General features: G+C 43.9%; 1 protein-coding gene and 1 pseudogene across 1 annotated transcript; both read right to left on the bottom strand.

The window, feature by feature from the left end:
- Window positions 1–10,320: 10,320 nt before the first annotated feature.
- LOC115375376 (uncharacterized) lies at window positions 10,321–16,070 on the bottom strand (annotated as a pseudogene).
- A 19,024-nt stretch (window positions 16,071–35,094) lies between these two features.
- lamc2 (laminin, gamma 2) lies at window positions 35,095–52,600 on the bottom strand. The gene is made up of 21 exons (XM_030074515.1): window positions 52,406–52,600; window positions 47,885–48,061; window positions 46,993–47,110; window positions 46,027–46,142; window positions 45,501–45,632; window positions 45,065–45,254; window positions 44,308–44,420; window positions 43,998–44,213; window positions 43,182–43,358; window positions 42,326–42,544; window positions 40,264–40,400; window positions 40,021–40,177; window positions 39,683–39,888; window positions 38,639–38,757; window positions 38,256–38,393; window positions 37,557–37,701; window positions 37,295–37,444; window positions 36,558–36,869; window positions 35,937–36,095; window positions 35,743–35,842; window positions 35,095–35,380 (listed from the first exon to the last, which is right to left on the bottom strand). Exons 1-21 carry the CDS (start codon window positions 52,479–52,481, stop codon window positions 35,127–35,129), a joined length of 3,411 nt encoding a protein of 1,136 aa, XP_029930375.1. The 5' UTR covers window positions 52,482–52,600; the 3' UTR covers window positions 35,095–35,126.
- Window positions 52,601–72,089: the final 19,489 nt, after the last annotated feature.

The raw sequence follows: 72,089 nt of genomic DNA, 5'->3' as shown, positions 1-72,089 counted from the left end.
TCTGGATGGACGTCTGCTTTAATCTCACCATGATTTCACCACATCCAAACTGTATAGGGAAAATATCATGAGAAAATTACCAGAAATTTAGAAACTGTTTTAACTGAGCTTGAAAATATACGTATCATATTTTTTTATTATCAGAAAAAGTGACATGGAATGATTAAACTGCCATATTTAAAGGTAAACTCAGTGATGCTGGATCAGAGTCTCTCACCAGCCACATTCAACACTGAAAACACTAACATGTGTTTGGGTCTGAGGGTCCCTGCAGGGCAGAACCACTTCAGGTCCAGGGCTTCAAGTCCAGAACATGAGAAGGTTTGAGATCCCGGCTGCAGTCGACCTCAGCCCAGACCGAGCCACCAGGAGCCCCCTGCCATCCCATAATGACTCCAGGCCTCCTCTTTCAGTAGTATCCAGGTGTTTTCCATGACTGGAAAACCAGTCATATACATATACATTTCCAGGATTTCCAGGATGTGTGGGTGAACCCTGATGTGATGCCTTCAAAAGCAGCCACAGACTGAAGTTCTGTCCCGGTCAGAGGTGAAGAACAGACCTACAGCTGAGATGAATGAACCAAAGTCAGAAGCAAATTTTTTTATTAATTTGGACTGAAAAAAAAAAAAAAGAATATACAAGAAAAAAATAGCATTTAAATCCAGGGAATATTTTTTTTTTTTTTGCTTACAGCTGAACAAAAACAAAAGACATCAAATGATCATGTATGTACAATTATAAATAGAATAGTGTTTAAGTGGCACTCATTTTACTATTTACTGACTTTTATTCATTCTCCACAGCCTTTCCCTAATCTTAGCCGTGACCAACTAATGCCTTACTCTCACCCTAACCAATCAGACAGAATGAGCTCTTTTCCCTTGTGAGGACCAGGCAGAACGTTCTCACAGGAACACTGCTTTCTCAACAGTTGGTCCTCACAAGTATAACTAAACAAGCCCATGATTATATCCTCAGAAATTCACCACAAACACACGTGAAAAACATGAGTTGAACTCCTCTCCTCCACTAGAGGGCGACATGACCCAGCAGGCGTTGCTCTGTTGTTGCCCTGTTGGACCATTCTGTCATTAAAAACTGCTGCCATGAAGAGAACAACTCTCACACAGAATGCTGAACATCAGCTAGTTGCTCCTGTTGCTTTAGACCTTGTTGTAGAGATGGAACACTGGCTGTGGATTATTCTTGCTGCACTTCTCTTTGGTATGATAGACAGCATCACACTTTGATCCACCTGTTTCTAGCAATATAGAAAGCTTTCTCCAGCTCATCAAGCTCTATTTGTTGTTATGTGCAGATTCCACAGGAGCAGAACATGGCATATCTGCTGTCATTTGTTAGCTTGGAGATAACTCCCTGTATGCTACAGGCTGACATCAGACAGCAGGCAGTGAAAAGCCACACTCATCTACATGTGTGTGTCAAGCAGTCATGCACAAACTAGTCATGTTGTGATCTCAGCTCCAGTCAACTATCTCAACACTTGAGCTGCTGCTGGCCATAGAGGAACACTGGACACTGGACATTTTCCACTGTCTTCTCCTCTCAGCCTCATGGACAATGTTAGTCTAATGGCTTGATTTTCTCCACTTTTTCCAGGGCTAACAGCTGCAGACGACATCTCTCCTGTACAAGATGAAGTCAGTGGGACAGAGGGGCAATCTGTAACACTCACCTGCACCTATCAAACAAGCTACAATTATATTTACCTTCACTGGTACAAACATCAGTCTGACCAGGCTCCTCAGTTTATACTCTTGAAAGGAGCCAAGTCACGGAGTGGTGATGACTATATTCCTGATAGACGTTATCAATCTGAAATAAATGACACATCCACTGAACTCACCATAACAGGCCTAACCCTGGCAGACACAGCTCTCTACTACTGTGCTCTAGACACACAGTGATAGAAAGTCTACAAGAGGCTGTACAAAAACCTGAACACAGATATCTCACTATTCTTCAAAGAGGAGGGAAGTGGAATTCAAACCACAGCTTCATATCAGATGGATTGTGGGAACTCATGCTTTATCAGAGCCACTGTGGTTCCAGCTGCTAATCAAACACTGTGGGAGGACTCACATGCTCAGCAAATACACAGCAATGACTAATCAGCTGGATGAGGCTACAAACACACTGACAAAATGTCACTTTGAACTGCGTCTGAACTGTTTTTCAAATGTGGACTCAGTTTGTTACAGTTTTTTTCATTCGCTTTTTCCAGTATAATGAAACTGGGATCCACTTTGTCGTCATCTTCACCTCCAAACCACAGCAGAAGTTTTCTTTTGCAAATGTGTTCACACCTTTTCATGGTATTCATACATTTTTCAGGCTCTTTTGCACAACACCTCTCACATGTGTCATTTCCATGGCCCTGACTCCATTGACTTCACTGTGGTAGTCAAAAGCAAAGCATCTGCTCACAGCTGATAGAAATGACCTGCATCACTGTGAAATCACTAGTGCACCTGCATCACTGCCCTTTCCACAAATCACCAATCACCAATCAATCAGTATGCACCTACAAAAAAGGGGCCTATAAATTGTATTCTGTATTTTTTTTTTCAACTCCTTTGAGTTTTTCTGTGTAATACTGTATGTCCACGGTTCTCAAAGTGGGGTCCGCGGACCCCTGGGGGTCCGCAACGCATAGCCAGGGGGTCCGCGAAAAAATTCACGGAAATGTATTTTTTTTATTATTATTAATTTTAAAAAAACTTTTTTGGGGGGAGGGGCGTTAAACTGTGAAATAAACACTGTTCGTTTTTAAGTGTCTCCCATGATTGATTTGGGACGCTTACTCAAGTGATTACACATCAGGCAATCTGGTATGACACCTCACAGGCGCTCGCACGGCTTCACAAATAACAGCGACAACAAACACTCAAAGCGCCTCTGTCCGTCAGTGTCTAGTCAATTCTTATGGTACACAAAGGGTTAACAGCCGGTCTCTGCTAGAAGTCCCGCCTCTAACCTAATATCGCTCATCGATTGGCTCTGCCGTTTCTTGCTAATGTGTGATTGGCCGTCCCCGCTGTCACTCCATGTGGTGGTAAAAAAGCGCCGGAGGACGTGCACAGCGGAGTTTGTTTGGCTGGTTGGCCAGCAGATACAAACACAGACTGTTTTCTTCACTGTGTATTTCGTCAGGTGGCAGTTAGAACGATAGTTCAGCTTCTTTGACATGAGAGCTTTTATCAGGCACATTGGCCTGTTGTCTCTAGGGAAGAAGGAATTGTCCATTTTTACTACCCTTGATTTAAAATGTGTGAGAGAGATTTTTTTTTTTTCAAATAAGAGCAAGGCAATGGACACTAATCTGTTTGTATTTAGGTGTTTAGTGTCAAACATTTATTTTATTTATGTTTCTGTATGGTGTTGATGTACAGTATGATGCACAGTTGCACTAAAGACAAGAACTCAGTTAAATTGCCTGCTTGTCTTTCTTTAGTTGCCTTTAACTTACAACATTACAGAATTATTAAATACTTGTAGTCAGTATAGATATATGCAGTATAAACATTGTCAATCCCTTACTAGTTTTTATTTCTTCTGATTATGATCATTTGCTTGTTTATTTGATCAGCTCTACATGACGTGAAATTGCAGTCATAAATGCAAAAAACATCAATTTTAAGGGGGGCCGCCTTGGAGCGCTTTTACGTCCCCACCAATGTCAAAATCAAACCTACGCCCTTGGATGAGGCTATGTGCTAATGCTGCAAATCAACTAGATAAAAGTAAAAATGTGGTTGTAAGTATTATGCTTATCGGTGTTGTGAGTGTCAGGGGGTCCCGGAAAATTTTGACCCCTCCAGGGGGTCCCTGGGCCAAAAAAGTTTGAGAACCCCTGCTGTATGTGACTTACCATATTTCAGTTTTTGCCATCAATACAGTACAATTTCACTTCAAAGTCTTTGAGTTTGGATGCAGTTCTTTACTGTAAGTTGACATTTGAATGTGCAGCTCACAGGAGAACCTTGTTCAAACTGACAGCTGTATTTTGTATTCTGCTGTCAGCTGTTACAGTACAGTAGAGCTGACTGAAGGAATCTACTCATTTGGGCAGAAGTTGAGTTGTTTGAGAGAAATATTGGATTTTGCTACTTGCTTTACAATATGTAACTATGTAAATTGTCAAAAATATGACTGCAATACAGACAGGAAAAAAGTAAGGTTGAACCTGCTCAGACTAAAAAGGGTGTGTTGCATTTTGGTGTTGAGTATGAAGTGAGTGAGTGGCTGGATTATGTCGCTTGACTACAAGGTGTATTGGGCAGTGACAAAATGTGCTTTTGCTGTATGTTTGAAATGTTTTGTCATGGTAAGAGCCTTTTGCAAACAAAATGTGTTATTTTGGGAAGTGCACCTCTCATTAGGCCGATGGATTAACTGTTTTGATACCAGCATTTCTGAGTTGACGGAGGAGGTAAAGCGATTGAAAAAAACTGTAACAGCTCACCTCTTGTTTCTTTTCCGTTTTATTTGTAACAAACTCACAGATCCGCTGTCATCACACCAGATCTCTTCATCTTCTACATCAGTGTTCCCCAACCCAGCCTTCAATGATGGCCTGTCCTGCAGGTTTTGGTTTGATTTCTGCTTTGCACACCTCCTCCTCCTCCTCCTTGTGGATCCGTTGCTCTCAGACTAAATGAACCTTTAATTTGTGCATTGGAGGTTCTGATTGGTGTGTGAACAGGTGTGTCTCAGTGTGAAGTATGGTAGCTGGCTCAGGAGTGACCAGGTGAGTGTCTCTGTGGTGTGTCGCTCAGGACGCAGGAGGCAGCTCTTTCTTCTTTCCCTTTATTCAACAAACTTGTGCGTCCTTGGTAGGTGTTGTCTATGGAACAAATAAGGACATTTATTTGTCTTCAAGTCTCTATAATAACAAGGCCATTTAAAATACTAGCCTTAGTTGCATAATCGTAATAGTACAACAGTAAAGATAATAAAAATATTACTATTTATAATGATGACAAAATGTAAAGGATATAAATTCTCTACACTCAGAATAACAACAAAGCTTATAGGCATAAACAGGCAGAATTATCAAGGTCACAGTGCCCCCTCGTGGTGACACATGTAATATAAATTCCACTCCAACTTGGTGATTTATTTCCATCACCAAACATTTTAGACTGTCTTAACCTCCTCTGTGGGGTTGAGGACGGGGGAATACTTTTCTGAAAAAAACAGGAATTGTAGTTAGGGAATCTAAGTTAACAAGGCTTTGCAGCTCATTCCATGCGTGTGTATGAGGGACGAAAAATGACAAAACAATAAATAAATGAATAAATAAATAAATACGCATATAAATATATAAATGCATAAATAATTAAATTAATAAATATTTCTACATTTATTTATTTCTTTATTTCTGTTTTTATTCATGCATTTATTTATTTATTTGTGTATTTATACATTTATGCATGTATTTATTTATTTATTTTTACATTTATTTATTTATTTATTTATTCATTTCTACATTTATTTATTCATTTATTTATTTATATATTTATTTTTACATTTATTTATTTATACTTTTATTTATTTCTACATTTATTCATTTATTTATTCCTTCTTTTATTTCTACATTTATTTATTCATTTCTACATTTATTTATTTATTTCTACATTTATTTATTTATTTCTACATTTATTTATTTATTCCTACATTTATTTCTGTATTTCTACATTTCCACATTTATTTATTTCTGTATTTCTGTGTCGTATGTTAATAAGGTGGGCGGTTCTTACATTAGTCTTAAGCACGATTGGTTTGTGGGTGTGATCCTATCCACTGCTACTACCTGGACCATAGACATATGGCCTGGACTGGCAGTAGCAGTGGATAGCAGTGGACTAGCTAGCTACTAGGGCCAGACTTTTCCTTGTCGTCGACGTTACGTCGACCCGTCAACACCGGGAGATTTTTGGGGGGCTAGCGGGGCTCTAACCGGAGGGAGGGAGGGAGGGGTTGTAGTGGAGCACCGACCGGGCGACCGGGGGGGTGAGGAGGCTGCAGTGGAGCGCCGACCGTGTGTGTAGTCGGACTACTGGAAGTAGTCGGTGGGTGCATGATTTACCACATCATTCGCCAGTGACCTTAAATCACTGACGATGGCTCTCAAAACGCTTTCCATTGCGTTTTACACAGTAGCTAGTAGGGCATTAATGTAAACATCGACCCGTCGAAAGTCGAAGAAACACACACACACCCCCACACGGTCGGTGCTCCACTACAGCCTCCTCACCCCCCGGTCGCCCGGTCGGCGCTCCACTACAACCCCTCCCTCCCTCCGGTTAGAGCCCCGCTAGCCCCCCAAAAATCCCCCGGTGTTGACGGGTCGACGTAACGTCGACGACGTGGAAAAGTCTGGCGTTGTTAATGCCCTAGTAGCTAGCTAGTCCACTGCTATCCACTGCTACTGCCAGTCCAGGTAGTAGCAGTGGACAGGATCACACCCACAAACCAATCGTGCTTAAGACTAATGTAAGAACCGCCCACCTTATTAACATACGACACAGAAATACAGAAATAAATAAATGTGGAAATGTAGAAATACAGAAATAAATGTAGGAATAAATAAATAAATGTAGAAATAAATAAATAAATGTAGAAATGAATAAATAAATGTAGAAATAAAAGAAGGAATAAATAAATGAATAAATGTAGAAATAAATAAAAGTATAAATAAATAAATGTAAAAATAAATATATAAATAAATAAATGAATAAATAAATGTAGAAATGAATAAATAAATAAATAAATAAATGTAAAAATAAATAAATAAATACATGCATAAATGTATAAATACACAAATAAATAAATAAATGCATGAATAAAAACAGAAATAAAGAAATAAATAAATGTAGAAATATTTATTAATTTAATTATTTATGCATTTATATATTTATATGCGTATTTATTTATTTATTCATTTATTTATTGTTTTGTCATTTTTCGTCCCTCATACGTGTGGGGCATAGACATGGAAGGCAGATTTCCCCAACTCTGTCTGTGGAGAGGCAGTTTGAAGAAGAAACTTATTTGAAGAACGTGTACTATATGTTTGATGGCGGATGGATGACAGGCTGCGTATGTAATGGGGTAATGTGGACATTAAGGCTTTAGCTATGAAAATTAAAAGATGCATTCTCCTTCTCAGATACAGTGACGTCCATTCTACCTTCCCATACAACACACAGTGGTGGGTCCTAGCAGAAGCACCAGTTACAAAGCGTAACGTTGAGTGAAAAGCAACATCTAGCTTCTTCAGTAAAGATGAAGCTGCATGCATATATACTACATCACCATAGTCCAACAAAGATAAGAAGGTGCTCTGAATTGGTCTTTTTCTGGCAGTGAAAGGAAAACATTTATTTTAAACAAAAATAAAAACCCAGTTTGGGCATAAGCTTTCTTAAAAGGCTGTCTACGTGGACTGCAAAGGATAACCTGTCATCTAACCAAATGCCTAGATATTTGTAGGAAGTTACCTTACAAGATATGAGCCATCTACTGTTGATATAGTGCGTCGCCAGGTGATCATGAGTGTGTAAAAACCATAAATTTAGTTTTTTTTTAGCATTTAAAACCAGTTTTAATCTGACCAAAGACAATTGCAAAACATTAGACGTAGACTGTAACAAATCCATTGCCTCTTGTAAATATGTTGAGACAGTGTAAAGAATAGTGTCATCTGCATACAGATGAATTTGTGCAGGATCTATCCCCAAGGCAAGATTATTTATATAAATAGAAAATAAGATAGGGCCTAAAATAGAACCTTGGGGAACACCTGCCTTTACTGTAAGTGAGGCAGACTTTTAGTTATCTAAAGAGACATACTGCTTTCTGTCAATCAAATAATTGGAGACACAACATTACTAAAACCAATGCTTGTCAGTCTCTGTAATAGAAGGCTATTACAAACAGTATCAAATGTCTTAGAAAGGTCAATGAAAAGTGCTGTCCAGCTACATACAGCACAAACAGCATTAACACAGAGGACAATACAGTAAGGAAATATCGAGCAAGAGGACTGTGGAAATTATCTACTGCCGTCTCTATGTAATTATATTAGCAACACAGGCCTACATGTAATATTCAGCATCTCAAACAACAACATAGCCATTATCACAAGTCTGCCCACACACACCTGTGTAGGTAGTTACAGAGCGTTACCTGAGCTGGGAGCATCTCCTGCTCTGTGCAATGGAATTGGTCTGGAGTCATGATGGAGTGCTCCCCGGCCAGTAGGGGGCGAAACTACTAATTCTGTATTAAATGAAGGAAACATGGCCTACATTTTACTCTTGGGGCTGAGGGTCCCTGCAGGGCAGAACCACTTCAGGTCCAGGGCTTAAAGTCCAGAACACAAGAAGGTTTGAGATCCCGGCTGCAGTCGACCTCAGCCCAGACCGAGCCACCAGGAGCCTCCTGCCATCCTATAATGACTCCAGGCCTCCTCTTTGAATAGTATCCAGGTGTTTTCCATGACTGGAAAACCAGGCCATACACATTTCCAGGATTTGCAGGACGTGTGGGTGAACCCTGATGAGATGCCTTCAGAAGCAGCCATAGACTGAAGTTCTGGCAGAACGTTCTCACAGGAACGCTGCTTTCTCAACAGTTGGTCCTCACAAGTACAGCTAAACAAGCCCACCATCATATCCTCAGAGATTCACCACAAACACACGTGAAAAACATGAGTTGAACGTTCCTCCTCCACTAGAGGGCGACATGACCCAGCAGGCGTTGCTCTGTTGTTGCCCTGTTGGACCATTCTGTCATTAAAAACTGCTGCCATGAAGAGAACAACTCTCACACTGAATGCTGAACATCAGCTAGTTTCTCCTGTTGCTTTAGACCTTGTTGTAGAGATGGAACACTGGCTGTGGATTATTCTTGCTGCACTTCTCTTTGGTATGATAGACAGCATCACACTTTGATCCACCTGTTTCTAGCAATATAGAAAGCTTTCTCCAGCTCATCAAGCTCTATTTGTTGTTGATGTGCAGATTCCACAGGAGCAGAACATGGCATATCTGCTGTCATTTGTTAGCTTGGAGATAACTCCCTGTATGCTACAGGCTGACATCAGACAGCAGGCAGTGAAAAGCCACACTCATCTACATGTCTGTGTCAAGCAGTCATGCACAAACTAGTCATGTTGTGATCTCAGCTCCAGTCAACTATCTCAACACTTGAGCTGCTGCTGGCCATAGAGGAACACTGGACACTGGACATTTTCCACTGTCTTCTCCTCTCAGCCTCATGGACAATGTTAGTCTAATGGCTTGATTTTCTCCACTTTTTCCAGGGCTAACAGCTGCAGACAACATCTCTCCTGTACAAGATGAAGTCAGTGGGACAGAGGGGCAATCTGTCACACTCACCTGCACCTATCAAACAAGCTACAATTATATTTACCTTCACTGGTACAGACATCAGTCTAACCAGGCTCCTCAGTTTATACTCTGGAAAGGAGCCAAGTCAGCCAGCGATCGTCAACATATTCCTAATAGCCGTTATCAATCTAAAACAAGCGATACATCCACTGAACTCACCATAACAGGCTTAACCCTGGCAGACACAGCTCTCTACTACTGTGCTCTACACACACAGTGATAGAAAGTCTACAAGAGGCTGTACAAAAACCTGAACACAGATATCTCACTATTCTTCAAAGAGGAGGGAAGTGGAATTCAAACCACAGCTTCATAGCAGATGGATTGTGGGAACTCATGCTTTGTCAGAGCCACTGTGGTTCCAGCTGCTAATCAAACACTGTGGGAGGACTCACATGCTCAGCAAATACACAGCAATGACTAATCAGCTGGATGAGGCTACAAACACACTGACAAAACGTCACTTTGAACTGCGTCTCTTTTTCAAATGTGGACTGTGGAGTTTGTTAACAGCTCACCTCCTGTTTCTTTTCCGTTTTATTTGTAACAAACTCACAGATCCGCTGTCGTCACACTCATCTCTTCATCTTCTACATGATCTAGTTCTACACAAGCAGCCGGCCAGCTCTCTGTCTGGTGCAGATCTATGCCTCCCTTTGTTGTCACTCCTCAGCTCAGATTTAAAATGAAATACATTAAAATTCAAATCAGATGTTATTGCCATCCCTGTATTTGTTTGTTTGTTTATTTATTTTCTCTTCCTAAGGTATTTTTTTGGAATAGCACTTTTATATATTTCAAAAGTTAGTGGAAACACCTAGTAGGTGGAGCTTGGACACATCATCAGTGATGAACATAGGGTGTTTCGGGTCTCAGGTCATCCGACACCCTCGCCTGGGCGACCCAGCCGGGGGTAATCAGTCCCCAGCTTGTGTCCAAGCAGCATGCTACACCATGTATCCCCCCTCTTGATCCACAATCAACTAGAAGCTTTTTCAGCTGCTTCAATGATGTTTCTGGTGGCTTTCCTTTCTTCCAACCCTCTAATGCCAAGGAGCCTGAGTGCCCGGTGCAGGGACTGCCCAGGAAATCCCCGGCAGCTCACCTCAATCGGCTCACAGCGGGCCCTCCACCCATTGGCTCTGCAAGCCTCAACCAGCTCGAGGTATTTGTCCCTCTTTCGCTCATGGGTCTCCTCTATCCAATCTTCTCAGGGGACTGTAAGTTCTATCAGCACCACGTGCTTCGAACACTCCGATGTTAAATCCAAATCTGGCCTGAGTGATGTCCTTGCAATGTGGTCTGGAAACTTAAGCTGCCTCTCCAGGTCCACTTTCAGCTGTCAGTCACGAGCTGAGACTAGCAGCCCAGTTACGACCTTGCACTCTTGATGAGGTTTTTCCCCTGCCCTGACAAAGGCGATGTTGTGCCTTTTCGAGATCTGGTGTTTGCTCTGCTGGATCCCTGTGCAGATGGTGTCAGCTACTGCCTTCAGCACCTGGTCATGGCGCCATCTGTACCTCCTCTCTCCCAGGGTTTTAGGGCAGCAGCTCAGGATGTGCTCCAAGGAACCTCTCGCCAGGCACAACGGGCATGCTGGTGTTTCTGTTAGGCCCCAGTGGTGCAGGTTGGAAGGGCTTGGGAGTACATAATACACAGCCTGGATCAGAAACTTAAGTCTTGCTGGTTTTGACCTCCACAGTTCTGTTCAGGTGATCCTCCGGGCAGATACATGGTCCCAATTAGTCCAAGCCCCTTGCTGGCGCATGGCCACTGTCCCAGAACGGCGGTCCTCCTCCACCACTGCCCGGGTCTCGCCCTGGATCACCTGTCGTCTCTCTCTCCCCTGAGGCTTGTCGAAGCGTGGTCTTGTGTTGCTACCAAGTCCAGCTCGCCCAACAAGTTTACAAGCACTTTACATTGGCACATTAAGTATGCAATGCAATAATAATTTCTATGACCTAACCGGCATTTTTACATCGCATTTTACATTAGGAATGTTTAGGTTTTTTATGTATGTATTTATGGCATTGTGTGGTATGTGATATGGGCGGTATGGCATGCAGAACCCACACATGCATACTATGTGGTGTTTATATTGTATGTATTTGTATTTGATATATGCAGGTCTGTTTGTTTTACTGTGTTGATTTTTTTAAATGTTTTTTGTACGGACTGCAAATGGAAATTAGCTTCCCTGCTAAATCTGGTGCACTCATTTTTTTATTTTTTGAATAATTTATGTAAGTGCACACTGTCTTTTATAAATTCAATAAATAAAATAGCTACAGTGCCGACCAAGATGCAATGTCTCAGCCTTGCTTCTGCCTGTGCGACTGCCTCCTGTGCTCGCCACTTCCTTCCAGTCCTGACTGTGATGCCTGTGGAGGAGACTTTGGTGTCAGATGAGTCTCTGTAAAGTAGCACCTCCCTGGCTCTGGTGACTTTAAACTCCTCTGTCAGGCCTGTGAAAGGAAGCTGCAGCTTGTTGGTGTGCCCATAAAGGGCAATGCTGCTCAGGCTGTTTGGCGGGCCCAGCCACCGGCGCAGGAACTGGCTGATGTTGTGTTCGAAGCTCTCCACTATGGTGATGGGGACTACATATATCAGCAGTGGCCAGAGAAGTCTCGGCAGGATACTTTGCTGATATATCCATGCCTTGAACTTCCCTGGGAGGCCTAACTTGTCCACTGCTGATAGCCAGGTCTTCAGTTCCATGTGCGTCAACTGGATCACTGCTGTATCTCGCAGGTTGGCGTCAGAGATCTTCCCCAGGCTCTTTTGCCCCTTTTCCACCAAAAAACACCTGGTGCTAGTTTGGAGCTGGTGCTAGAGCCGGTGCTTAACTGGTGCCAACAAAGAACCGGTTTGCTTTTGCACCGGCCAACAGCCAAGCGGAGCCAAGTTAGAGCCACGTCATTACGTCATCGTAAAACGTGATCACGTGGTTGTATTCGTGGTTGGAACGAACGGTGAGTATGTTTATCAATCAATCAATCAAATTTATTTATAAAGCACATTTAAAAACAACCCAAGTTGACCAAAGTGCTGTACAGTTAAAAATGAATAAAATAAGTACAATGTTAAAAATGCATGAAATAAATACAAGAAGTAAAGTAATAATCACAACAAAAAAACAACAGTCAACAAAGATCAAGGCACACAAACAGCAATATCAGGCGGACTCAAAAGCTATACTAAAAAGGTAAGTTTTAAGCCTGGATTTAAAAGAGTCAATGGAGGGGGCAGATCTAACAGAGGGGGGAATGCTGTTCCAGAGTCTGGGGGCAGCTGCCATAAAGGCACGGTCACCCCTGAGTTTAAAATTGGTCCGTGGGATAGTTAAAAGCCCCAGGTCAGCCGACCTGAGGGGCCTGGAGGGGGAGTAGGGAATTAAAAGTTCAGTCAAGTAGGAGGGGGCTGCTCCATTCAGGGCTTTGTAAACAAATAAAAGAATTTTAAAATCGATACGGTGTTTAACTGGGAGCCAGTGGAGAGAGGCTAGGACAGGAGTGATATGGTCCTTCTTTCGGGTGCCTGTCAGGAGTCTGGCTGCAGCGTTTTGTACCAGTTGTAACCGGGATAGAGATGAGTGAGTGATACCAGTGTATAGGGAGTTGCAGTAGTCCAGGCGGGAGGAAATGAAGGCATGGATGACTTTTTCAAGGTCTGTAAAGGTGAGGAATGGTTTGATTTTTGAGATCGTGCGAAGTTGAAAAAAGCTGGCTTTGATTACTGACTTTACCTGTTTATCAAATTTGAGTGCTGAATCGAAGGTGACACCGAGGTTTTTGACGTGAGGTTTGATGAGGGTGGAAAGGTTGCCAAGACTGTTGGATATTGGGTTTGTGTTGTCACGGGGGCCAAAGAGGATGATTTCAGATTTAGCTTCGTTTAACTGAAGAAAGTTTTTTGCCATCCAGGACTTTATTTCACTGATGCAGTTGAAGATGTTGGTGATTATGGATTGGTCATTTGGTTTGAGTGGCAGATAGAGCTGGGTGTCGTCAGCGTAGCAGTGGAAAGAGATGTTATATTTTTGGATGATTTGACCGAGGGGAAGCATGTATATGGAAAAAAGAATGGGACCTAGGATAGAACCTTGTGGAACCCCACAGGAGAGGGCGGCTGGGGGGGAGGAGAGAGTGCCAATGTTAACAGAGAAGGTTCTATTGTTGAGGTAGGATCTGAACCAGTTCAGAGCAGTGCCATTAATTCCAGCGGAATGGTGGAGACGGTCTATTAATATGTTATGGTCCACTGTGTCGAAAGCACCGCTGAGGTCGAGGAGAATGAGGATGGCACAGTTTCCGGAGTCAATGGAGAGGAGTAGATCATTGTGAATTCTTAACAGGGCAGATTCTGTGCTATGATTAGACTTAAAGCCAGATTGAAATTTTTCCAGGATGTTATTATGATCTAGGTAGGGCAGCAACTGGTTGAGAATGACCTTTTCAAGGACTTTGGCCTGGAATGGGAGTTTTGAAATAGGTCTGTAGTTATTGGGCTGTGTGGGATCCGTGTTGGGTTTTTTCAGGAGAGGCTGGATGACTGCATGCTTGAAACAGGTTGGGACGGTACCGGTGGTGATGGAGCTGTTGATGATGGAGAGGATGTTTGGTCCAGTGATGTCAAATATGTCCTTCAGAAGAGCGGTGGGCATGATGTCAAGAGGGCAAGTAGCTGGTTTCATGCTGGTGACAATGTGCGAGAGAGTGGGTAGAGAGATGGGTTTGAAACAGTCCAGTTTGGATGAACAGGCCAGAAAAACAGCTGTGTTTCAGGAAGAGGGGTGGATGTTGTTCCTGATGGCTTCTACTTTGTTTATAAAAAACTTTAAAAATTCCTCACATTTGGCAGGAGATGCGACAAGACTGGTGTTGGGAGGAGGACAGATGACGGAGTTTATGGTGTTAAATAGGAGCTTCGGATTATGGGAGCTATTGGAAATTAATTTTGAGAAATATTTGGTTCTTGCTGACTTGACTGCTTCCTGATATTTGTGTAAGTGGTTTCTTAGGATCTGAAAGGAGATTTGCAGCTTGTCCTTTTTCCATTTTCTTTCTGCCTTTCTGCATGATTGCCTGAGAGCACGGATGTTGTTGTTGTAAAGCCAGGGGTGAGTTTTGTTTTTGGATTTTCTGAGTTTGAGTGGAGCAACAGAGTCAAGGATGTCGGCACAGGTTGAGTTGAACTGGGTGATTAATTCCTCTGTGAGCAGGGGGGAGGATGGAGAGACATCAGAGATCCAGGAAGATGAGGATGAATAAGCCTCAGAGAACTGTCTGGCTGTGGAGGAGGATATTATACGGGAGTATGAGGCAGGTAGTTGAGGTTTAGGATCTGAATGAAGTATGGTGGAGAACTTGATGCACAAGTGATCTGAGATCCCTAGCTCCTCTACAGTCAGAGTGGGAGTGGTCAAGTTTAGCTTTGGTTTAGCTTTACGTTTATAGCTTTCGCTGCTCCCGTTTGAGTCTGTAAGTCCGCCCACCAATAACGCAGTGGGGCGCGTCATCGGTTCTTTCTCTGGCTCCTGTTTAGTCCTTGCTCGGAGTCGGTGCTTGCCTAGCACCAGTTTGGAACCAGTTTGTCACCAGTTTGGCCCCTGCTTGGGCGGTGGAAAACCAAAAAACTGGTGCTAAGTCAGGCACCGGCTCCGAACCAGCCCTGGTGGAAAAGGGGTATTTATGGGCTTCTCAGACACTGATGGCATTAGGACTCTATCCAAATGGAAGCAGTACTTGTCCTCCACTCTCCCCTTACGCAGGACCAGGGACCTGGATTTGGCTGGTTTAAATACCATTCTTGCCCATGCTATGAGCCGTTCCAGTCCCTGAAGGAACCAGCAACATCCTGTCACTGATGTTGCTGTGACTGCCAGATCGTCCATGAAGGCTCGTATCGGGGGTTGACGACTGCCAGATTTGGACAGGGGGCCCCTACATTCCACTTCAGCTGCCTTGACGAGCATGTTCATCGCCATGGCGAACAACGCCACTGATATGGTGCAACCAGTGATGATGCCTTTCTCTAGGCGATGCCACACAGATGTTATTGTTCCAGAAGTGAAACTCAGACTGAAACTGCTGTAGTAGTCCCGTATGAGTTCCTCGATCTTCCCTGGAATGTGGTATGTCGTTAGAGCTGAAGATTCAGATATCTTTAAAAAAAATCACAGTTTTTCTACATTGCTAAGCTCCATTTCTCAAAACTCTAGACACAAATCCAAAACTGCACTCAACTCCCCAAATGTCAAACTTCCGAAATCTCCACTCAAAACCATTTACTGTTGCTTAAAAGCCAAACTTTGCCTTCACACGTCACACAGTAGTCCAAAAAACACACACACTACAACACAGTGTTAGACACTGCAACATAGTGTTAGACACTGCGGAGATAAATTCAAAACACTGCCACAAAAATCCAAAATGAATAATGTTGCTTGTGGTTCTCCCCCACAAAACCTCTTTACATGATAAACACAACAGACAAAAATGTTGACTTCATTTTTTATTCATAATGTAATCTACAGTACAAATTCCAGTCAATACCGTGTTAAGGGATGAAAGGGAACTGAATACACAGTAAAGGAATGAAGGAACGTGCCTCATCCACACCCGACATGCCTCATCCACGCCTGGAATGCCTCATCCACACCTGACATGCCTCATCCACACCCGGAATGCCTCATCCACACCTGGCACACCTCAACCACACCTGGAACGCCTCATCCACACCCGGAACGCCTCATCCACACCCGGAACGCCTCATCCACACCTGACATGCAGCTGCTGTTCTGTCCAAACACGCCTCCTCCATGGCCCGGAGAAGGTCAGCACCAGTGTTGGGGCCTCTGCCACACACCTTCCACCACCATGCCGAAAAACCTCCTCTGTGGGGTTGAGGAGGGGGGAATAATTGTCTCCTCGGTCTTCGCCTCCCTCCTCCTCCTCCTCCTCCTCCTCCTCCTCCTCCTTCTCATGGATACATTGCTCTCAGACTAAATGAACCTTTAATTTGTGCATTGGAGGTTGTGATTGGTGTGTGAACAGGTGTGTCTCAGTGTGAAGTATGGTACCTGGCTCAGGAGTGACCAGGTGAGTGTCTCTGTGGTGTGTCGCTCAGGACGCAGGAGGAGGCTCTTTTTTCTTTCCCTTTATTGAACAAACTTGTGCGTCCTTGGTAGGTGTGGTCTATGGAGCAAATAAGGATATTCTTTTGTCTTCAAGAGTAAAGATAATAAAAATATTACTACTTAAAATGATGACAAAATATAAAGGATATGAATTCTCTACACTCAGAATAGCAACACCACTGGTCAACAGGCAGGAATAACAGACAGTGCAGTGAACCTAAAAGCTTATAGACATCAACAGACAGAATTATCAAGGTCACAGTGCCCCCTTGTGGTGACACATATAATATAAATTCCACTGCAACTTAGTGATGTATTTCCATCACCAAACATTTGAAACTATCTTAATACAGGGAGTAATACACAGTAGACTAGTAGAATAATACACAGAATAACCCATACAGTGACTGCTGAGGATTTTAGGTGCATCACAGTTGCACACCATCTGTATGAAAGTGTCCAGCTACATACAGCACAAACAGCATGAACACAGAGGACAATATAGTAAGGAAATATGGAGCAAGAGGAGTGTGGAAATTGTATCTACTGCCGTCTCTGTGTAATTATATTAGCAACACTGGCCTATATGTAATATTCAGCATCTCAAACATCAACATACCGATTATCACAGAACTTAGTAAATAAACAACAGATTACTCACTTAATCATCAGGGACTCACACCAAAGGGAAAATATGATGCACCAAATTCCACTCAACTCAAACTCATTACTCTACTGGAAAAGTGCGTCCACACACACCTGTGTAGGCAGGTAGGGAGCGTTACCTGAGCTGGGAGGGTCTCCTGCTCTGTTCAATGTAACTGGTCTGGAGTCATGATGGAGTGCTCCCCGGCCAGTAGGGGGCTAAACTACTAATTCTGTATTAAATGAAGGAAACATGGCCTACATTTTACTCTCGGAGCTCTCTTTAGTACATGTGTTTGGGTCTGAGGGTCCCTGCAGGGCAGAACCACTTCAGGTCCAGGGCTTAAAGTCCAAAACATGAGAAGGTTTGAGATCCCGGCTGCAGTCCACCTCAGCCCAGACCGAGCCACCAGGAGCCCCCTGCCATCCCATAATGACTCCTGGCCTCCTCTTTCAATAGTATCCAGGTGTTTTCCATGACTGGAAAACCAGGCCATATACATTTCCAGGATTTCCAGGATTTCCAGGATTTCCAGGACGTGTGGGTGAACCCTGATGTGATGCCTTCAAAAGCAGCCACAGACTGAAGTTCTGGCAGAACGTCCTCACAGGAACGCTGCTTTCTCAACATTTGGTCCTCACAAGTATGGCTAAACAAGCCCACCATCATATCCTCAGAGATTCACCACAAACACACATGAAAAACATGAGTTGAACTTTCCTCCTCCACTAGAGGGCGACATGACCCAGCAGGCGTTGCTCTGTTGTTGCCCTGTTGGACCATTCTGTCATTAAAAACTGCTGCCATGAAGAGAACAACTCTCACACTGAATGCTGAACATCAGCTAGTTTCTCCTGTTGCTTTAGACCTTGTTGTAGAGATGGAACACTGGCTGTGGATTATTCTTGCTGCACTTCTCTTTGGTATGATAGACAGCATCACACTTTGATCCACCTGTTTCTAGCAATATAGAAAGCTTTCTCCAGCTCATCAAGCTCTATTTGTTGTTGATGTGCAGATTCAGATTACAGGAGCAGAACATGGCATATCTGCTGTCATTTGTTAGCTTGGAGATAACTCCCTGTATGCTACAGGCTGACATCAGACAGCAGGCAGTGAAAAGCCACACTCATCTACATGTCTGTGTCAAGCAGTCATGCACAAACTAGTCATGTTGTGATCTCAGCTCCAGTCAACTCTCTCAACACTTGAGCTGCTGCTGGCCATAGAGGAACACTGGACACTGGACATTTTCCACTGTCTTCTCCTCTTAGCCTCATGGACAATGTTAGTCTAATGGCTTGATTTTCTCCACTTTTTCCAGGGCTAACAGCTGCAGACGACATCTCTCCTGTACAAGATGAAGTCAGTGGGACAGAGGGGCAATCTGTCACACTCATCTGCACCTATCAATCTAATGATGATGATATTTGGCTTCATTGGTACAGACATCAGTCTGATAAGACTCCTCAGTTTATACTCTGGAAAGGAGCCAAGTCATGGAGCAGAGCTCAAAATATCCCTAATAATCGTTATGGATCCAAAACAAGCGACACATCCACTGAACTCACCATAACAGGCCTAACCCTGGCAGACACAGCTTTCTACTACTGTGCTCTACAGACACACAGTGATAGAAAGTCTACAAGAGGCTGTACAAAAACCTGAACACAGATATCTCACTATTCTTCAAAGAGGAGGGAAGTGGAATTCAAACCACAGCTTCATATCAGATGGATTGTGGGAACCAGCTGTAACCACAGAGCCACTGTGGTTCCAGCTGCTAATCAAACTCACATGCTCAGCAAATACCGTATTGACCCGAATATAAGATGGGGATTTTGTCCTGTGAATAAATCTGAAAATGTAAGGTCGTTGTATATTCGGGGTCTAGACTTTTATGCTTCAAAAAAGATCTGCAACAGCAGGTGGTGCCTAATACTAGTCACCTGAATGTGCCCCTTTTGACTTGGGCTGTCACTCTGACACTAGAGCAGGGGGTCTGAAAGATGGAGAAACACGGTGCCCGTCCCAAACAAAGTGGCTCAAAAGTAACAAGAGTTAAAGGCCCCATGCTGTCCACTTTTCCAGGGTTTTATTTGAATTGTTGATCTCCCTGCAAGATGTATTTGTGGTTTTGAGTACCTGTGGTCTGCTAAATATAGTTTCACAGCTCCTCTCTCTTGCCTTTATCCTGGAGCTCTGGCAACACGGTTCGTTAAGCCAATCAGAAGAGAGAACCAGCACTTCTCGGAGCGGAGGCAGGCCGGCTAGTTTAAGTGGGTGGAGTTGTCTTATGTATGAAATCACAGAAAGGAGGAAGTACTGTCCACTCATCTTACAGTTTTTTTCATTCGCTTTTTCCAGTACAATGAAACTGGGATCCACTTTGTCATCATCTTCACCTCCAAACCACTGCAGAAGTTTTCTTTTGCAAATGTGTTCATACGTTTTCATTGGATTCACACATTTTTCACATTCTTTTGCACAACACTTCTCACATGTGTCATTTACATGGCCCTGACTCCATTAACTTCACTGTGGTAGTCAAAAGCAAAACATCTGCTCACAGCTGATAGAAATGAGCTGCATCACTGTGAAATCACTAGTGCACCTGCATCACTGCCCTTTCCACAAATCACCATTCACCAGTCAATCAGTATGCACCTACAAAAAAGGGGCCTACAAATTATATTCTGTATTTTTTTCAACTCCTTTCTTTCTTTCTCCTTCCTTATTTATTTATTTATGTTTATTTATTTATTTACTTTCTTTCTTACTTACTTACTTACTCACTTACTAATTTGTTTTCTCTTCCTAAAGTATTTTTTGGAAATAGCACTTTTATATTTTACTTAGATATTAGAAAAAAAGTGTGTTTGAAAATGTGTGGCATGGATATACAACTGTATTTAATTTCTGTGTTAGGTGTTGTTTGTTTGTTTTTTTCTCGAGCTGCATTGGACCTGCCGAGCTGAAACCACAGCAGGATCATCACCTCGCCTCATGAACCTGCTGTGACTCTCTCAAAGTTTGTCTTCTCCTCGGTGCGTGAAGGTTGATGGTGTATTAGGGCCACTGTAAGCAGGAAAAAATTACAGAGCCTGGGGAGCGAAGGTGATATTCTGAGAAACAAATTCAGATATTCTCCGAGATTAAATTCTCAGGTAGATTTACGAGAAAAACCAGTGAAATCTAGTTTGTTCTCCTCCTGTGGGATTCAGTCAGAAGGAAATCCTGCTGGTTTGAGCCCAGAATCACAATCTTCTCCTCAGCATCTGGACTTTGAAGAGACATTGCTGTGAAGAAAACAACACACTAATTATATCAAAAATTTTGAGTTTTTTTCCTCATAAATTTACAACTTGAATCTCAGAGAATACCCAAGTTTTGTACTTGTAAATCTATGATTTTAATCTCAGAAATTCTCAATTTTTTCTCTGAATAGTGCCCCCCTCTCCCTCGGCTCTGTAATTTTTTTCCCAACACAATGGCCCCAAAAGCCATCATACACTCCTCTGAGCAACCTGAGAGTGAAATTTTCAAGCTGCATTTAATTTTCCTGCCACAAGAGGGAGACAAATCACAAACACTGCAGGTTTAACATTATGCTCCTGCGCTCTGTTTTTTCTCTTTTCCCTCACTTTCTTAACTGCATCACCTCTTCATTTTATTACTCAATTTAGATTCTGTTTGCACCTGATTTGTCTTTTCTGGACTGGATCCTGGTACTTTTGCTACAGAATTTGCCCGCTGGGGGGTTTTACAGTTTGATGGGATCGATGTGAAGCTTGATGCGGTTGGTGTGTGAACAGCCAGAACCGGATCAGACTGGATTAAAATGAACCGAGGAGGTCAGAGTGCAGCCGGACATCTCGGCGGGTCAGCTGGACGGCAGAGGTGATGTTACAGGAGGTTCCCTGCAGCTTTATCAACCCTCTGATTTCAGTCCAGCGATTCAGAAATGGCAAATCCCTCAGACTTGAGGATTACACCTGATTTCAACACACTGTGGTCAGAAAATACGAAGATTTGGGCCACATGAAAAGAAATTTTCAAAAAATTGTGTGTTCAGATAATTTTTTTTTTTTTTTTTGGAAAGTGATGATGGTGAGGGAAAAAAAATCAGGACTCAAGTCAGGATTAAAGTCAGAATTCCCAGAAAAACATCTAATCTAATCTCAGAACTTTTTTCCCATGTGGCCCTAGTCCTCCTCCATAACTGCATTATACAGCGATTTGTCACATAACCAGGTTTTATAATACTTTAGTAAGTCTGGTGAGGAAATGACAAATAGCCTACTTCACACTCCAGAACAGAAGAAGCCCGAGCGGATCCCTGCTGGGTCCGAGTGGGGAGACATTTAATGTTATTTAAAAAAAACAAAAAAAAAAACAGCATTTATTTGATCGTGGTGTGTTGTGTTGAGAAGTCCCTGCAGGTGAACCAACAGATGTGTTGAAAATGAGCCGTGGGGTGAGCTGGCGGGGGGTGGGGTCACAGTGTGTTTTGGGATTTCAGGATTTTCAGGATGATGAAATTGAATACCGAATATAAAATTCCGTTTATGAACTATATTTAAGCATTATTACACGAGAGCATGTGAAGTGACAATGACAATGAAGTGAAGTGATGTAATAATGCGATTATACAGCTATTACCAACAAAATAAATATATAATCAAAATGTATCCATACTGTGAGTAGCCTATTTCGCTCTCAAAATATTAAAGTTTGTTGCTCGTATTCACTCCGTTTCAGTGGAAATCCATGAGATCTGACAGTAACTAGTCCTTGTCAGCCAGCCAACTTGGGCTTATCATGTTTTCTAGACATCGTGATTCCCCAAAACTGAATAAATACCACACATAGCAACACAAAACTGCTCTGCTAGCTCAATCATATTGCAACTAGAATATCCACTGGAAAAAATAATTTTTTCATTGACTGATAGTTATACTTCTGCTGACTTCTCAGTCATTTTTAATCTAACAGTTGCCATGACAGCGACTCACCAACACAGCTGATCTTTATCTACAACAAACTTATATTAACAGTTACATTTAAATACAGGCTGCTGCTTTCCAGTGTCGGTGCCACAACAAACATCTGTCTTTTCATAAACTCACCAGGCCTCAGCAGGTACTGTCCGTGGTGCTGAATCTACCTCAGCAGGTACTGTCCGTGGTGCTGAATCTGCCTCAGCAGGTACTGTCCATGGTGCTGAATTTGCTGAGGCATTTCATTCTCTTTATTATAGAAATTAAAGCTCCATAAAATTCACAGAGGATCTTGTTTAGCTCTTCTATCCTTACAGGTGAGAAATCAGCTGTTTGCCTGGTGTTTGTCAGGTAGTCTTGTAGACGTTTGACGGCCCAAGACATTGACTGGGCCGTACCGGCTTCATTTCCTGACCTCTCCAGCTGATCCAGCTCTTCACTCGTCACTCTCGCGTATCTCTCCTTTTTCTCTTCTGTCTTGTCTTCCTCGTTCAGCCATTTATCCAAATTTAGGTCGCCAAAGAAATCAAAATTGACAACAAAACGGTCCATTATGCAGGCGAACAAAGTTGACAACGGCTTTTGATGCGGGTTTCAGTGAAACATTTCGTGTTGACATGGAAACCACACAGACCCGGGCGATAAGATGTAGGCAGAGAAATATTTTCAGTCATGAGGTATTTTTCATTTGAGCACAGATAGCCGTGCTGTCATGCTCATTGGAGCACATTCTAAACGTCTGATTGACCAATCAGATTGCTCGGTCAGACCTGCATGTTGTATAATAAAAATCTCAAGTACCCCCTGGGGTTCTTCCATGTACCCCCAGGGATACGCGTACCCCCATTTGAGAAACAGTGCACTAAAGGGTCTGGATGGACGTCTGCTTTAATCTCACCACGATTTTACCACATCCAAACTGTTCAACCTCTGACACCTGAGATAATTAACTGGGTTCGTTTCAGAAACACAGGGACGAAAGGGGGATTAGCAAATTAGTACACAGTTACTGAGAATGTTACTTTAAAAAATATAATAGGGAAAAATTCAAAAGAAAATATACAGAAATTTAGAAACTGTTTTTAAATTAGCTTGAAAATATACATATCAATTTTTTTAATTAACAGAAAATGTGACTTGGAATGATTAAAATGCCATATTTAAAGGTGGCCTCAGTGATGCTGGATCAGAGTCTCTCAGCAGCCACATTCAACACTGAACACACTAACATGTGTTTGGGTCTGAGGGTCTCTGCAGGGCAGAACCACTTCAGGTCCAGGGCTTAAAGTCCAGAACATGAGAAGGTTTGAGATCCTGGCTGCAGTCCACCTCAGCCCAGACCGAGCCACCAGGAGCCCCCTGCCATCCCATAATGACTCCAGGCCTCCTCTTTGAATAGTATCCAGGTGTTTTCCAAGACTGGAGAACCAGGCCATACACATTTCCAGGATTTCCAGGACATGCGGGTGAACCCTGATGTGATGCCTTCAAAAGCAGCCACAGACTGAAGTTGTGGCAGAACGTTCTAACAGGAACGCTACTTTCTCAACGGTTGGTCCTCACAAGTATGGCTAAACAAGCCCACCATCATATCCTCAGAGATTCACCACAAACACACGTGAAAAACATGAGTTGAACTCTTCTCCTCCACTAGGGGGCGACATGACCCAGCAGGCGTTGCTCTGTTGTTTCCCTGTTGGACCATTCTGTCATTAAAAACTGCTGCCATGAAGAGAACAACTCTCACACTGAATGCTGAACATCAGCTAGTTTCTCCTGTTGCTTTAGACCTTGTTGTAGAGATGGAACACTGGCTGTGGATTATTCTTGCTGCACTTCTCTTTGGTATGATAGACAGCATCACACTTTGATCCACCTGTTTCTAGCAATATAGAAAGCTTTCTCCAGCTCATCAAGCTCTATTTGTTGTTGATGTGCAGATTCCACAGGAGCAGAACATGGCATATCTGCTGTCATTTGTTAGCTTGGAGATAACTCCCTGTATGCTACAGGCTGACATCAGACAGCAGGCAGTGAAAAGCCACACTCATCTACATGTCTGTGTCAAGCAGTCATGCACAAACTAGTCATGTTGTGATCTCAGCTCCAGTCAACTCTCTCAACACTTGAGCTGCTGCTGGCCATAGAGGAACACTGGACACTGGACATTTTCCACTGTCTTCTCCTCTCAGCCTCATGGACAATGTTAGTCTAATGGCTTGATTTTCTCCACTTTTTCCAGGGCTAACAGCTGCAGACAACATCTCTCCTGTACAAGATGAAGTCAGTGGGACAGAGGGGCAATCTGTCACACTCACCTGCTCCTATCACACTAGTGACACCAGTATAGCACTCCATTGGTACAGACATCAGTCTGATCAGGTTCCTCAGTTCATACTCTGGAAAGGAGCAAAGTCAGCGAGCAGATTTGAATATATTCCTAATAATCGTTATGGATCCGAAACAAATGACACATCCACTGAACTCACCATAACAGGCCTAACCCTGGCAGACACAGCTCTCTACTACTGTGCTCTAGACACACAGTGATAGAAAGTCTACAAGAGGCTGTACAAAAACCTGAACACAGATATCTCACTCTTCTTCAAAGAGGAGGGAAGTGGAATTCAAACCACAGCTTCATATCAGATGGATTGTGGGAACTCATGCTTTATCAGAGCCACTGTGGTTCCAGCTGCTAATCAAACACTGTGGGAGGACTCACATGCTCAGCAAATACAAAGCAATGACTAATCAGCTGGATGATGGTACAAACACACTGAAAAAATGTCACTTTGAACTGCGTCTGTTTTTGAAATGTGGACTCAGTTTGTTAAAAGCTCACCTCATGTTTCTTTTCCGTTTTATTTCCAATGAACTCACAGATCCGCTGTCGTCACACCAGATCTCTTCATCTGCTACATCAGTGTTTCCCAACCCAGTCTTCAATGACGGCCTGTCCTGCAGGTTTTGGTTTGATTTCTGCTTTGCACACCTCCTCCTCCTCCTCCTCCTCCTCCTTATGGATCCGTTGCTCTCAAAGTAAATGAACTAACCTAGGGCCCTTTAATTTGTGCATTGGAGGTTCTGATTGGTGTGTGAACAGGTGTGTCTCAGTGTGAAGTATGGTACCTGGCTCAGGAGTGACCAGGTGAGTGTCTCTGTGGTGTGTCGCTCAGGACGCAGGAGGCAGCTCTTTCTTCTTTCCCTTTATTGAACAAACTTGTGCGTCCTTGGTAGGTGTGGTCTATGGAGCAAATAAGGACATTTATTTGTCTTCAAGTCTCTATAATAACAAGTCCATTTAAAATACTAGCCTTAGTTGCATAATCGTAACAGTACAACAGTAAAGATAATAAAAAATATTACTACTTATAATGATGACAAAATGTAAAGGATATAAATTCTCTACACTCAGAATAACAACACCACTGGTCAACAGGCAGGAATAACAGACAGTGCAGTGAACCTCAAAGCTTATAGGCATAAACAGGCAGAATTATCAAGGTCACAGTGCCCCCTTGTGGCGACACATGTAATATAAATTCCACTGCAACTTGGTGATTTATTTCCATCACCAAACATTTTAAACTGTCTTAACCTCCTCTGTGGGGTTGAGGAAGGGGTAATACTTTTCTCCTCAGTCTTCACCTCCCTCTTCCTCCTCCTCGTCCTCATGGATCTGTTGCTCTCAAACTAAATGAACTAACCTAGGGCCCTTTAATTTGTGAGTAATACACAGTAGACTAGTAGAATAATACACAGAATAATCCATACAGTGACTGTTGAGGATTTTATGTGCGTCACAGTCACACACCATCTGTATAAAAGTTTTTTTTATTATTATTATTTTTTTTTATTTTATTCATCCGTTATTTTACTAGCAAGGTCCCATTGAGACACTGTCTCTTCTTCCAGAGAATCTTGGTCAAAATGGCAGCATAAAAAAGTTTCAAACACAGAAGGACACCAATTACACGTAGACACATAGAGGGGTACCATTACACAAAGACAAAGGCTGACAACACAGTACAGGCTAAACCTGTATTGTGAAGGTCGGTTAAAATAGCTTAGTAGCTTACAGCTAGGATCACCAGCAGTAAGCACGAAAAAAATCAAATCAACAGCATGTTGTAAGTGGGCTATATCAGGCAATGACATTGTTCTGTAAGGACAGTATTTAACAGACTTTGATTTGATTTGATTTGATTTATTTTGGTCAATTAAAGCAACAGAAAAAAACAGGAATTGTAGTTAGGGAATCTAAATTAAGAAGGCCTTGCAGCTCATTCCATGCGTGTGGGGCATAGACATGGAAGGCAGATTTCCCCAACTCTGTCTGTGGAGAGGCAGTTTGAAGAAGAAACTTATTTGAAGGACGTGTACTATATGTTTGATGGCGGATGGATGACAGGCTGCGTATGTAATGGGGTAATCTGGACATTAAGGCTTTAGCTATGAAAATTAAAAGATGTATTCTCCTTCTCAGATACAGTGATGTCCATTCTACCTTCCCATACAACACACAGTGGTGGGTCCTAGCAGAAGCACCAGTTACAAAGGGTAACGCTGAGTGAAAAGCAACATGTAGCTTCTTCAGTGAAGATGAAGCTGCATGTATATATACTACATCACCATAGTCCAACAAAGATAAGAAGGTGCTCTGAATTGGTCTTTTTCTGGCAGTGAAAGGAAAACATTTATTTTAAACGAAAATATAAACCCAGTTTGGGCATAAGCTTTCTTAAAAGGCTGTCTATGTGGACTGCAAAGGATAACCTGTCATCTAACCAAATGCCTAGATATTTGTAGGAAGTTACCTTACAAGATATGAGCCATCTACTGTTGATATAGTGCAGTTGCCAGGTGATCATGAGCGTGTAAAAACCATAAATTTAGTTTTTTTTTTTAGCATTTAAAACCAGTTTTAATCTGACCAAAGACAATTGCAAAACATTAAACGTAGACTGTAACAAATCGATTGCCTATGGTAAATATGTTGAGACAGTGTAAAGAATAGTGTCATCTGCATACAGATGAATTTGTGCAGGATCTATCCCCAAGGCAAGATTATTTATATAAATAGAAAATAAAATAGGGCCTAAAATAGAACCTTGGGGAACACCCGCCTTTACTGTAAGTGAGGCAGACTTGTAGTTATCTAAAGAGCCATACTGCTTTCTGTCAATCAAATAATTGGAGACACAATATTACTAAAACCAATGCTTGTCAGTCTCTGTAATAGAAGGCTATGGTAAACAGTATCAAATGCCTTAGAAAGGTCAGTGAAAAGTGCTATCCAGCTACATACAGCACAAACAGCATTAACACAGAGGACAATACAGTAAGGAAATATTGAGCAAGAGGAGTGTGGAAATTATCTACTGCCGTCTCCATGTAATTGTATAGGCAACACAGGCCTATATGTAATATTCAGCATCTCAAACAACAACATAGCGATTATCACAAGTCTGTCCACACACACCTGTGTAGGCAGTTAGGGAGCGTTACCTGAGCTGGGAGCATCTCCTGCTCTGTAGAATGTAACTGGTCTGGAGTCATGATGGAGTGCTCCCCGGCCAGTAGGGGGCTAAACTACTAATTCTGTATTAAATGAAGGAAACATGGCCTACATTTTACTCTTGGGGCTCTCTTTAGTACATGTGTTTGGGTCTGAGGGTCCGTGCAGGGCAGAACCACTTCAGCTCCAGGGCTTCAAGTCCAGAACATGAGAAGGTTTGAGATCCTGGCTGCAGTCGACCTCAGCCCAGACCGAGCCACCAGGAGCCCCCTGCCATCCCATAATGACTCCAGGCCTCCTCTTTCAATAGTATCCAGGTGTTTTCCATGACTTGAAAACCAGGCCATACACATTTCCAGGATTTACAGGACGCGTGGTGATGCCTTCAAAAGCAGCCACAGACTGAAGTTGTGGTAGAACGTTCTGACAGGAACGCTGCTTTCTCAACAGTTGGTCCTCACAAGTATAGCTAAACAAGCCCACCATCATATCCTCAGAGATTCACCACAAACACACATGAAAAACATGAGTTGAACTCTTCTCCTCCACTAGAGGGTGACATGACCCAGCAGGCGTTGCTCTGTTGTTGCCCTGTTGGACCATTCTGTCATTAAAAACTGCTGCCATGAAGAGAACAACTCTCACACTGAATGCTGAACATCAGCTAGTTTCTCCTGCTGCTTTAGACCTTGTTGTAGAGATGGAACACTGGCTGTGGATTATTCTTGCTGCACTTCTCTTTGGTATGATAGACAGCATCACACTTTGATCCACCTGTTTCTAGCAATATAGAAAGCTTTCTCCAGCTCATCAAGCTCTATTTGTTGTTGATGTGCAGATTCCACAGGAGCAGAACATGGCATATCTGCTGTCATTTGTTAGCTTGGAGATAACTCCCTGTATGCTACAGGCTGACATCAGACAGCAGGCAGTGAAAAGCCACACTCATCTACATGTCTGTGTCAAGCAGTCATGCACAAACTAGTCATGTTGTGACCTCAGCTTTGTAACAAATATTGTATATTTGTAATATTTGTAATATTTGTAACAAACTCACAGATCCGCTGTCGTCACACCAGATCTCTTCATCTTCTACATGATCTAGTTCTAGTTCTGAGTCTCGCTTTATTGTCTTTATTCAGCTCAGATTTAAAACACATTAAATTGAAAAATACAGCAAAATTCAAATCAAATGTTATCACCATCCCTTTTTTGTTAGTTGTTTATTTATTTTATTTATTTATAATTTAGTTATTTTTCTCTTCCTATTTTTTTTAAATTTCACTTTTATTTTTTTACAATGTTTTAATGTTTTGTATACATCGTGATTTCCCAAAACTGAATAAATACCACACACAGCAACACAAAACTGCTCTGCTAGCTCAATCATGTTGTTACTAGAATATCCGCTGGAAAAAATATTTCTTTCATGGACTGATAGTTAAACTCCTGCCGACTTCTCAGTCATTTTTAATCTAACAGTTGCCGTGACAACGACTCAGCAGCACAGCTGATCTTTATCTACAACTAACCAAATACGAACAGTTATATTTAAATACAGGCTACTGCTTTCCAGTGTCGGCGCCACAACAAACATCTGTCTTTTCATAAACTCACCGGCAGATGTTTTATTTCAGCTGGGGGTGTGTCACTCCAATTTAACGTCAGCTCCGATTAATGTGGCTAAGCAGCAAAAGTAAGGACAGTAAGCAGTCGCATTAAGGCTGAACAGAGTTATAGAATCACCTTTTCAGGCTGTTATCAATTTACCTCTGAAATAAAGACCACAGCTTTCACAGATGTGTTGATTTATTAAATGTTCATTTCAATGTACAGATGCAAACAAATTGACAAATTAATAAAATCAATGGCCCAGGAAACTCAAAGACTACACAAGTTAATAATGACTAATAGGCTAATTAATAACTGATACCATTAACTCATTAATAACAAGAACAAAGTTACAGCCGCACATCTCCGTGGAAAATCTTACAGGTACTGTCCATGGTGCTGACTGCGCATCAGCAGGTACTGTCCGTGGTGCTGAATCTGCTTCAGCAGGTACTGTCCATGGTGCTGAATCTGCTGAGGCATTTCATTCTCTTTATCATAGAAATTAAAGCTCCATAAAATTGACGGAGGATCTTGTTTAGCTCTTCTTTCCTTACAGGTGAGAAATCAGCTGTTTGCCCGGTGTTTGTCGGGTGGTCTTGTAGACATTTGACGGCCCAAGACGTTGACCGGGCCGTACCGGCTTCATTTCCTGACCTCTCCAGCTGATCCAGCTCTTCACTTGTCACTCTCACGTATCTCTCCCTTTTCTCTTCTGTCTTGTCTTCCTCGTTCAGCCATTTATCCAAACATAGGTCGCCAAAGAAATCAAAATTGACAACAAAACGTCCATTATGCAGGCGAACAAAGATGACAGCGGCTTTTGATGCAGGTTTCAGTGAAACGTTTTGTGTTGCCATGGAAACCACACAGACTCGGGCAATAAGATAAATGCGGAGTAATATTTTCAGTGATGAAGTAGTTTTTATTTGAGCAAGGCTAGCCATGCTGTCATGCTCATTTGAGCACATTCTAGACGTCTGATTGACCAATCAGATTGCTCGGTCGGATCTACGTGTTGTATATATTTTTTTAAAAATCGCACATACCCCCTGGAGTTCCTCCAAGTACCCCCAGGGGTACACATACCCCCATTTGAGAAACTGTGCTCTACAACATATGGATAATATTGCTTGTGGTTCTTCCCCACAAAACCTCTTTACATGATAAACACAACAGAGAAAAATTTGGACTTCATTGTTTATTCATAATGTGTTCTACAGTACAACTTCCAGTCAATACAGTGTTAAGGGATGAAAGGGAACTGAATACACAGTAAAGGAATGAAAGAAAAAATACAGATTGTAAAAATATATAAAACATAAGAAATACTGTAATAGAAAATAATTGACCTCAGCCTCCCCACTGTGGATTACTGGTAAATACAGAAAATATCTGAATCTGATGCTGCCACTGCATCATGTCTCTGGTCCAGGTCCAACGTCACCTACATCGCCTGCTGCATCAGAAACACACCTGGAACACCTCATCCTCCACGGCCTGGAGAAGGTCAACAGATACTTATCTCCTCGGTCCTCGCCTCCCTCTTCCTCCTCCTCCTCCTCCTCCTCCTCCTCCTCCTGGATCCGTTGCTCTCAAACTAAATGAACTAACCTAGGGCCCTTTAATTTGTGCATTAGAGGTTCTGATTGGTGTGTGAACAGGTGTGTCTCAGTGTGAAGTATGGTACCTGGCTCAGGAGTGACCAGGTGAGTGTCTCTGTGGTGTGTCGCTCAGGACGCAGGAGGCAGCTCTTTCTTCTTTCCCTTTATTGAACAAACTTGTGCGTCCTTGGTAGGTGTGGTCTGTGGAGCAAATAAGGACATTTATTTGTCTTCAAGTCTCTATAATAAAAAGGTCTTTTAAAATATCGGCCGTTGTTGCATAATAGTAACAGTACAACAGTCATATCCTCAGAGACTCACCACAAACACACGTGAAAAACATGTGTTGGACTCTTTTCTTCCACTAGAGGGCGACATGACCCAGCAGGCGTTGCTCTGTTGTTGCCCTGTTGGACCATTCTGTCATTAAAAACTGCTGCCATGAAGAGAACAACTCTCACACTGAATGCTGAACATCAGCTAGTTTCTCCTGTTGCTTTAGACCTTGTTGTAGAGATGGAACACTGGCTGTGGATTATTCTTGCTGCACTTCTCTTTGGTATGATAGACAGCATCACACTTTGATCCACCTGTTTCTAGCAATATAGAAAGCTTTCTCCAGCTCATCAAGCTCTATTTGTTGTTGATGTGCAGATTCCACAGGAGCAGAACATGGCATATCTGCTGTCATTTGTTAGCTTGGAGATAACTCCCTGTATGCTACAGGCTGACATCAGACAGCAGGCAGTGAAAAGCCACACTCATCTACATGTCTGTGTCAAGCAGTCATGCACAAACTAGTCATGTTGTGATCTCAGCTCCAGTCAACTATCTCAACACTTGAGCTGCTGCTGGCCATAGAGGAACACTGGACACTGGACATTTTCCACTGTCTTCTCCTCTCAGCCTCATGGACAATGTTAGTCTAATGGCTTGATTTTCTCCACTTTTTCCAGGGCTAACAGCTGCAGACGACATCTCTCCTGTACAAGATGAAGTCAGTGGGACAGAGGGGCAATCTGTCACACTCACCTGCACCTATCAAACTCGTTACACTAGTATCGACCTTCACTGGTACAGACATCAGTCTGGCCTGGCTCCTCAGTTTATACTCTGGAAAGGAGCAAAGTCAAGAAGCGATCGTCAATATATTCCTGATACACGTTATCAATCTAAAACAAGCGACACATCCACTGAACTCACCATAACAGGCCTAACCCTGGCAGACACAGCTCTCTACTACTGTGCTCTAGACACACAGTGATAGAAAGTCTACAAGAGGCTGTACAAAAACCTGAACACAGATATCTCACTATTCTTCAAAGAGGAGGGAAGTGGAATTCAAACCACAGCTTCATATCAGATGGATTGTGGGAACTCATGCTTTATCAGAGCCACTGTGGTTCCAGCTGCTAATCAAACACTGTGGGAGGACTCACATGCTCAGCCACGGACGTAATTTGGGGGGGGGGGGACAGGGGGGACATGTCCCCTCCACTTTTTCAAAAGGCAGTTTTGGTCCCCTGCCGTTTTTACTGCCCAAAAACAATGTTACGCTGTATTAAATGGAGACAGGTCAGCCACTAGGACCCAGGGGAAAACGGCCGCTCAAGCTGAAGCCTGTTTCCCTTGAGACCGCCCACAAGCTCTTCGATTGGCTCTGCCGTTTCTTGCTAATTTGTGATTGGCCGTCCCCGCTGTCACTCCATCTGGTTGTAAACTGCGCCTGGACTTGCTCTCCGGTGGAAAAAAAAAAAGGGGGGGGAAACGGTGTTGCTCATCACCGTGTTTAGCTCGTTAGCCAGTAGTCCGTCTTCATCTGCTGCTGTGGGTCCAATGATCGAAGACAACGTGTGTTTGGAAGCTTTGGCTAAGTGGATTATGTTAAATGTTAATAGTTAACCATCCTGTGGTGTTTGAGTCAAATTGACTCGTGTTCACTTTTCTTTTATATTTAAAATTTGATTTTCTTCCATATAACTGCCTGAAAATGGCAGATGGTTCTCTGTTACACACTTCAAATAAAATTGATGATCACTACTTGCATTGAATTATGGATATTTTTTTTTCAATTTCTCCCCTCCTGTGATATTCCCTGGTCAATTTGATCAGCCCATCACTGGGTGGTGCTGGCTGATGGTCCAAATATTTGAAATGATTTCATTTCATTTTCACATATACCAGTCTGCAATAATCCATCCATTTATATTTAACTATAGTCAAAATAATTCAGAAATTCTGCTTATTTTTACTCAAAAATTAGGTATATTTTATGTAAATTAGGTCTATTGACCATACATTCCAAAAATAAGTGTAAAATTGGTGGTAATGAGTTGGAGTGAAGTTGACTAACAAGGTCAAACACAGAATTGGGTGATAATTTTATGCTGTATACTTTACAACCAGTCAAACCACAAAGGGAACTGTGAACTACAAGGAGATCAGTGAAATGAAAAGTAACAATAGAAAACTAGAACTACTAGAAAACACTGTGAACTGAAAGAGTTTGAGTTTTATTAAAAAGTTTATTTTTTGCATACCTGTGTGTGAAATTTCTGTATGACAACTTTGTATTTAAAAGCCTCTAGGCTGTAGTTTTATACATATTTTGAACTTCATATTGCTTTGAGGTGTAGGATAGATGTCATGGCACTACTGAAACTGTTCATGCCATCCCTTTATTTGTTTGTTTGTTTGTTTATTTATTTATTCATTTATTTATTTTATCTTCTTACTTTCTTACCTACTTACTTATATATTTTCTCTTCCTGAAGTGTTTTTGGATTTTTGGCATGGGTATAGTACTGTGTTCATTTTCAGTTTTAAATGTTTTTATTCATTCATTCATTTATTCATTTATTTATTTATTTATTAATACATTTATTTAGTTATTCATTTTAAGCCTTATGTTTTATTTTATTGTATGCACAAATCAAGAACCAAGTAGTGATGTAGAATAAAGAAATACATGACATTAAAAAAAATCACTTCAAATGAAAAATGAGACACCAGACCGAGCTCTGTTTGTGCAGTTTATATTTAATAGCATCTGCTTTGTGTGTGTGTGTTTTTTTTTTTAACATACATATATATTTATATAAAAGTAGCCTACATATAAAAACCTGAAATGTGATGAACCACATGAGCGACTCTCAACACTTTTGGCAACAACAGAAACGACAGAAGAGAAGAACGCCGAGTCCTCATGAAGTCATAAGATCATCTATGTACAGTCATAAATAGAATACTCTTTAAGTGGCACTTGTTTCATTCACACACACACACACACACACACACACACACACACACAATTTTTACAGTAAACAACACAGTGAGTTTGCAGCGTGCGTCAAAGATCGTCCTGATAATCGATTTTCGGGGCCGATATTTAGAATTTTGAATATTTGAGAAGTTTGATTGACATGAAAGTTCCTGCTCACAGTTTTCTTTTCCCTTTTCGCTGCATTTGGATTTAATTCAGTTTCACAGCAAGACAAAACAAGACAAAACAAGACAAACCGCTCAATTTTAGCGTGTCGCGGCTGGTAATTTTTTTTTTTTTTTTTTTTTTTTAATTCATGTGAAAGTAAACGGCACAAAAGTGATCTGAGATGTTTTTAATCTAAAATGCTCATGTACAGAACCTGCTAACCTTGTTTTATTTTATAAATATAGTTTATTATTCCCGTCATTAATAATACCCGGAGCGGCTCAGACTGACAGGAAGTCAGATGGAGTCCCGCCGCCCGGAGCCCCCGTCCCGCCGCCGCTCAACAGGAACTGTAGCAGTGACGCACTTTCAAAATAAACTCCGCTCAATCTGACCTTTTATTTTGAAAGTCTCTCCCCTCTGTGGGCCATGCAGGCATCCCGACCGCCCCCCTCCACGGGACGGGACCAGACACTCAGAGGAGCAGTGTGTGTGCGTGTGTGTGTGCGTGTGTGTGCGTGTGTGCGTGTGTCAGTGTGCTGTGGTGTGGTGTGTGTATCAGTGAATGTGTGTGTGTCAGTGTGTATCAGTGTGTTGTGGTGTGAATATCAGCGTTAGTGTGTCTGTCAGTGTGTTTTGGTGTGTGTAAGTGTGTGAGTGTGTGTGTCAGTGTCAGTGTGTGTATCAGTGTGTGTGTGTGTGTGTGTCAGTGTGTGTGTGCGTGCGTGGCGGCTCAGGCGTGCTCGTGCGGGGGGTGGTTGAAGCAGCCGTTGGGCACGGCCTTCAGGATGTCCTCCAGGTTGCTGATGTCCAGCAGGACGCTGTCGATGTCGAGGTTGAGGCCGCTGAGGCGCCGCCGCTGCGCCGCCTCGCGCTCCGCCACCTCGTCCAGCCGCGGCCGCAGCTCGCGCTCCACGCTGCGCTGGGCGCCGGCCACCGCCTCCTCCAGCTCGCTCAGCCGCTCGGCGTCCACGCTGCCCGGCGACGCTGCGGGGACAGAGAGGACACACACACTCAGCACCTGCAGGCACATCTCCTGACCACCAGGGGGCGCCAGAGGATCTGACTTCAAATGAACAGATGGACCCGTCTCTTGAGAGGAGAGGGACAGAAACTGCTGCTGAAGGTACATTTATATTTATATTTATTTATATTTATATTTATTTTTATTTTTATTATTATTTTTATTTTTATTTTTATTTTTATTTTTATTTTTTATTTATTCATATGTATATTTATATTTATATTTATTTATATTTATATTTGTATTTATATTTATATCTATTTTTATTTATATTTAGCTAATCAAATCAAATCAGTTGAGTTCAGATGAGATCAGCTGTTCTTACTGAGCGCGCTCAGCAGGTCGCTGACGGTCTTCAGTGTTTGTCCCACGGCGTCTCTGGCGTTCTGGGCGTGGCTGAGCGCTCCGACCGCCCCGTCGTCTGCCTGCACACAAAACACATCCCAGGTTATCTCTGACCTTTGACCCCCAGAGCCCCGCCGTGTGCTCGCTGAGCGCCGGACTCAGGTGTGTTTGTACCTGCTTGGCGTCGTCCCGCTGCCTCGCCGCCTCGTCCAGCCGCTCGCTCAGATCCTCATCCGCCGCCGCCGCCTCCTCCTGCAGGGCCTTCACCTCCTTGTTCAGCTTGGTGGCGCTCTCCTCCAGACCGGCGTGAGACGGCAAAGAGTCGACCGCTCCCTGAAGGCAACACGAAACCCCAGGTGAGCCGGCGTGGAGCTCAGGTACGACCGCTCTGATCTCTCTGTGGCTTTTATCTTTGTTTTGACGTCTTGTTTTCAGCGTCAGTTCACTTTGATTGGTTTTAATCAGGTTTCTGAAGTTTCATTTAGTTTTATAATTTTAAAGAAGCTTAGTTTTAGTTTAGTGTGAACTCGGTTCAGTGCTGGTTTTAGTCTTTTTTTCTGTAATTTGAAGTATTTGCCAGGAGTTTGACTCAAAAGGTCAGAAAAACTTGTTTTATAAAAATCAACAAAATATCCGTTTAAAAATGAACAACCAAATAAACTGACAGAGACGAAAACTAAAGACATTTCTCCATAATAACCAAGATCAGTATAATAATCAATATAATAACCAATATCTGTATAACCAGTATCTTTTACCCAGAATAATTTTTAGCTGCCTGGCTGCCGGTTTTACCTGGAGTGCGCTGACGGCGTCGTCCAGCAGGCCGACGGTCTCCTGGGCGTCGCTCACGTCCTCGTCCACGCCGGCCAGGATGGACAGGGTCTCTGCGTTCTCCTCTTTGGCTCGCTGGATGGTGGCGTTGATGCCCGGAAGCTTCTGGATGGCGGCGTCGGCCTGCGCCTTGCTGCCGCCGACCTGCTCGTCGAACCCTCGGAGTGCGTTCAGGGCCCGGTCCAGCACGTCCTTGTTGCTGTCGATGCCGCGCAGCGCCGCCTGGGTGTCGGCCTTGGCGGCGTTGGCCCGGGCCAGCAGCCGGTCCAGGTCCTGCAGGGACGTCAGCAGCTGCGTTACCACAGTATCATATCATGCAGCAGAAACACTGTTATGTCTGAGAGGGGCTGCAGCACACACACATCATCAGCAGCTCAGAGAGTCTGCCTCCAGAGAGCTCTGCCAACGCTTTTACACAAACTGCCAGCAAAAACTTTTATATATTTTATTGTTTCATGGCTTCCTCTGTTTCTACATATTTTGCTGTTTCTATATCCTCCGTTATATAGGTCTGTCTTATTGACAGACTTATTTCTGCCTCTGTTCTTGTTTTTTCAGTTGATCTCCCGGTTTTGTCATGAAGTATTGGCACTTATTTTAAATCTCCTGTTTTTCTTTTATTCTCTTGTTTTTCACTTTATTGTAAAGCATGTTGGGCTGCACCCCCCCCGCCCCCCCGGCCTGGCCAGGTGAGTTACCTGCTGGGCGGCGTTGGCCTGGGCCAGCAGATCCTCCACAGCCGCCCTGTCCTGCTCCACGTCGTCCTGCTTATCCTGGAACTCTGTCAGGTTCTCCTGCAGCGCCCCCTTCAGGCCGTCCAGCCGGGCCACCGCGGCATCCATCTGCTCCTGAACGCAACACGAGGCGTGTCAGTTAGTTTGATTGATGGTTTTTAAGCAGTTATGATCGTGTATTTGGTGGTGAATGTGACGTTTGCAGCGGCGTGGCAGCAGCCGTCACCTTCAGGCCGTCGGGGATTTGCTTCTCCATGGCGGCGATGTGTTTCAGCATGCCGTCCGCCATCTTGCTCTCGCCCTTGGCCTCGCCGCTCACCCGGCCGGCCTTGTTCTCCAGAGCCTTCACCTGCGCCGAGGTGTTATCATACCTGCACACACACACACACACACACACACACACACGTCAGCACACACTCTGCAGAGCGAGCTCCATGCTGACGCCTCAGCGCTTCAGACTTTCTCGTGTCCTGGACCCTCCTGAGCCCCCGGACCCCCGCCTGCAGCGACTTCACCCCCAGGACTCTGACATGAACTGATGTTTTGGTTTGTGTTCAACAGATTTCTCTCAAAAACATGCCGGGGACAAGTGTGAACGAAACAACATGGAAAGGATGAGCAAATTAGCAAGAAATGACCCCAAAACAAGCCAAAAAAAAAAAAAATACAGGAAAATGGTCAGAAAATTTGCCAAAAATTAGACAAAAAAGTTTACAAAATGACCAGAAAACTGCATGTATAATTTCTTTATGACAGAGGCCTATTTAAAGGTCAGATCAGTGACGCTGGATGAGATTTCTTGCGTTAAATATCTCTCACAAGCATTTAAACTATTACTTGAGGAGGACCACCACAGACCCCCGGGGGACCCTGGACCCCGCTTTGAGAACCCGAGCTTCAGCGGGACGTCAGAGGAGAAACTCACATGTCCTTCAGGTCTCCGATCAGCTCCTTCACCTTGTTCTCCTTGTTCATGAGCTTGCGGACCTGATCCAGGCTCTGCTGGGCGTCGGCCAGCGCCTCGTTGGCGCTGCGCTCCACCGCGCTCGCCTTCTCCTGGTGGCTGATGGGAAAAACACAACACACACACACACACACACACACACACACACACACACACACACAGGAGTTAGCCCGGGCTCCGCTCCCCGAAAATAACACAGCTGATTATTTTGGGACAGGGTGATGGACGGTTTACTGGAGTCTGTCCCATGGGAGGAGCTGCTGCCAGCCTGTTGTCTTGTTAGTGTTGTCCGTCTGTGTGTGTGTGTGTGTGTGTGTGTGTGTGTGTGTGTGTGTGTGTCTCACCTGTCAGCCAGCTCTGTAGCTTTCTGTGCCAGAGAGGACAGGACCTCTGAGGCCGGAGCTCCATCCCCCGAACCCGAAGCTGCGTCGCCTGAACCCGAAGCATCCCCCTGCGGGGCGTCCTGACAGAGACACACAGTCAGTTAGAGACTGTCCAGTCATCTTCATCAACATCATCATCATCATCACCTTCACTACAGGCATCATCATCATCATCACCTTCACTACAGGCATCATCATCATCATCACCTTCACTACAGGCATCATCAGCAGCAGCAGCAGCAGCAGCTGTGTTTGCCTGTTCTTAAATTCAGGTTATATATTTTTGCAGATTCTAAGAACAGTCCAATGTTTTGGGCAAAGCAGCCCCCTCCAGACTGTGACGGAGCCAGGCTAACGACTCCCATAGACTTCCAGTCTTTATGCTAAGCTAACAGGAAATGCTACCCATTGGAGCTGAACCACTGGACGTCCAGAGGAGAAGATGGTGTCCAACATCTGGTCTGAGTCTGGGGAAGTCGGGGTTCGAGGATTTTGCCCAAGGTGTTGGAATATCCCTTTAAAGGTCCACTACACATAACTGAGGCCATCAAAGTGAGGACCCTTTAGACTCAACCGACAAAAAAAAACAAAGAAAGTCTACATGGTTCTCAGCAGGGTAATTTGAATTTTTTAAATTTAGTTTTCGTTAGTTTCAGCTTTTAGATCACAGTTTGACTTTGGTTTTTATTTTTATTTTTCAAGGTTTGTTTACAGTTTTATTTTTTTCTCTTCTGAAAATGACTCCTCCCAGTCAGTCGTTGGTAGAATATTTTCCGACAGGCATGTCTCAGAGGGGCTGACCTAGGATCAGATTGGATTTTGCCTGAAAGAACAGAAACACTTTCCTCCACAGTTTTATTTCACTGTAGTTTTAGGGAGGTTGAGTTTATTGTAGGTTTTTGTCAGTTGAGTCTCAATCATCCTCACTTCATTCGACCTGCAGAAATTTGTGTAATGCACCTTTAACCTCCCGGCTGCCCCTGCAGGCTAACGTGACATGCTTACAGCTGATGGGATGCTGAGCTTGGCCTCCTTCAGTCTGCGCCTCATGTCGTCGATCAGCTTCTGGACGTCGTCCACCTTGGACTCGTACGTCCGCTCTCGTCGCCGGGTGGCGGCGGCAGCGGCGGCGATGGCCTGCAGGTCGCGGTCCTCGGCCAGCTGGCTGCGGCTGATGGATGACAGCCGCTCCTGCAGAACCTTCTCCATGTCTGCCGGGCACAGGAAGTACAGAGTGACATCATCAGTCAATTAAAGGAGTCAATTAAAGTTAATTAAGAGGTAATAAAATGAGTTAATGAAGGGGGTTTGTGTGACATTAATAAAGTTGTTTGGTGTCTTGCCTGCGAGGCGCAGGGCGGTGCGCTGCAGCTCCGTCAGCTGCTGCTCGGCCGCTCGCAGCTTCCTGTCCAGCTGCTGGTCGCCGTCCGGCCGCACGCCGCCGTCCAGCCGGGAGAACAGAGCCTGCAGCTCCTGCAGCTTCACAGCGTACAGCTCCATCTGCACAGAGAGCACAGGTCACACACACGCAACACACACACACACACACACACACACACACACACACACACTCCTGGCAGACAAACCTTGGTCTTGACGGGGTTGAAGCAGGCGGGACAGGCGGAGCGGTGGCACCTGAGGCCCTCGTAGCCCGGTCTGCACTCACAGCGGCCGCCATCGTCACACTGAGCCGCCAGCGAGCCCTGAGGGTCACACTCACACGCTGCAGCACACACACACACACACACACACACACACAGGGTCCATGAGCTTCACAAGAGGCCTCACTCAGTGTGTAAAGTGGAGTCTGGGGACCCCCAGCGGTCCCTGAGGGTCTTCCAGAGGGTCCAAAGCAAAATGAGGAAGGAAATCTGATGCAGCATCAGTGACCCGACCTTTCAATATAAAATACTAATAAATCAATAGAAACTTTTTTTGTAATTTTATAAACTTGCAGCCTGTAGTGCTCCATAACTTTATCAATTTTTAACCATCTACGTGTGTGTGTGTGTGTGTGTGTGTGTGTGTGTGTGTGTGTGTGGTTTCTCTTCATTGTCCTGTTTTCTCCGAGTGTTTCATGTAAAGTTCCCTGTCGTCTGTGTCCTGAATTTGTCTCTCTCTCAAAACTTGAGTTGAACTCTTCTCCTCCACTAGAGGGCGACATGACCCAGCAGGCGTTGCTCTGTTGTTGCCCTGTTGGACCATTCTGTCATTAAAAACTGCTGCCATGAAGAGAACAACTCTCACACTGAATGCTGAACATCAGCTAGTTTCTCCTGTTGCTTTAGACCTTGTTGTAGAGATGGAACACTGGCTGTGGATTATTCTTGCTGCACTTCTCTTTGGTATGATAGACAGCATCACACTTTGATCCACCTGTTTCTAGCAATATAGAAAGCTTTCTCCAGCTCATCAAGCTCTATTTGTTGTTGATGTGCAGATTCCACAGGAGCAGAACATGGCATATCTGCTGTCATTTGTTAGCTTGGAGATAACTCCCTGTATGCTACAGGCTGACATCAGACAGCAGGCAGTGAAAAGCCACACTCATCTACATGTCTGTGTCAAGCAGTCATGCACAAACTAGTCATGTTGTGATCTCAGCTCCAGTCAACTCTCTCAACACTTGAGCTGCTGCTGGCCATAGAGGAACACTGGACACTGGACATTTTCCACTGTCTTCTCCTCTCAGCCTCATGGACAATGTTAGTCTAATGGCTTGATTTTCTCCACTTTTTCCAGGGCTAACAGCTGCAGACGACATCTCTCCTGTACAAGATGAAGTCAGTGGGACAGAGGGGCAATCTGTCACACTCACCTGCTCCTATCAAACTAGTTACAGTCAAATTTACCTTCACTGGTACAGACATCAGTCTGACCAGGCTCCTCAGTTCATATTGAAGAAAGGAGCCAAGTCATGGAGTGATCGTCAATATATTCCTGATACACGTTATCAATCCAAAACAAGCGTCACATCCACTGAACTCACCATAACAGGCCTAACCCTGGCAGACACAGCTCTCTACTACTGTGCTCTAGACACACAGTGATAGAAAGTCTACAAGAGGCTGTACAAAAACCTGAACACAGATATCTCACTATTCTTCAAAGAGGAGGGAAGTGGAATTCAAAGCCCAGCTTCATATCAGATGGATTGTGGGAACTCATGCTTTATCAGAGCCACTGTGGTTCCAGCTGCTAATCAAACACTGTGGGAGGACTCACATGCTCAGCAAATACAAAGCAATGACTAATCAGCTGGATGATGGTATGAACACAATGGTGTGAGCGCCCCCCACAGGCGACTCGGAGGGCAGAAGAGTTTTGTTTGTGTTCATTATGAATTTCTGCTTGTGGCATGAAGTCAAAGTGGTGAGATTAAAACACAATGTTAAAATATTTCTTGTGTCATAGCAGTTTCACCTTTTCAAATCTGAGCAAAATCCTGTGGGAAAGGGCTGGTGAGCAAATTAGCAAGAAATGACCTGAAAATTAGCAGGGGAAAAAAATCAAAATTCCTAAAAACTTTTTTCAATTTAATAATCAGAAACTGATTCGTTTGAAGGTCGGATCAGTGATGCTGGTTCAGGTTTCTGAGCCTCTGTAACGGGGCATTAAGCAGCTCGGAGCTGTGGCTGTGGCTCTTACGCTGGCAGGCGTCTGCGGGCCGCCGGTGGAAGAAGCCGGGCAGGCAGGCCTCACACTGCCCCCCTCTGGTGTTGTTGGCACACTGCAGACACTCTCCGGTGGCGGGGTCGCAGCTTCCCACCCTGCTCAGGTCCACGTGGCCGTTACACCTGCAGGGCTGGCATCCGCCGGCTGCCGGGTTGCCATAGAAACCGCTCTGACAGACGCTGCATCCGGAGCCTGCAGGACAGAGCAGAGACACCTGCATCACACAACATGGACGAGCTCACCTGGCCTCTCTCTCCGCAGAGCTCCTCCAAATGCACAGCTCAACGAGGTGTTTTACAGGAAGCCGTGAGATGAGAGGAATGCACGACGAGGAGGAGAAAAACAATCTCAAATACCATGAAACTGATCAGTAAAAAAAAAAAAAAAAAATCAGACATGACCTCCATCTGAATCAAAGCAGACGCTCCCCTCCCCGTCACATCTGTTAATTCTGATGGAGGTCATGTCTGATTTTTTTTTTTTTTCTATGATCGATTTTTATTGTATTCAAGATTTTTTTTCTCCTTCTTATTCTCACTTCATGCCTTCCATGGAAAAAAAGACTTTGGAAAAAACTGGGGAAAGCACTACAGAAAAACACAAATAAATTATGAACGAGTTTGATTATGACTGTGATTCTGATTACGAACATATCTGAATAACATCTTGTCCTTGTATGTTTGCCGCATATGAAATAAAGTTATTATTATTACTATGGACACCAGACACTCTGCCTATTCACAGAGAAACCTCAGTTCCCAGAATAATTTATTGCTAAACCAAACGTCGTGATGCCTGCTGATGAATGATCATGGTTGTCTGGACGTACCGGTGGTGCCGGGCGGACAGCCGCCGCAGAGGACCCGGCGGGTCGCGGCGTCCAGCGAGCAGGACTCTCCGGCGGGACAGGGGCACTGCAGACAGATCAGCGGCCGCAGGGGGTCCCTGTAAGACCCGGGCGGACAGCTGGAGCTTCCCGGCGTCTCGTCCGCAGAGTAACAGTCACCTGCAGGGGCATATGGGAAAATAGGCCTACTGAAACACAGACAGCAGGGCAAACAGGCAGACAGGCGGACTGGAGAAAGGAAAATACAAAAAGTAGAGAGTGAAGGAAAATCAGCCGTGCACGTCTAATGTAGGCTATAGTGCTCAGTTATTATATATGAATCTGGTATGAAATGTATGAAATATTGGAAAACACTGTTAGTGCAGTCGAGAAACTGAGAATTAAAAAAAAAAATCACACGTGGTAGGCTAATTGAACGACTCTTTTGGGGAATGAATGAACAAACTGATTTCCATCCATTTAAATCCCTTTCAGTTTGATTTAAGAGAATAAATTTGCTTCATTTGTCTGGTGCAGGAAACACTGAGACAGAGCAGCAGGTGGCTCTCAGGAGCGCTCACATCTTGGTGGATGATGATGATGAAACTCCAGAATGATGGCCAAACAAATCATAAAATTTCTTTTTGTAACTGGGTTTACCATCGCCTGAAACATGAAGCACTTCAGAGGTTCAGGAGAAAAATGTATGTAAGTAATGTATTTAAGACAAAGAATAGACAGTCAGCTGATTATATTACAAAAAGCAGAGTGTGCAGTCCTGATGTTTCCACAGAGCAGCGATGTGATTGGTCCACCCACCTGTCTCCGGGTCGCACTTCCCGCCCCGGCAGTGGCAGGGCTCACAGTCGCTGAAGGCTCCAAGTTCAGGGACCCGACGTTTGAACCCTGAGGCACACCGCTCGCAGAACTGGCCCTGGTGGCCCAGCGGGCAGCGGCAGCTCTGCACCCAGCCCGCTGGCACGCCGTCGCCCCGCCGCGCCGACACCAGCTGCACGTTGTCAAGGTAACCACGGCCTGCAAGGACGCAGCGTCATCAGGGTTATGATCCTAACACTGAGCTGCGAGCAGCCTCTCAGCTGTTTACGTCACATCTGAAATATGAACTCACCATTTTCACCAAACGTGGCTCGGATCTTGATGGCGGTGAGGTTCTGCAGGAGCATCTGGAACTGCAGGCTGGACAGCTGAGGCCTCCACCTGCAGCTGAGCCGCTCGTCCAGCCTGCACAGCACACACACACACACACACACACACAGTTACACACTTTGACTGACAGTGGTAACATGATCTTTATGAAAAACACTTTCTGCGATACAGAACAGAACAGAGGAGAAAGTTACTATAATTTATTATAATTAGGCTATAAATATAGGCTTTCTGGTCATGTGTACGTTTTTTCAGCCTTTTCCCCAGAAAATTCACTTTTTCTCTCTCAAAAAGATGGGGAGAGGACAATGAGTAAATTGGGAAAAAAAAAAAAAAAGACCAGAAAATTAGCAATAAATTTGCAACAAAATAGTTATAGAAATTATTACAAGAAACCTATGTTTATAATTAGTGAAGTGATGTATTTAAGTTTCTTTGTGATTTCTTGTGATTAAATGCTCGTGAAAGGAAGCGTTTAAGCTCTTCCTCATTTGGTGTGGACCCCTGAAGGACCCTCAAGGACCCCCGGGGTTCCCCGGACCCCAGTTTGAAAGAGTTACCACATCAAGACAACTGACATGTTACATCATTGAGGTTTTCAAATCTTTCGGGCTCAGAGGCATAAAAACTGTCAGCTCGCCCTCCTGCGAGGGGCGGAGCCATGACCACATGCCACGCCCGTCACACCAGCAGGCCACGCCCCCTCCCAGGTATCTGACCTGAAGCTGTAGGTGATCTTCTGTCCGCAGGGCACGATGGAGCGGAGGTCGCCCAGCGAGGCCGACACTCGCAGGCCGGAACCTTCCAGAATGATGTCGCTGGTGGACGGACGGCGAACGCCGCGGTCCAGACGCAGAGAGAAGGACAAGTTCTGACCGTAACTCAGCAAGTGATTCCCCAGGAAGGGAGCTGGAGGAGAGACAGAAGAACAGCAGCTTAGAGGAGAGGAGAGGAGAGGAGGACAAAAAAAGAAAAGAACACAAGAGAAACAAAAACAGATGAGAAGAAAAGAAATAGGAGCAAACAGAAAAGAAAATAACGGAAGAAAAGAAACAGTTAAGAAAAGAGAAAAGAAAAGAACAAAGAACAGGAGAGGACAGGACAGGAGAGGGGAGGGCAGGAGAGGGGAGGGCAGGAGAGGGCAGGAGGACACACCTGGGGCGTGCAGGTAGACCGGCTGGCTGTTCTTGGAGATCACCTCGATGTCTTTGTACTTTGGGGACCAGCGGAAGCTCACGTCGTCCAGGGCGACGCCCTGCGCTGTGGCTACATGCCAGCCATCCACACCTGCACACACACACACACACACACACACACACACACACACACACACACAAGGTCAAACTTCATTGAACCTTAAAATCCCTGGTGTATTATTTTAAACAGTAGCTTTGTCTATCGCTGAGGGTCTTTTATTGTGAAGCAAAGCAGTGTAATGTTGTTGCTGTGGTCTTTTATTGTGAAGGAGAGCAGTGTGATGTAGTCCTGGGTATTTTATTGTGAAGCAGAGCAATGGAAGGTTGTGCTCAGAGTCTTTTATTGTGAAGCAGAATGGCAGTAGGTTTTTGTCTGTGTCTTTTACTTTGAAGCAGAGTGGTGTGAAGTAGTCAGGGTCTCTTATTGTGAAGCAGAACAGTGTGAGGGAGTCAGGGTCTCTTATTGTGAAGCGGCGTGGGCCTACCTGTGCTGAAGTCGGAGGTGATGTTGTGGACGGAGAAGCCGGGCGTGGCCGAGCAGCGGCTGCTGTGGCCGAAACAGAAACACGCCGGCGTTTCCGCTTCCTGTCTGGGCTGACGACTGAGACAGAAACAGGAAGTCAGCTTTTATACTGAAAAGCCAAACAAAAAACACAGAAAACAACAACAACAAAACAACAAACAACCGCAAAGAAATTCTGACAGCGAACACAACAGAGCGGCTGGATTCTTTGTCAGTAATGATGTTGTGTTTACTAAATATTATAAACATCAGTGTCAAATTATTAAAACAAACATCCTCAGATTATAGAACACAACGAGACAAACGGCCTGATTTAAATATGACTGACAGGTTGATGATGTAATGTCAGATTGGTTTGATTGCTTTGAAAAACTTGGGCGACCCAAACATGAGTGAGAAATGAGCAACAAGTTACAAGAAAATGATCCAAAAAATCAATGAAAAAAGTACATAAACAACAGAATGAAAGAAAAAAATAAAAAAGACAAAACAAACAAAAAATGGCCTGAAAATAAGCCAAAAAAGAAGACATTTTTTTCCTGTAATATGTAATTTTAAATACATACAAATAATATTATGATACTATTCATAGTAAAATTTATATAATATTACAATATTTTGTAAAAGTTTCTAATGATTCTCTCTCACTCCTTTTTGTCTGAAAAAATTTCAGGTAATTTTCCATTTCTTTCTTTCTTTTGTCTTTTCTTTTTTTCTTTTTTCTTGTCTTTTTAAAGATAATTTTCCTGTAACCTTTGATTTTTTTCTTGTAAATTTTTGGGGCCGTTTCTTGGGAAGTTGCTCATTGTCTTTCCTCTGATGTTTTTGGCAGGAATCAGGCGAGTCTGTCTGGGATTCAAAGGGTTAAAGGAGACAATAATTAAAGAAAAATAATAATAAAGTCTGTGATGAAGTCTCCGCCCCTCACCTCTGCCTGCAGCCGTCCGGTCCCATCACGCCGTCACGGCAACGGTCACATTTGTCTCCTGACACGCCCTCCTTACAGCTGCAGCGCCCCCTGCTGTCACACCGCGCGCTGACCGAGCCTGCACACACACACACACACACACACACACACACACACACACACAGAGAGAGAGAGAGCGAGAGCAGAAAGAACACACATGAGGCTCACATGGGACGTCCCAAACCGGGAGGCAGCCACTCTGTGACTCTGAAGCAGCTGAGGCGTCACTGCCTGGCTCAAAGGCACATCAGCTCTGACTCATGAGTGTCTGTTTTGTCATGTAATGTTACAGTGGTTTTCAAACTGTGGCTCCTGACCTGCAGGGGGTCCCAGCCTGGAGACAGGGGAGTCATGGGATGCTACAAAAACCCCAGATGCATTTTTTTTTTGTCAGAAATCAGAAATTTCTACATCCATAAAGCTCCACTGACCAGTTTGTTTGTTTTTTTGTTTTTGTTTTTACTGGTGTTCTACCAATTTTTGCTGACTTAATTTGCTTATTTTTTATTTATTTTTTATTTATTTATTATTTTTTTTTTTAACTTTTTTTGTTCTGGTATTTTTTGCTAACATATTTTTGATTTTTTAAATCTTTTTTTCCTTTTTTTTTTGTTTTTCTCTTTGCCTGTGCTCTGGCCATTTCCACAAACTTATTTGGGTTAGGGTTAGGGTTATTCTCAATTTGCTCCTTTTTTTTAAACTAAGGTTTATTGAATCATTTATTTATGTATTTCCAAATGACTCACTAGAAATCATTAAAAAACAACACATCAGATACTGTCATACAGTCCTCTATTTCTGTGTGTGTGTGTGTGTGTGTGTGTGTGTGTGTGTGTGTGTGTGTGTGTCTCACCTGCGCCGTGGCAGCCGCAGGGCATGCAGTCCTGCCGCGCCCCCTGCTGGTAGAAGCCGTCCTTGCAGCGCTCGCAGTGGCGGCCCTCCGTGTTGCCCTGGCAGTCGACGCAGCGCAGGCCCCAGGCGTCCCGCAGGCAGTACCGAGATTTCCCGTTGCACAGACAACGCATCGTCGCTGCGGAGCGAAGACGGCAGCGCTCATTAACATCTCAAGTTTTTAGATTCAAATTTCATTCTTTCTTTTTCATGTGTATAGATTATATTTCTATTTATTTTTAACCACTTATTTTAAACATGTTTCCTTATTAATACACCCTTTCATTTTTTACTTACATTGTAAATTATGCTTTTAGATCATTTGTAGGTGCTTATATTGTTATAATAATTATTATTATTGGTCACAGTAATAGTGTTAGTAGTATTTAAACATGGTGAAATCACAACCACACAGAATCATGCAGCAACAGCACATTCACTCAGTTCATCGCATCTTTATCATTTTAAAAAAGGATGAAAAATCCCTTCATCTGTCTACACAGCTTCTGTAAGCCTTCTCAGTGAAGGAGGAGTGTCATCTTTAAGGGAAAAGTGAAAGTTAGTGAACTGGTGAAGCTGGAGGTTGAGGTTTCGCTGCTTTAACTCACAGTGGAAATGACATTATGATAAAAAAAAAAAAAAAAAAAGAAAGGTGCACTCTGCAACTTGATTTTTTTCAAACGACTTCAGGAAAAAATGTAAAAACCAGCCTGTGGTGTGGTGTGTCATGTGGTCGCAGCAGCAGAGTCTGAGCCTACAGGGCGGTGTCACCACACTGACCTCAGATCAGATCAGCAGGCTGCAGCACGTCACCGCTCGGCTCTGCCCAGGAAAAACACTCAGCTCGCCCTGCAAACAGCCACCAAACAGCCACCAAACAGCCACCAAACAGCCACCAAACAGCCTCCAAACAGCCACCAAACAGCCACCAAACAGCCTCCAAACAGCTACCAAACAACCTCCAAACAGCCTCCAAACAGCCTCTAAACAGCCTCCAAACAACCTCCAAACAGCCTCCACGGAGAACCAGGGCTGCTGTGCAGAACACTTTTGAGGCGGATAAATATGAACTGACATGTTTTTTTGTAGAGTTCTCAAATTCTGCCCGAACCGCCTAAAATGTATGTGAATTGGTCGGGTAGGGTATAGGGCTTCAGGTTCTGGTTCTGTGGTGAAGCTGCCTTTCGCCAACTATTATGTCCGTTCTCTCACTGCTACTAGAATTTGAGCCACCGGCGCTGCTAAATAATGGCGAATTTGGCGATCTTTTTTTTTTCTCCTCTCCTTTCTTTTTTCCGGGCTTTATCGGGCTGTCGGGTCTAAAGTTCAGCTAATTAGTAGGGTAGGGTAGGGCCTCGGGCTGGCCCAGTATGGCCCAGGTCTTAATTTTCAGGCCCGATGAGAACTCTAGTTCTTTGGCAGAACATAGTTCCCTGTGGTTCCGCTGTGGTCTGGTATCTGTGTCAGTGTTTTGGAACGAGCTGCAGCCATGAATTCTTGGTAACAGTCCCCGCCCCGCCCTGTTGGGCTGAGGTGGAGGGGAGATGGATGATGTTTTCATATCAGGATCTGTGCAGGAAAATCAGCTCCCTGAGGAGGGAAGGCGAGGTGTGTTCAGGTGTGTCTGTCTGCCTGGGTCAGGCGAGGCTCACCACAGCAGACATGACTGATTCTGAATCAGGGATTTCATGTCGCGACAGCAGCCGGGAGCCTGCGGTCACCGTGATCAAACATCAGCTGACTCATCACTGAGGCCACGAAACACCAAGGAACTCGTCTGGACCATGGCGCCGCCTCAGCAGCCCGCTCACTCCTTATCTTCAGGCTTCAGCTTTTGTTTTTCTCCAAACAAAGTAAAAAAAAACCTGCTGGCAGAATGAAATCAGGGAAAGTCAAGGTCAAATGCTCCTGATCGGAGCGTCTGACCTCCATTGGCCCAGCTGTCTTTCACAGTTTCCAGCCGTCCAGCATCAAAGATCTCCATCTTCTGCGTGTGACGCGCATTTTATCTTCACTCGTCAGACATCAGACAGCTCAGCGTTCCTAAAACACTGAAAAGGCTTCAGGTCTTATACGCCAGCTGCACGGCGGCTCAAAGTCCTTTTAGAAACAAAACCCTGGAGGTCTCGCCTGATGCAGACACTCCATGTTTGAATGAAGCAAAATGATGATTTATGACGTGAGCAAGGCGACTAAACAGACCGACGCGTATCCACTCTCAGTCTTCCTCAGGGCCCCAAAAAAAACACAGCTGGAACTATTTACCAGCCGCGGCGTTTCACCTCACAATCCAAGGCTTTGTACCCAGCCACAAGAGGGCGCCAAACCAATATCATTTCCCCCATATATACATAACCGACAAAGAAGAAATTACAATAAACAATAATTGGAGGGACACTGAAACCCAACAAGTGTCATATAATGTGGGGAAAAAATAAATAACTGAACTGTACATACAGAAAGCAGCAAGGAAAAAATATGTAAATATAGATTTAGATAAGTGCACAGCCAAGTTTATCAATTATTTCCTGATCTTGTACGAAATATCCAGTTTGGAGCAGATAAAGGAGTTTATAGTAGCTCCCATCAGGGAAGAGTGAGATCAGGTCAGAGAACACAGCAGCAGTCAAAGAGCTGAAGTGACCATGAGGCTTCATGCTGCTCGCTCACTCTGGCTCATACAAACACACACACACACACACACACACACACACACACACACACACTGTGGCTTTCCTAATGATTTTGGGTGAAGTGTCCCTTTAAGATGAAGGGACCTCTCTCTATGTGAGAGAGAGAGAGTGTGTGTGGAAAGTTTGCAGAGGATTGTGGGAAGGAGAGTTAGTGAGCCGGGCGTGGCTGCAGCGCTGAGGCTCCTTCTGACGCCAGGACGTCCACTCTGCTGCACACACACACACACACACACACACTGCACACACACTGCACACACACTGCAAACACACTGCAAACACACTGCACACACACTGCACACACACTGCAAACACACTGCACACACACTGCAAACACACTGCAAACACACTGCACACACACATTACACATCACTGATGCAGTGAGGACCGTTTAGACTCAACCGACAAAAAAATGAGGAGTAAGCATGAAGTTTATCAGGCTGGCAGTGAGAACCATGTAGACTCAACAAATCTCACATCCAGATTTTTTTTTTTTTATCAGTTTAGTCTCAATGGAACCATCCTTGAGAATTTTTGCGTAATGCACCTTTAATATTGATGCCCCTTTTTTACCCCCCAGTGTATTAAAATGCAGCGTTCAGCTCCACTGATCACACAAACGAACATTTCTGCATCTCTGACACATCAACACACACACACACACACACACACACACGCTTTCTGTCTCTTTAAAACACCTTGTTGTGTTTCTCCATTATCATTAATAACTTTTAACCCTTTCATGCATGAATTATAAAAGCCTGAGTCAAGATTTTTTCTTCTCATGTGTTTTTACTCTTCTTAGGGCATGAACATTTCTGAGTCTCCATACTTCTTTAAGATGCGGGACTGGTATTACCATGTCATCATACTGGTATTAATATGTTTTCAGCAACAAGAACTGACAGTCTCTGCATGAAGCTCAATGGAGGGGAGCAGCAGAGAGCATTCTAACAGCTGATATGCAATTCCACCATAGAAACCACTGCATTTAGGAGAAAATGACTTTAAAACACCTGTCCACTGCAGTGACCGCCATGCACCAGAGGCTTCAAATCATGTTTTCATGCATAATAATGTGTGTTTTATGTTTTGCTGTGGAGGATTTTGTAATTTTTTTTTCTTTATGAAAAGTGCCGTATAGATAAAGTCTGTTATTTTATATTTTTTAAATTATTGTTATAAATATCTGAACCTAAGAATCTAATTCAGACCAAAACTTCAGTCTGATAAATCATAACCAGCTGTCAGCGAGCAGCCTCCTGCTCTCCAGGGAAAATCACTTTCCAGGGTTTTTAAAGGACCTCTCCCCTGATGTCTGTACGTGTCAGAACACACACACCCTCAGCACGTTATACAACATGTAAAAAAAAACACACACACACACGGGTCAGCAACGTCCAAACAGCCGCCGAGGCAGAAACACCTTCTCAGGACGCTGGACTCTGCTCTCACTTCCAAAAACCAAGTCAACGTCTCAGACCAGGACTTTGTTGAGGCGCTGAGGTACGACAGAAACACGTCCCAGGTGAGCAACACCTGCACACGGAGCTCTGAACGTCATTTATGAGCTGAACACGCAGCCTCACAAAAAACTTCATTTCCCAGAAGCTCCTGAACACATCCAGATGTTTGATCAGATCCACCACCTCTCAGGTTCCAGGGGTTTCCATGAGCACCAGAGGACACCTGAACGCCTCACAGCCCAAACTCTGCAAACTCAAACTGTTATCTTTAAACAGAGCTCAAACAGCACACACACACACACACACACACACACACACAGGACTCACAGTGCCAGGTGTAGGTGGCCTGCACGGCGCTCAGCACAGCCAGCAGGCCGGCCAGGCGGATCAGGCGGCCGCTCATCGTCCCTCAGTCGCTTTTCACAAAACAAATCAAATCAAAGAAGAAGAAGAAGTGGAGGAGGAGAAATCCTGTTCCTGTGGAGTCGTGAAGAGAAAAAACAGCCTCGACCTGCCGCCGCCGCTATTTATCTGCTGCTGAGGCCGAGCTGCTGCAGGTCGCTACACGCCGGCTTACTCACTGTGATTCACACTGTACACACACACACTCACACACACTCACACACACACTCATACACACTCATGGCAGGAAGTGGCACAACAGGGCCACAGTGTGTGTGTGTGTGTGTGTGTGTGTGTGTGTGTGTGTGTGCTGGGACTCTCCCTGCACATTTCCATTTCCACACAGAGCTCCATTTAACAGACTGAGACTCAAACAGAGGAGTGAGAACGGCTGCTTTGTCCCTCCAACACATCTGGACTCAGCAGCTGGACACTCACAGACACAGAGAGCTAACCTCTGTTCATCTGTTCATGTGTTCATCTGTTCATCTACTCCTCTGTTCATCTGTTCATGTGTTCATGTGTTCATTTGTTCATCTGACGCTCAGCAGCAACACAAGACTCAGAGCAGACAGACAGACACACAGACAGAAACACACACACACACAGACACACAGACACACACACAGACAGACAGACAGACAGATGTGGAGAAATGTGGGATCGCCCAGCTGGATTACATAAAAGAGCAGTCTAAGTCATGAGAGAAAAGATGAAACATTAGTCTAAAAAAAGATTGGAAAAAGAAAATAAATTACCCCAAAATTAATAATAATTATATCTTATTTATTATCCTCTCATGTATTATCATCTCATTTATTATTCTCTCATGTATTATCATCTCATGTATTATTCTCATTTATTATCATCTCATGTATTATCATCTCATGTATTATTCTCTCATGTATTATCATCTCATAACACAAAGCCATGCACAGAGCGTCCTGAGTGACAGGAAAACTGAGGTGATCTAGAGTTAAAGTCTCGATTTGATGCAGACCTGCTGACAACGTCTAAACCTGTTAATCTGAAACACTGAACAACTGCCAACACTACAAATACAGCTAGCATTGTTACTGCTACTACTACCACTACTACTACTACTACTGTGATGACTACTACTACTACTAATAATAATACTACCAATACTACTAATACCACTACTACTACTATGAAGACTACTACTACTAATAATAATAATACTACCAATACTACTAATACCACTACTACTACTAAGACGACTACTACTACTAATAATAATAATCCTACCAATACTACTAATACCACTACTACTACTACTACTACTAATGCTACTACTACTACTACTACTAATAATAATAATAATAATAACAATAATAATAATAATTATAATAATACTATTACTACTACTACTAATATAATGCTACTACTACTACTACTACTAATACTAGTACTACTAGCCTATTACTAATACTACTACTAATACTAATACTACTGCTACTAATACTACTACTACGACTACTACTACTACTAATACAAATAATAATAATAATTGTACTACTACTACTACTACTACTACGACTAAAACTACTAATACTACTACTACTAATTCTAATACTACTACTACTACTACGACTACTACTACTACTACTACTACTACTACTACGACTAATACTACTAATACTACTACTACTAATTCTAATACTACTACTACTACTACCACTACTACCACTACTACTACTACTACTAATTCTAATACTACTACTACTGCTACGACTACTACTACTACTAGTACTACTACTAATACTAATACTACTAATACTACTACTACTACTACTGCTGCTGCTGCTATTTGTAGTACATCGGTTCCCCAGCGACCTGCTGACTCTCATGTAAACCTGTAAACCAGCAGCTAATCTGACTGGATGTGCTCTGATCTGATGGGATTATTTCTGGGTTCTGATGGATTATGTTGGGATTAGACAGCCAGACTGAGTCCAAACAGTAAACAGAGTTCCCACAGGAGAAAATGACTCCGGAGCTCTGAAGCCACCAGCAGCTTCACAGAGCAGCTGACACTTTATCACATCACCTCTTATTGACTGATTATTATGTCTGATGGATTGTTTTCGTTGCACACATGTCTGCCAGCGTTAGCCTCCGCTGGCTGAATGACTGACAGGTGACACTGGAGCTTTCCTCCAATCAGCACGCAGCAGCAGGTGAGAGCCTCTGCCACCAAGCTGCCGCCAAGTCCAGCTGCAAGGCTGCACTGAGCCAGGTCGACCCCAAAACTCAGCAAATCTGAGAGCGCCGTGCAGGTCGTGCGCGCAACGTGCAGGTCATGTGACCGGCGTGCAGGTCATGTGACCCGGTGTGCAGGTCATGTGACCGGGCGTGCAGGTCATGTGACCGGGCGTGCAGGTCATGTGACCCGGCGTGCAGGTCATGTGACCGGCGTGCAGGTCATGTGACCGGGCGTGCAGGTCATGTGACCGGGCGTGCAGGTCATGTGACCCGGCGTGCAGGTCATGTGACCGGCGTGCAGGTCATGTGACCCGGTGGTTGCAGACCTGGAGCTGAGGAGTTTGTCCAGGTGAGTTTCCTGTGAAGCCGCTGGGACACAGAGAGAGGAGCCGTCCAGGTGAGCTCACCTCCCTGCCCTGCTGAGGGAACTTTCCACCATCACCGTGTGTGTGTGTGTGTGTGTGTGTGTGTGTGTGTGATTCACATGGAGCTGCCCACGCCCAGAGGAAACATGTTCAGGAGTTCAGGAGAAGTCGGAGCTCCGACTCCAAGAAAACAAAGGCCAGGTGTTACGTAACGCCATGGAGACGAGGAACTTTACACCGTCATCATCATCATCATCATCATCATCATCATCATCATCATCATCTCATAAAGTGTAATAATTTACCAACAGCAACAACAAAACAATCCACTCTAACATTCATCTTTACATCTCATTTTGAATTTTCTAAACTTTACTGTCTTCAAACCAGATAAAACCAACCTGCCAGAGGGATGAGCTCATCCTCAGCTGTTTTTATTTTTTAGGATTTATGTTTTTTTTTTTCCAAGAACTGGTATGAATGTGTTGAAACGAGGCGTTCAGGTGCAGCTCTGGTGCTCGGTTCTTTGATGTTTGCTCGCTGGCTGTTTCCGTTACATAAAGCGATAAAAAGTGTGTCCTGCGGCGGCAGACACTCCCTCACCTCACACACTCTGAAATCAACAGCCTGAGGTTACAGCCGCTTACACACAGGCATGCAGACTCACTCACTTACTCACACACACTCACACACACACACACACACACACACACACACACACACACACACACACACGCAGCCACACCCTCCTCATACCTGTGAATACGTGCACACACACTTAGACTTTACACACCGACACAGCCACACCCTGCCTGGAGCTGGTAACTTTAGCAACACCACACCTTAAAACACACACACACACACACACAGACACACACACACACACACAGACACACACACACACACACACACTTTTAAGATTCATACTCAACAGCTGCACCCAAACCGTCACTGTTAACATAAAAATCAGTTTGTTTTTTTTTTGGTTTTTTTTTTGGTTTTTTTTTATGGGAGAAGGCAGGATTTTGTCCCCGCAATGTGAATGACACACACACACACACACATACACACACACACACACACAAAGCTCTAAAATTCCACTTCTGGCTTTGGGGGAAGATCAGCAAGAACGTCGGTAACACTTCACAATAAGAGTACAACAATTAACTTTAGTTAATGCTGTAATGGTTAATTAACTGTTAGTTAATGATTATTATGGCATTTCCTAATGTTAATAATATCTACAATAACCCTTAAATAACATATACATTAATACCTTAGCATGAACAGCATTAGTACATGATTCTTAGACACATTAGTTAACAGTTAGTTAACGTTTAATTAATGTTTATTACCTATTACTTAATGTTTATTATGGCATTAACTAACATTGATTCTTGTACTCTTATTGTGAAGTGTTACCGGAGCGTTTTGGAGATAAAAGTCTGAACATGAAGAAGCAACAAAACCAACAGAGAAAATGATCAACACATCCTGGTTCCCACTTTACGAGGAAATGAAACGTCTCTTTTCTTCTTATTTTTCTGTTTGAATGAGGAAAGTGTGCAGCCGTGCCTGTCTTTGAGCTGGCCTGGTTAATGAGGCTCAGTTTGGATCACAGAAGGTGATTTAATGTGAATCAGCCAGTGATTTCCAAACGTCTGCAGGAGAGGAGTTGAGTGTGAAGCTGAAGCAGCACTTCACTTCACGCTGCGCTCCAGTCCGTCGCTCTCATCAGTCAAACAGTGATCACTGAGTGGCTCCGCAGCTTTTTCCAATAATGTTCCTCTGAAACATTTTCCCAGCCCAGTTCCTCCTGACCAGTCGAGCCTCCTGTGGTCAGACACACACACTCACGCACGCGCGCACGCACGCACGCACGCACACACACACACACACACACACACACACACACACACACACACACACACACACAGTGACGCAATAAGTAGGTATGCACTCTGGCGCATAGGGGCGCTACGCCAGAGGGGGCGCTAAAGCGATGGAGGGAAAATTATTTCGGGTCGGCATTTTCTGTGTTTACCAGCTGTTTGTGCATGTGCAAATGATATGATCAATAACAGCGGCACGTCACTGATCAGGCTTGTAAATATGGTGAATGGTGAATCCTAAAACAAATGATAGGACTTGATACAGCTGAGTTTAAATGTCTTCACTGGGATAGAACACTACAGTGCTGCTGTGATGTATCTGATGCAGCGTCCAGTCAGTAACCCCCCCCCCCCCCCCCCCCCCCCCCCCCCCCCCCTCCCCCGAAACGGCCCGAACGGCGAAGGGAGCACGCGCTCGCAAAAAGCTCGCCCCCGCGATGCTGTGCTCGTACCACGGAGAGCGCTAAGGCTCATGTCGGAGTAAGTATTTTTTTTTTCGCCACTTTTATCTGAGATATTGTATTTTGGAAGTGAAATGCAAATGTCGAAAGTGTCTAGCTCTATTTTTAAACTGGGGTAACAGGACATATGTTAGTGTTCTTTATTAACTCGGTGGTGTTAATACATCTGTTAATAATTTGATATTTATGAGAGTTTTCATTTTGAATATTGTAGACTTTTGAAAGAAATGTGTGCTCATTATATGCTAAATATGCTTTTTGAAAAGGCACAATACCTGGACGCACTGATTGCATTTCTCTTTTTCCTCCTTAAACTCAGTAACTAGTTTCTTTTAGAAAAGCAGTCGTGTGGTTTTGCCACAAGAGAGTCTCAAGGTTCAAGGTTCAAGGTTCAAGGAGTCTTTTATTATCCCTGTGGGGCAAGTTGCTCTGCAGCCAGCAGTAGAAGGACAAAACAATCAGCCACAAACACAGAATAACAACTCATATGACACAGAAAAAAAACAATAATTAGAACAGACAATTCTCAATCATTTGTTCAGGAACCCAACGGCAGCAGGGACAAAAGAGTGTTTCGAGTGTTTAGTCTGTTCGTTCTGCATCTTGGCAGGATGTACCTGCGGCCTGAGGGGGGCAGCACAAACTCACCAACCAAGGGGTGGCTCTGGTCGGAGAGGAGTGAGCGGGCCTTACTGAGGGTTCTGAGCTTGTATATGTCAGAAAGAGCACTAAGATTAATCCCTGCAATTTTGCTGCACGCTTTCACTATGCCCTGCAATCTGTTTTTGTTCTTGAGGGAAAAAAAAAAACAAAAAAAAACTTTGTCTTAAATTACAGTACAGAACCCTCACCTATGGAGAGGCTACTTCTAAATTCAGGAGAAAAAAAGAAGTTAATAGGGAGAGTGTACAGCCTGCTCATAGAAGCACAGGTAGATAATTATTCACTCCAAAAAATATACAGCAAGGACCATATAACCAATGACTCTATCGTAACATGGAAAGAGTGTTTAAATTTAACTAACACTATTACCACGAATGAGAATTTGCGCCTCATACAATATAAGCTTATGACAATAATATACTACACTAAATCTAAGATAAATAAATTTGACGTCTCCGCCTCTCCCCTCTGTGTAACATATGGCACACAAGAGGAAACAATAATACATGCCTTTTGGAAATGTGACAAAGTTTATAAGGGCTGGTTAGAAATTCAAAAATGGTTGACCAAGGCTTGTAAAATCCCAGTTAGATTTACAGCTCTGAACGGTATCTTCCAAAAGACAGACAATCTGATATACCCTATAGGATGGAAGGTCCTTTTCTCCTCTTTGGTGTATAAAAAATTACTTTTAAAGCACTGGAAGGACACACAGGCCCCGTCACTACAAGAATTGAAGGGTTTAAGAAAAATCAATGTATGAAGAGCGGAACAAAAGGCAACAATTTAGTAAGGTATGGCAGGACATCTATGAAGCCTTGTTAACATATCGGCTAAAAAATAAGACTGGATTTGATGGCTAAAGAATGGGAACCAAGTGTGTGTGGAAGTATGTGTGTAATTGTTTGTATGTGTGTGACTGTTTATGTGTGTCTGGGGAAGGGTGAATGGTATACGTGTAGGTGTGGAACTGAATGCTATGTGGATGAGTGGAAGTGTGGAGAGTAGAGGAAGGTACTTATTTCATGTGGGTAAATGTGTGGGTGTATGTGTAAAGGTATGAGTATGAGGGTGAGTGTGAGTCTGATCTAAGATCCTGTGATGTAGAGGAATACTGTTACTGGTAGGAATTCTATTGTGTTTTGAGTACAAATGTATACAGTATGCTGGTATTTGTATTATTTCTCGATGAAAGCAATAAAAATAATTATAAAAAAAAAAAAGAAACCAGGCTCACACCACTTTCACACTCACACTGCTCACCTGTTTGCCCACCACAGGAATGGAAAGGAGGCTCACACACACATTACATGGAAGACTTGAGTCAGACACAGACACACACCACCGTCCACAGGCATCAGGATATCTGTAGTGCCAAAACATTTTAGCCATTGTGTTATAATGTCAACATCAATGTTAATTCCTTACTTTGACACTAAATGAGGAAGTGACGGCGGCGCGCAGCAAACAGGGGCCGCACGCCATTTGTCTTTCCTGCCGCTCCTCTCCCTTCAAAATCAACAGTTTAAAGGTAAAATAATGATGAGAATTATAATGAGAAGAAGAAGAACAAGGGAGATTACTATAAAAAAATAAAAATCTAACACTATTTTATTATTGCATCAACGGATCTTGCCCAGACATTTCCCAAATCCATAGTTTCATATCTGCTGACTTCCATGTGACTCATGGAAAGCTTGTTGTCCTGAATGAGCCGCTGTGTTTGTGTCAAGGTGTCGGCTCGGCTATGGAGCCATTTGGGAGAAGAATGAAGGGGCTCCCTGCCTCTGAAAGCTCTCTGTCTGGGGAACATGACAGCCAGACCAAAGCTAAGAGGTGAGATGAGGATCTCTGACTGTCCATGACTGTTCTCCATCTCAGAGCTCAGCAGGCAAATCAGCACAGCAGCATTATTCACAGGAGAAGCTCTGTGTGTGCTTACATCATATTTTATTTCTATGTTTTAATGTCAAGTTATTATTTTCTTAGTGTGTCACTAAGGAAGTAAAGCAGATCCCTTCAGTGTGTTCATGATGTTTCTATCAGGATCCAGCAGGACAGACCAGACTCCCCTGGACCTGGACCTGAGCCCAGCTGTGTGTCCATGAAGAGTGAACGCTCTATGGGACGTCTTATTGAGTTCAGAGACAGCCTCCACTCTGAGGATGATGGGTAATTATTTCAAACTGATGATAAATCAGGTGTTTTTCTGTCATCAGATTCATGAGATCCAGAATTGGTTTGATCCTTCAGACTCTGTTGACTGAGTTTCCTCTTTCAAAACATCACATCCAATAACCGTGTGTGTATGTGTGTGTGTGTGTGTGTGTGTGTGTGTCCTCCACAGAGTCCAGCAGCAGAGCTCAGAGGTTCCCAGTGCTCAGTCTGCCCAGCAGCATCAAACAGACCTGGCCTCCATATTTAAGGTGTGGAAATGTCCAACAACATAGCGACTGAAAAACAGCCATTCTGCTCTGAATCGTCTCCGTGCTGCTCTCTTCACATCTTTCAGGCTGGATTACAGCAACAAGGATCCATTTAATTTGAGATTAGTTCCAGTCAGAGTCAGTGTTGGAAATGAAGGATGTCCCGTTGTCCTGGGGACGATAAAAACAGCAGCGGGGACACAAATCTACAGTGTCTGGGACAGCAGAGAAACTCACCGTCACAAATGAAATGATTGTAAAAGAAGTGAAATGTGTCAGTGTGCCTACTGATGATGAAGGCAGAGCGTCACTGGGAGGCTGTGTCCACATGGTTTGTGTCAGTCACTCTGTCCACAGGGATTAAAAGCTGGTGTCTCTCACTGCTTCTACAGCGCTCAGCTTTTCTTCCATCGGCTCGCTGCCACTTGGCTTTGTAAAATATCTGATGTGAGCTGAGCTGCCTGCAGAACTCGCTGCTTTAGACAAGAATACGCTCACAAGGCTGAATGCAAAATGCCTCCATGTTGGATCTCCAACACGGGCTGTTTGCAGAAATCAGCCGCTTCACACGGGCAGCTGTGCACCTCCGTCCACGGCCCAGAGGTTCGACTCTGTGATGCAGAGAAGGCAGGAAAAAGTGGCAAAGCAGCAGCACAAGAAGAGGACTGATGCTGAAAGACAGTGTGTGTGTACATTTCCATCGGCGTCCACCAATCAGAGACAGGTTTGCATTTGCACTGCAGTTTGTGATGCATTTATTGATCCAGCAGTCAGAAATACAGAAAAAACAGTCACTCAGCCAGTCAGCAACAGAATATTGAAAAGTGACTGTGGCCAAACACCTCGGCTGATTTCATGTTTTTATTCAGATCTCAGTGCAGTGAACAACCAGAACGTCCATGTTGGACCAGAGTGAGTCAGTAAAGTGATGACTTACTGAAATAAAGTTATTAAACCATATGTACTGTGTACAATGAAAAAAGATCTTTAATTTTGGACAGTGGTTGTTCAGTCTGGGACAGCTGAAGGCAGAATTCGGGACAGCTTCCAGACACTGAGGGAAAAACGTCATTTTGAGCCCTGGGAGTTTAGCAAAGCCCGGTTTAAAAAGAGCAGATCAGATTTCAAAGGAAGCAGAGCTCTGCTGCTCAGTTAAAAACTGATCCTGATTCAGTTGGTCCAAGTTTACAGATTTCAACTTTCCTCAGCGGATGACAGTTCAGTGAAGATGCTCACTGGGAAAACAGAGGAACAAGTGATCACATGAAGGTTGAGGACTAAAAGCAGACAGACTCACATGCTGTCAGAAGCCAGGAAGCAGAAAGAGAGAAAGCAGTTTGTCTGTTTCCTCTGACAGGGGAACCAGTTTGCTGTGGCTCGCTAACAAGCAGTGAGCTGCTCATCGTGGCTCCACAGACGTTCAAACTTCTCCTCCTCTTCTGAGAAACAGGTTGGGCTGAAGAAATGCAGCAGGGCGGACAAATCCTGCAAGAGAAAAGAAAACACAATCATTAGAAAAAAGAGACTTTCTGACTGACAGGACAGTCTGTCTCTGTCTTTGAACAACTCCATCATTTTGCTCCAAAATGCAGATATTTTCAAAGTTAAAGCCCCTCATGTGTAGATGAAAGTTCAAACCAGATCACAGTTAAAGGTCGGTGCAAACCGTGATGTAACTGGGTTTAAAAATGAATCCTCGTTGGTGCAGCCCAGCCTCAGGCTCTTTGACCTGCATTTGATTTTGTGTTTTGTGTCCAAAATTTAATATGGAAGTTTAATTCTTTTATTTTTGTGTTGCAGCTGCTGGAGGAGAACATGGTCACCTTTGTGAAGAACGAGCTGAAAAACCTGCAGAGGTCTCTGAGGCCAGATTACCCAGAATGCTTAGAGAGGCAGAGGGAGGATGAGGAGGAAGAGCAGAGGAGGAGCAGGGAGTTTTTTCTGCAGATCACACTGCACTTCCTGAGGAGGATGAAGCAGGAGGAGCTGGCTGAGCGTCTGTGGAGCAGTGAGGAGGAAAAAAAAAAAATTTAAATTAAAAAAAATCTTAGTTTTATTCTTTTAGCTTCATGATTTTTCTTCTTTGGCTGTGCACTCGACGTCCAGCTCTTCTAAACTCTGAGAAACTTTTAAATTCTCTTCCTCATTTCTCACAAACTCCCACTGGTTACCAAAAAATGTCAATTAGCAGCCGAGTGAAACAGCCAATCAGATCAAAGCAGCTGTGATGTGTCAGGCTGTGGCTTGATGACAGATTATTTCAGCCTCTGAGTTTTCCTCCCGGCCAGCAGGGGGCGGCTCGTCCTCCTCCTGCCTGCCGGTGAAAAGCAGCTTCCTGTTTTCCCGTCTCGTCCCGCCGGCTTCCCCGGGACAGCGGCGGCGCTCCGGCTGAGGCAGCGCTGTGTTGTTTGTTCAACTGGGAACTTTATTCTCCCCAAATCCTGATCGGGACATGCAGCTCTTCGTTTGTTCCTGCAGTCTGCTGTTTGGCGGCGGCTGCTTTGTGTTGTCGTCCTCTGATAGCTCATGTTTACAGAGGTGTTGTCATGGCAACGCCTTGACCAATCAGGACGGACAGCCGTTTTAGCTCCTCCTAAAAGTTCCTGGAGCAGAGCCCAAATCAGCTTCCAGGAACTCTAACCTGGAACCATGTTGTTGCCATAGAAACGATTGCAGAACTCGTAAAACAGCCTTAAGGTCTCGGCACACCTCGCTACGTTCTGACAGTCGAACAGGACCAATAGGTCCATTTGCCAGGAAATATTCACATTTCTCATATGTAATACAACATCGTTTGGTTGATGTTTTTGTTTGTTTGTTCATTCAGAAACTGCGGCTGCAGCGTGCCAACGTGAACTCAGATCTAAGCTGAAGAAGAAGTGTGAGTGTGTGTTTGAGGGGATTGCTAAAGCAGGAAACCCAACACTTCTGAATCAGATCTACACAGAGCTGTACATCACAGAGGGAGGGAGTGGAGAGCTCAATGAGGAACATGAGGTCAGACGGATTGAAACAGCATCCAGGAAACCAGACACACCAGAAACACCAATCACATGTGAGGACATCTTTAAACCTTTACCTGGAAGAGATGGACCAATCAGAGCAGTGATGACAAGGGGAGTGGCTGGCATTGGGAAAACAGTCTTAACACAGAAGTTCACTCTGGACTGGGCTGAACACAAAGCCAACCAGCATGTCCACTTCACATTTCCATTCACTTTCAGAGAGCTGAATCTGCTGAGAGGGAAAAAGTTGAGCTTGGTGGAACTTGTTCATCACTTCTTCACTGAGGCCAAAGAAGCAGGAATCAGCAGCTTTGAGCAGTTCCAGGTTGTGTTGATCTTTGACGGTCTGGATGAGTGTCGACTTCCTCTGGACTTCAACAACAACCAGATCCTGACTGATGTTACAGAGTCCACCTCAGTGGACGTTCTGCTGACAAACCTCATCAAGGGGAACCTGCTTCCCTCTGCTCGCCTCTGGATAACCACACGACCCGCGGCGGCCAATCAGATCCCTCCTGATTGTGTTGACATGGTGACAGAGGTGAGAGGCTTCACTGACCCACAGAAGGAGGAATACTTCAGGAAAAGATTCAGAGATGAGGAGCAGGCCAGCAGAATCATCTCCCACATCAAGACGTCCCGAAGCCTCCACATCATGTGCCACATCCCAGTCTTCTGCTGGATCACTGCTACAGTTCTGGAGGACGTGTTGAAAACCAGTGAGGGAGGAGACCTGCCCAAGACCCTGACTGAGATGTACATCCACTTCCTGCTGGTTCAGTCCAAAGTGCAGAACCTCAAGTATCATGGGAGAGCTGAGACAGATCCAGTCTGGACTAGAAAGACCAGGAAGATGATCCTGTCTCTGGGAAAACTGGCTTTTGAGCAGCTGGAGAAAGGCAACCTGATCTTCTATGAAGCAGACCTGGCAGAGTGTGGCATTGATATCAGAGCAGCCTCAGTGTACTCAGGAGTGTTCACACAGATCTTTAAAGAGGAGCGTGGGCTGTACCAGGACAAGGTTTTCTGCTTCGTCCATCTGAGCCTTCAGGAGTTTCTGGCTGCTCTTCATGTCTTTGTGACATTCATCAACTCTGGAGTCAATCTGCTGTTCCAACAATCAGCCTCCTGGTGGTCTGCACGATTCAACAAGAAATCTGAACTACACCTCCTTCAGAGTGCTGTGGACAAGGCCTTACAGAGTCCAAATGGACACCTGGACTTGTTCCTGCGCTTCCTCCTGGGTCTTTCACTGCCGACCAATCAGACTCTCCTACGAGGCCTGATGACACAGACAGGAAGTGGCTCACAGACCAATCAGGAAACAGTCCAGTTCATCAAGAAGAAGATCCAGGACAGTCCCTCTCCAGAGAGAAGCATCAACCTGTTCCACTGTCTGAATGAGCTGAATGACCATTCTCTAGTGGAGGAGATCCAACAGTACCTGAGATCAGGACGTCTCTCCACAGAGGAACTGTCCCCTGCTCAGTGGTCAGCTCTGGGCTTCATCTTACTGTCATCAGAAGAACATCTGGAGGTGTTTGACCTGAAGAAATACTCTGCTTCAGAGGAGGCTCTTCTGAGGCTGCTGCCAGTGGTCAAAGCCTCCAGGAAATCTGTGTAGGTTCACTTAGATTTGGATATATTCAATACTTTAACTTTGGTGAACTATAGGTGAATTTTATTACATGAGAAAAAAAGCTGATATTTTCAGCTTTACCTTGTTCTTCACTAATTCCTCTTCAGGCTGAGTGGCTGTAATCTGTCAGAGAGAAGCTGTGCAGCTCTGGCCTCAGTTCTCAGCTCCCAGTCCTCTAGTCTGAGAGAGCTGGACCTGAGTAACAACCAGCTGCAGGATTCAGGAGTGAAGCGTCTCTCTGCTGGACTGGAGAGTCCACACTGCAGACTGGAGGCTCTCAGGTCAGGATCAGAGAACTCAAGAGCTTTCAAACTGGACTAAATGAAAACACAAAGCCCATCACACATTTGAATATTTGTCTGAATGAACCCAGATAATTTCAGATTATTGTGCTGATGAAATAATCCAACATGTATGTGTATCAGACTGTGTTGTTGTGTTTGGTGTGTCCATGTGCAGGCTGTCAGGCTGTCTGCTCACACAGGAAGGCTGTGCTTCTCTGGCCTCAGCTCTGAGCTCCAACCCCTCCCATCTGAGAGAGCTGGACCTGAGCTACAATCATCCAGGAGACTCAGGAGTGAAGCTGCTCTCTGCTGGACTGGAGGATCCAACCTGGAGACTGGAGGCTCTCAGGTATGGAGAGACACACACACAATGTCTTCTAGAGGCCTGAGCAGGGGCGGACTGGCCATCTGGAACGGCTGGTGCTGCCAGTCAACCGGCGGCCGGCCGGTCTTTTTTTTTTTGTTTGTTTTTTTCCCTCCCCTTTTTGCTTGTAATCTACTGTTGTTCCATATCCAGACTGATAAGTGGCAACAATGCACCGGTAGGTCCTTAGATGCGCAGGCTTACTCGCCACTCAGCCGTGTCAAAGATACTCGTGGTAGTGTGTGCAAGTTGAGATGACTAGAGAGAGAGCATCAGGGCCGCCGCTCCCTATACACAGACTACGCGAAGTGCAAAAATTAAGGTTGATAATAAAAAAAATGCCATGATAATTATAACATTATTACTTAACAAAAAATGTATAAACACACACACACACACACACACACACACACACACACACACACACACACACCCCTTCCCTGAAGTGGTACAGTCTTCAAGCGCACGTTTTTTTTTCCCATCGGAGTTTGCTGCTCTGCCTCCGGTGCACTGTGCAGGTGCTATTGCCTTTATATCTTGCTAGCCTTATGTTTTGGTGACTGAGGCAGGGCTCTCAAGTCTCACGCATTGGGAGAAGGGAAGCAAATCTGGGTGGCACAACCCCTCCATCGTTTCACCTGCACCTGCACCACCAAGAAAAAAACATTCCAACGGCTGCACCGGCACCGTATGAGTCCAAAAGGCAGAGAAACTCTCACCTACAGCAGAGCACTGACATAGATTGTGTAACAAAGAGAAGAGTTCCCACTCCGCTCTATGTTCACTGGCTAACAGCAGCACACTGGCTTAGCTTGTCTATTCAGAGAAGAGGTATCACTTTGTCTTATTTTTCAATCTATGTTATCACATGCATACTACTGCTCATTCATTGTTGGCTGAATTGTTAGGTCTGTTTGCTAAGTAATGTACATTTTTAAAACAAACAATAATTTAACATTTTGTTAAATCATTTTGGTGTTTTCGTGCATCCATTATTTTGGGCTGGGCTTAGTCAAAGTCCAGGGCTGTTTTTTAGTCCCAGTCCGCCCCTGGGCCTGAGGAGTATTGTTTCATGTTGAATGGTGGATATGAGTGAGGTGCTCTGCTAAATCCTTCATAGGGAAGGTTATTTACTGCCCATGTTTCCATCCTCAAAGAGAATCTGCTGCTCTGACTCTGTTTCTTCCTCCAGGGTGGACCATGGTGGAGAGCAGAGGTTGAAACCAGGCGTGAGGAAGTGTAAGTGTGGATTTAGTTTGACTCCTGAACACAAAGCAGCAAACATTCAGCTGTTTAGACGCTGCAGCTGCAGCTTCTGCTGTTTGTTCTCAGCTGCTTTTAAAGGCCCCATGGCCTGAAAAATGAAATTTTCTTTGTTTTTGCGTGATAGGGAAGGTCTTGGGGCCACATAAATACTGTGCCATGCATTTCGCCTATGATAAATGGAGAAGTGCACACAGCCCGTTTTTTGAAACTGTCCCTGTAAAAGGAGTGGATTTCACTTCCTGCTGGTTTAATACGTCATTCTGGTTTATTGCGTCAGTGACTCCGCCCACAGCCCGCCTTCCCTCCCCAGGTAACCAACTCTCAAGCCAGCCAACTCAGTTTGTTTACGCTCCTCGAGCTACAAGCTACCAAGCTAACAAGCCCAGCCAGTTAGCTTCAACTCCCCGACCAAAAAGCTACCAAGCTCATTTCAGCGCCGACTGTTTTATCAACCCGACACAATGAAATCAAGCTTTATTGTCATTTAGCTGCACATACAGCAGTAGTGCACACAAAATGAGATAGCGTTTCTCACTTGAGATCCCCGAGTGATGGGTAAAGTCAGCCTAGCGTGGATCCTGGCTCTCTTCCCCCTCCTCTGTTTACGTTCGCACCGCTGGCTCTGCCTCCTCTCCCCAGTGACGGCCGGTGTTACGGATTAACTGGTTTCCGTGGTAACTGGTGACCTTTGTTTGTAAACGTTGGGCGTTTCTCGTGGCAACAGCAGATGTTCTAATCACGGCGAGGGGACGCAGCTGACCTCGCGAACGCATGAATGACTGTCATTAAATCTCTCTTATACTTTTCTAGACTTGGCTAACTATCTGCTCAGCTTAGCTTGTTGGTGGTTCATGTGGTTTAGTGAAACGGTGGGATCAGAAATCTACTCCATATTTTGCTTTATTTTCTTCAAAATAAAATAAAATTAAAAAAAAATTATCCACCTGGGGTTCGATACCGGTTGTGAAACCTAAAAGAAATATTGCAAGTCATTTAATTGGACCACTAGGCTAGAGTACCTGTTGTGGGATACATCTGACAATATAACACATGTCAGGCAATAACAACCACACGGCCTCCTCCAGGCCCTGTATAGACAAGTTTATGAGCCGTTTCCGCTCTACATCCTAAACTCCTCCCATCGATGCAATCCATTTCCATTTTGGCGTGCTGGTTTGTTTTTAGCCACAGACATACATAGGTTTTTAGGTAGCTAGCTCTGGAACGACGTGTGCGGTAGTGTGCCGGCCTAGTTAACCTGAAGAGTCCACTGATCAGAGCCTCGTGAGGACCCTGTCTATCAGCACCCAGCCATGTTGTTCATTAAATACAGATAAACACAACAAATACTGTGTGCATTGTAGTTTTTAATATTATATATGAATATTTTTATAGTGATGTAATTATGTGGGCTGCTTCTGTATTTTACGGTTTAATACCTGTTAGGATTAAACACGTTCGCTTTCTTGTTGAAGCCATTTGTTTAGTTTCCTCAAAGCAATTAACTCATCCAGTGTTATTAATGTACAGCATGAGCTTACTATGAATGATGAACTGTGTTAAAAGAAACTGTTACACTAAGGAACATAAGGCCTAGCATTCATGATCGTAGTTCAGTGCAATAATGAAATGAAATTACATTTTTACATTTACATAAACTTTTATTTTCACACAAACAGTCAAGGTGGTTGAACCGTGTTCCCATTGTAAGGACATAATTATTAAAATTGAAACCTCACGAGCAGCGAGCTACATGTCCAGACGAAGCTGCGTTAGCATGGAAGTTTGTTTACACCGGCATACGCTGCACAAACCACTTCCGGCGGAAATGAAGTGCATTTTTGTAGGGTAATGGCGCCCCCCAGGATTTGGCGCGTAAACTTGTCTATACTTCTGCCAGATTAACTTGTGACCGCTGTTACTGCGATGATAACAGCCACACACACACACACACACACACACACACACACACAGCCACACACACACACACACACGTTGTAGTGCCTCTCAAGATCAGCGTTTGTCGAGCATCGGAGATTTTGTCTGCTTGGAGGATATTTGGGGGAAATAGACTAAAGCGACTACAATGAATTTGACACAGCAACATGCATACAGCAGCCCTGCAGTTTACAATACAAATCGATTCCCCAGTGGATGCAACAGCTGTATCCAACGCTATTATAAAAAGGACAGCATCAAATTTTATCATGAAGGCCAAATAATCCCATAAAACCACCAACTGTTTGCAGTTGTTGCATCCACTGGGGAATCGATTTGTATTGTAAACTGCAGGGCCAGCTGTATGCATGTTGCGATGTCACAAATTCATTGTAGTCACTATAGTTTATTAACAGCGGTCACAAGTTAATCTGGCAAACAGCAAGAGGCTGTGGGGTTGTTTTTGCCTGACATTAAATATTTTGTGTGTGTGTGTGTGTGTGTGTGTGTGTGTGTGTGTGTGTGTGTGTGTGTGTGTGTGGCTGTTATCATCGCAGTAACAGCGGTCACAAGTTAATCTGGCAGAAGTATACAGGGCCTGGAGGAGGCCGTGTGGTTGTTATTGCCTGACATGTGCTATATTGTCAGATGTGTCCCACAACAGGTACTCTAGCCTAGTGGTCCAATTAAATGACTTGCAATATTTCTTTTAGATTTCACACCCGGTATCGAACCCCGGGTGGATAATTTTTTTTTTTATTTAGAAGAAAATAAAGCAAAATATGGAGTAGATTTCTGATCCCACCGTTTCACTAAACCACATGAACCACCAACAAGCTAAGTTGAGCAGATAGTTAGCCAAGTCTAGAAAATTAAAAACGAGATTTAATAATAGTCATTCATGCGTTCGCGAGGTCAGCTGCGTCTCCTCGCCGTGATTAGAACATCTGCTGTTGCCACGAGAAACGCCCGACGTTTACAAACAAAGGTCACCAGTTAACAGGGAAACCAGTTAATCCGTAACACCGGTGTAGACACAGGTAAAATCCCGTGCTGGCGTAGTGTGTCCACATCAAAGCAGAGAGCCTCAGTTCTTGCAGCGTGCTTTACCCTGATGTTTCGTAAAGTCTCTCGGCTGCAGGTTATGCAACCTGGGGCCTATTTCACGAAAGGTGGATTAAATAAGCCAGGATATAAGCCAAATCCAGGCTTGCTAAAGCCTGCCCCGCACAGCCTGGTTTATTCCGTTCCACTAAAGCCAAGTCAGGCTGAGAAGGAGCGACTTTAGCGAGTCTGGATTGTGAAAGCCAGGCTGGTGCGCGATCGCGCCTCCCTTCCAAAGACCCTGCCGGTCGATCACAGATTCCTTGAACGTGACCAATCAGAGCGAAGCAGAGGGCTGCATCACTCAGTCTGGACGAGACTCAGCGCCTAATACAAGCATATGAGGAAGTAAAGGAGGTTATTAACCGTAAAGGCAATGAAATCTATGTTCACTTATTTATATATTTATTTATTTATTCATTCATTTTATTTTTCATTTTATTTTCGTTGTAGCCTACCTATTTGCTATCTGTTTTAATCTGCTCTTGCCTTTTACTGAAGTACTTTGGGATTCTGCACTAACATTGATTTTATATTTCCTTGCCTTTTTCCCCAATATCTTTGATTTATGTACGATGGAAAAATGCCACAGTTGTTTATCTTATACCTTCTTAATAAATAAAAAAAAACTACAACATAATCTTTATGCATAAACTTTTATTTATTTATTTTTTTTTTACAAAAAATTTAAATCACATTTAACTACTGTTTAAAACTCAAAAATCACAAATCAGAAATTACTTAGACATCTCACATTTACAGACCCTGAAGTTTTTTGTTTCTTTCGTTCCTTTCTCCACATTGTTATTTGTTGTTCACTGTAAATCATTGTAATTTCTTTTTTGTTATTTTTATACTGAAGTGTATTTACAGCAACGTCTCTACTGAAAAATGTGTGTTGCCTTTATAATTCATGTACTTGACTTGACTTTGATCTAATAAAAGCAAAAAAAAAAAAACAAAAAAAAAAAAACGTAAAGGCAATTAAAGCAAGGGAGACAGCGTGGCAAAGTGTTGGCGACAAACTTAATGCATAAGTCATCCAAAAATATATATATTAGCCTATTTATATTATTATTAATTAGTCCATAAATATATAGGCTAAGCAGTTGTCAACCTACTAATCTCCAATGCTATAGGCCTAGTATATGCGCTCTATCTATCACTCTGTCTATCTGCAGTGCCGTGCAATGTCCCGATTGCATGGCAATACCAATTAAATGTGTATTTCCATAATTATGAGAGACTGAGAGTGACAATGATTATATCACATGAGCCATTGTGAAACAACTATGATTCATGGTCACACACTATTAGAGTAATATAATTAAATTGATTATATCTTAATGCTTTTATTTTCATTTTATTTGAATGTAGCATAATTTGAAATTAGTCCATATACTAACAGGTGTTGAATTAACAAAGTCATTGGTTTACGATTGGAGTCACTGACTAATAGTAGTTTCACAAAGTTGAACATCAGGGCACTGGATTAATTTAAGCTTGACTTCTAGCCTGGTCCGGAGCAGGCTAAGGCTTAGGCTAAGTTTCCATGGTAATTAAGGTGGGATTACTTTCATGAAACTGAGTTCAGGCTCATTATAGCCAGGTTTACCGGCCAGGTTAATCTCGCAAGATAATCCACCTTTCATGAAACCCATTAATCCCTAATCCTGGCTAAATTAAGCCAGGATAGCTAGTAAATCCAGGTTTAAAGCCTAATCTAGGTTTCGTGAAATAGGCCCCTGAGCGTCTGGGTTAAGCAAAACATTTCAAACATTCACTCTCGCTGATCCCTGGAGGGGCCGCTGCGTCCATGTGCGCTGCCATCACCATAGCAACACAAAGCCAGCTTCGTCCGTGGTTCGGGATCGGAGTCGGGCTCAAGTACGTACGGTTGTATGACATCACGCTCGGCGACAGCCATGACAATCTTACATAAGATTGCTTTACTGTATCTCGTTAGCTCCGTTTTT

Source organism: Myripristis murdjan, chromosome 17 (assembly GCF_902150065.1).
Source record: "Myripristis murdjan chromosome 17, fMyrMur1.1, whole genome shotgun sequence".
Lineage (NCBI taxonomy): Eukaryota > Metazoa > Chordata > Actinopteri > Holocentriformes > Holocentridae > Myripristis > Myripristis murdjan.
Note: the sequence above shows the minus strand (reverse complement) of the source record. Positions and strands in the feature narration are given on the sequence as shown.

Bases quoted from the DNA above. Each gene is read 5' to 3' on its own strand.
- lamc2 (XM_030074515.1), bottom strand. From the start codon at position 52,481: ATGAGCGGCCGCCTGATCCGCCTGGCCGGCCTGCTGGCTGTGCTGAGC. The intron at 48,062-52,405 runs GTGAGTCCTGTG...TTCGCTCCGCAG, and splicing joins GGCCACCTACACCTGGCACT to CGACGATGCGTTGTCTGTGC. The intron at 37,702-38,255 runs GTGAGTTTCTCC...GTGTGTGTGCAG, and splicing joins ATCGGAGACCTGAAGGACAT to GTATGATAACACCTCGGCGC.